Source organism: Nesoenas mayeri (assembly GCF_963082525.1).
Source record: "Nesoenas mayeri genome assembly, chromosome: 8".
NCBI lineage: Eukaryota > Metazoa > Chordata > Aves > Columbiformes > Columbidae > Nesoenas > Nesoenas mayeri.
Window position 1 is genome coordinate 12,854,253 of NC_137554.1, and position 72,089 is coordinate 12,926,341.

General features: G+C 37.1%; 1 protein-coding gene across 5 annotated transcripts; it reads left to right on the forward strand.

Moving 5' to 3' along the window:
- The first annotated feature begins 3,330 nt into the window (after positions 1–3,330).
- Positions 3,331–54,993, forward strand: PTBP2 (polypyrimidine tract binding protein 2). Of its 5 annotated transcripts, none has more exons than XM_080349184.1 (14): positions 3,331–3,581; positions 5,172–5,202; positions 17,563–17,638; positions 31,341–31,513; positions 31,938–32,081; positions 36,730–36,894; positions 36,971–37,081; positions 44,435–44,630; positions 50,374–50,528; positions 51,994–52,027; positions 52,485–52,577; positions 52,966–53,182; positions 53,276–53,353; positions 53,501–54,993. In XM_080349184.1, the coding sequence occupies exons 1-14, from the start codon at positions 3,367–3,369 to the stop codon at positions 53,631–53,633; spliced, it is 1,821 nt and encodes a 606-aa protein (XP_080205310.1). In that variant the 5' UTR covers positions 3,331–3,366; the 3' UTR covers positions 53,634–54,993. The 5 variants fall into 5 exon arrangements, with proteins under 5 accessions (XP_080205310.1, XP_080205311.1, XP_080205312.1 ...); XM_080349185.1 differs by having other exon boundaries at positions 53,504–54,993; XM_080349186.1 differs by having other exon boundaries at positions 50,389–50,528.
- The last annotated feature ends 17,096 nt before the right edge of the window (positions 54,994–72,089 follow it).

The following is a 72,089-nucleotide window of genomic DNA, read 5'->3' on the forward strand; positions in this document are numbered from 1 at the left end:
ATGAATGACTCTCACACAACAAAGAATGCTTGAGTTGTAGGGGGGGTTCTATGAAATCATCAGCTTACAGCTTAGCAGCATTCAAACATGCAAATGTGATTGGTATTATCAGAAAAAAAAATAAAATATATATATATATAAACCCAGAAATAAACTAGCAAGCATTTATTATGCACTTATATAAAGCCATTGATTTTGCAAACTGAATAATGAGGGCCATTATGGTCTTCTAGAATAGCAATAGGAAAGTTGTAGAAAAATGCAAAACAAATTATTGAACATATGAAAACACTTCTAATAGCAGAGACATTACATTTACTAGGACTCTTGAAATATAACTGAAGATGATATGATGAAAGTATATGCATTCATGAACAGCATGGTTAGGTGAACAGGGAAAATGATCCATCTGTTGTTTTTTTTTTTAAGAAAATAACTGGTGGACATTGAAGGCAAGTATCAGGCAGTGGGCTTGAAACAAACAAAAGAAAATATTTTTCACACAATGATTTCTTAAATTGCATAACTTGTTGACCTAGAATGCTGTGGATGTCAAAAAGTGCTCAGGCAAATTCCTGGACAAGATATTCTCTGAGAGTGAGCATGCTATTTTTTTCCCAGCAACTCCAGGGACTCAATATGGGACAATGTACTGCAGAAAATATCTTTGTGTGCTTCCTAATTTCTACAATCTTTCACTAAGCACACACCACTAACTACTCATACTGCTGCTGAACTACACAGACTATTATTTATTGCCTGTTCTTGAAATAAAAAGGAAACAACCAATGAAAATGAAACATATAAATATATTGACTATCACATGAAATTATATTGGAAAACAAAATATTAATAAGATTACTATTATTTTAAAAGTACAGAACTTTTGTACAGCTAATACTAATATCAACACTTAAATTTTGGTTAGAATAAAATGGATAGAGGGTATGAGTCCTCACGTTTCATAATAAACCAACTGAATGTGGAGGGTTTTACTAGAAGTGTTTTACCGAGTGGTTACATATTACTAGGACATTTTAGCTGCCTTCTGAAATATTGGATGCAGGACTTCCACAGAAAGCTGACAGGTCCTAAGGACAAGGGGGTGTGTTTGGCAACTATTTTTTTCTGACCTTCTAAAACGTGAGGAAGACGAAGACATACTCTAGCAACAGAGAAAACAGATGACCAAGTCACTGTTTATAATATCACAATGTCCAAAATATGGTAGCCTTCCAAAAGCACACTAAAAATCATCTCACAGAGGAATACCACACTGAACAAAAGAGCAAGAGGTTGCTATGGCATTCTAATAGTAACACATTGTTGTTATCTTTTTTTTCCCTTCTAAAATTAAATGCTCTAAGTAAAATCCTGATTGGTTATCACTTCTATTGGTGGTTTCAGGGGTGACCAGAGTTTTGCTCTGTAAAGTCACATCCATTATTTCACAAAGATTTGCAAAATCTGTTTCAGTGTCTTTTCTGATATGAACACTCAACAGGCACTCCTCCATCTCCCTTGTATAGAAGCGCATCAAACTCAGAGGATAAACTGAATGGGAATTAGCTCACTTAATGAGATTGATTCTGGTAGGTTCATGAAAGAAAAAGAAAACAGGAATATTACAAAAGAAATGCGAAACATGGGTTCAAAGATGGAATTACTATGCAGGCAAAGGTGGCAAGCAAGACAGGCAGTGAGATGGGTAAGTCAGATGGAAAGACAGATTTTTCTGCTGCATGTTAAGAAAAGGATCAGTACTTCTACCAACACAGAACTGGACAAGATGTGTTTAGATTTATAAGGGGGAAAAATATTTTTAAAAACCTCAATACAATGTGGCAACAAAGAGGAGTGAAGGCAATGGCAAATGAGAGAAACCAACTACAACCCTAACCTCCAACTGTGTCAAGCCCTACTAAACATGTCAGAATCTACAGGAATTACATATATATGGAGTATATATATATATACACAAATGCAGTAGATTTGTAGAGATGGTTATAAGCAATTCTAAATCTCTCAAATCCTTGATATTACTTTCCAGCATAGTAATTAACACATGTAAGCAGTAAAGCATGCTACAACCAGATATTTTGTTTTTAAAAAAACATAATAATGTTGAAAGCAAAAAAGTACAGAACAGTATTTGGCATGATGAACTTCATATACAACCTAAGCAACTGAAATGTTTATGAGGGATTTTATGAGAATAATAAATCATTTAGTCTGGTGGTCAGTGATGGGTGCTGAAGACAGTTGTTGAGAGAGAAGGTAGCAGCAGACATCCAAGCGATAAAGGCACTTAGGAGAAGCAATATTACTTATTTTCTAACTAGTAAATTGATTGTTGCAGAGAACCAGAGTACTTTTCCAGAATAGAACAAAAGTCACAGACTAAAATGAGAATTTGCATGTATTCTTACTTGTGAAGTTAGCTACTGGTCTACTCATGAGGTCAGTTAGAAGAGAGGGAAACAGGGCTAGTAAAGCATAGTGAGAATTTTCTAGTTATGGACATATGCACAACATATGGACATATGCACATATGTCTCTTAAATTCTTTACAAGGCTTCATTGCAAGGGCTTCAGTGACAGACTCCAAGGGGCCTACACTTGTGTTTTTGAAACCAGTATTGCCAGACCAAAATATAGAAAATACAGATGTTTTGAATACCTTTTAATATATTTTTGTGTTTGGGATCTTTTAGGAACATTCGGATCACATTTTCAAATTTTCCTTCATAGGCGTAAAATCTTTAGTTTTTGTTTGGAAGCATTCCAGGATTGTGCCATGAACAGCTACTTCTATAAACTTTGTATCAAACATTGTAAGATTTATGATGAAATATTGACAACTAGCAAGAAACAATGGAGGGAAAAGCATATTTCCTAATGGCCATGTAGAGCAAACAGTTTGTACCCTAATACATTCGTTTACAGAGAACCATGACTACACCAACTTCTGTGAAGAAACAGTCTCACTCACTGCAATAGTTACTTTGTACATTGGTCTTTACTATTTTCTGAATAAGCATTAGCAGTTAGTTAAATAACCAACAGGTTGCTCGCTTATAAAGGCCAGTGTGGCCGATGGCACCGAGCGCTGAGGTCAAGGCTCCCTGCCAGGTGGGGCGGTCTATGGGATCGGGGTGTGCGGGGAGCCCGGGCCTGGAGCGGCCCTTCCGAACGCTGTCCATGGCGAGGAGCGAGGCTCACGGCACCGGGAAGCGCCGCCGCAACAAGTGCGGCCCGGCCGCCAGTTGAGGCCCGGGTGGGGCGGTGGAGGCCGCCGATGGCCCGCCCCACGCGGGGTACGCTCGCACCGCCTCACGCACCGGCCCGGCCCGGCTCGGGCAGCTGATGGCAACAGCTTCAGCGGCGCGGAGTGCGCATGCCCGGGGAGCGGACGCATGCTCAGTAGCGGCGGGGGACGAGGAACGGAATCCGGCACTCGACAACGCTCGGCGGTTTCCGTGCAGGCCAGGCCGCCATTTTCTCACAGCTTCTCCGTACGCGCTGCCTGCGCGGCTCTCTGTCCCGCTTGTCCGCGCTTTGTCCTGCTCGGCGATGGACGGGTGAGTAACGACCGGGGCGGTGGGGGCGAAACTACTGCCGGGGTTGTGCCACCGGACGGTGGTGGGACCTGTCCCGGTGCCGGGGTCTCGCTCCCCGCCGCGGCTTTCTGCCGGCGGGCGGGCGTCTCCGAGCGTGCGGGGAGCGGCGGTGGGACAGGCGGGGTTCCCGCCGCAGGACAGCTGGAGCCTGAGGCCCGGTACGGGGGTGGAGGAGAAGAAGGGGCTCAGGCTCCCCGTGCCGCGGGCCCCTCGGTGGGGTCTTCCCTTGGAAGTGCTGAGGACTCGGGCCGCCCCTCCTCAGCGTGGTGCTGAGCCCTCGGTTCTGGCGGTGAAGGGGAGCACGATCTGCCCCATCAGTCTCCTCCAGAGCCTCGTGTTCTCTCCCTTTCCCCCGCCTTTGCCCTCTCTCCCCCAGTTGTGGGGTGAGAAGGGGCGCTCGGTGGGGCCGGGGTTTGTTTTGGAGCTGGCTGGAGGGGAGGAGCCATACCAGCGGGAGCCAGATGTCGAGCTCTTTTGTTTTCAGAAACTGCCTAATAAGCCCTCTGGTTTCCCCTCTCTCCTCCCCAGGTGGAAAGACGTGTGTGTTGAGGACTGGCTGTGAAAGCCAGAGAGGGAAGGTTTGAAGGGAGTCGGCCAGCGGGGCCCGCGGGCCCGGCCGGGCTAGGGGGCAGCCCCTGTTCACAGGCCCGTCTGCTGGACCTGCACAACCAGCCTGATGGTTGTAGGCTTCGTTAGTGTAAATACAACGGCTTCCACATTCCCTATTGGATTGTTTACTCTGCTTCAAACAGAGGAGCAATCTCTTTGGTATGCTTAAAGCATTTAGCCTTCCAACTGTGAGAGTTTTAAAGGCTTTTTATGGTTAGTTGTGATTATAATGTTGGGAGTTGCAAATCCTGTCTGAGAAGTCCTGTCATTAATGACTATTATATTGTGGAATGCTTTCACATATTTGTGGTTTGCTTTCATTTTTTTTGATGTGGACTTAGTTTTTTGGGGGGGTTCTGTTACACACTGTGAGTTACAATGCCACAACCTCTAAGAAACAGATGTACCTTGACATACCTGTTGCAGAATTCCGTATAAGTCTACCTGATGACATTTCCTTCAATTTCATATGGGTGTACCTGCCAGTGTGTTCCTTTTTCCAAGTTAATTTCAAAAAAATGCGTTAATTTCTTCCTGCTGTAAGATCTGTAGGATAGCCTGTGTTGCTGAACTAGCTATCTAGTAAATAGGGGTGTGCAAGAAAAGTTTTGTACTTATTTTTAAATTCTTTTATTTTCACCCTGTGATCTCATGTAGTCCAGAAACCCAAGTTTCCTAAATAAATTTCCTGGCAGTGTTGCTTTAGTGTAATGTTTACTTGAAACTTTGGACTTTTGGAGAAGCCTATAAGTTGGGGGACCTTAGTGGCTTTTGTAGGTTTCTTTTGTAGTTCTCAGTGTTCTTTGAGCATTATTTTTTGACTGGGGAGGTTATTGGCTCTTCAGATTTCTCATTATTTTGACATTGCAATACATTAAAAAGTTGGTTTTATGAGGATAAATGGCTTGACTTGTGTTTTTGTTTTTTTTTTCTTTTTTACAGCATTGTCGCTGATGTTGCAGTTGGTGTGAAGGTAGGATGTACACTTAGCAAATAACGGGACAAATTGTTGATACAAAATGAACTACTTTGACCATCAGTAATTGCAAGTTGCAAGATTTGAACTAGTCATTGTCAGCTGATATTTAGTCAGCAGTATATGTTTTATTAACCAAAAATCCGTAGAGGTAAATTGGAGGTGCTACACAAAATACTGTTCTAGATGCTGAGCTGTAAACAGTGGTTCTAGACTAATGTAGTGCTGTTGGCTTCTTATTTTAAAGCTTAATTTTGCAGATTTTTTTCAAGACAACATTTTCTCATTGTGGCATGGTGACTGTATGAGACATGTTTTCTTCTTTTCACCCATCCTTTGTTCAAAACAATTACAACTGAAGTTCAAAAAGAAGTGGCTGTCTATAATAGGACACAAAAATATGGGAGGTAGAATTTGTTATGTAGACAGGGCAGCGGGCGTTTGCTCTGCTTTACTTTTTACATTCAAGTTCAGTTATGTATTTATCATCTTTATTCTAACAAGGAAATAGCTTCCGAATAGTTGCTAATTTACTATTTATTTCACTTCTATATTCAAATCTGTTGCAGGATTTAGATCAGTACTTCATAGAAGCAGACCAAGAAATAGTGAGAATGCAAAGATACATGGGACAAGGGACCTTTAGGTTATAGTAATGGATGCATGCAAGCAATTCTGTTTCAGTGGTAGAAGTATAAAAGTTTTCTAGTGCATACCATCAAGTCTCTACATTTGTCCAGGGACTCTATAACTATGCTACATAGCTATCTTTTCCCCTGAAGCTGATGTATGCGAGCTCCTTGGTAAGCCAGGTTTTGTCTAGTAAAGCTCTTCAGCTCAGATTCAGTGTTGGTCTGTCTGGATTTGGACTAGTTCTTGTGTAATACAGCTAGCCTGTAGATACAGGTGCTACTCTGTCAGAGGGACCTGTATGATGTTTGTGAGCAAGCTTGCTTCTCAGAGGAGCTGTAAGAAGTCAGTTATTTAGATTCTGGACTCATCTGGCTCCACATGTTCATGCGGTGTTGTAGACAAGCTTAAAATCGCTCTCTGAATCAAGAGGAAAGCTGTGGGAGCTAATCCCTGTCAGAAATGTGAACCGGCGTGATTATTTCTCCCTTGCTTGGGAGCACAAAGTTTTAACTGATTAAAACTTCAGGAATGTGTTTAACAGTTTGGAGGAATATCTAAGGAAGTTGAAGACTTTCAGATGTAAACCGCCCCATATGAATAGCTTTGAGGCAAAACAATTTATAAATTGCCCTCAATCATGTCTAATGAAGAAGTAATTTCAGGTAGACAATGTATTGCTTGAACTTTGATTTCTGACATTCTCACTTAAGCAGAAGTAAGTGGATCCAGTATCCCTTTCATTCTTAACTATGAGCGACTTAGAATGTTATGAGAATCTGAGCATTCATGAAATATGTTGTAACCATGTAGTGCAGTTTTGGAACCCTATTTTCAGATGGTAGCCAGACAATGAAATAAAGATGCTTAGATGACATAAACTGCTTCTTTCTGTTTATTGTAGAAGTTATAAGAAGGCAAGACATGTATTAGAAGCAGTGATTAAATACAAGGAAAGGCACAGAAATGTCAAAAAGGTGTGTTATTTGTCTTGTGAAAATGGACTTTGGATTTTAAAAGGAAGCAATCAATTGGTGCACGGATTTAATGGGAATAAGAAAGAAGGATTATGATTTTCTGAAGAAAGCTTTTAGATGTGGGAGGGGTAAACTGGATGGTGTTCTGGAGCTTCTGTTATTATCTTAAGATGCTAATACAGTTTTTGAATTTTAGGAATGTTTTACTTGTAGGTGGTATATAAACAATTGGGAACGTTTATCTCACTTCTCCTTGTCTGTTATCTTTTATTTGGGGTGCTTTGGGAATGTGTAGGGAACAAGTTTTGAGTCCAAGGAGTTGCATAAGCAGTTTTAATGCTCTTTTGACACTGCTTTTGTTGTGACTCTGTAGCCATTGAAGTGGGCAGGGATTTACCTGTGTGAAATCGACTCATCCAGGATACTTGCTTGACCGGAGGCTTTTTTGAGATATGCCTACTGTATATATGCTGATCAGTTAGACAGCATGTTTGTGATATATTCAGTTGTGACATACAATTAGGATCGTGACATATTACTCTTCTGTTTGGAAAAATTTGCTTTATTTTATCAACATCAGTCATGTCTGTACAAATTTGAAAATTATATTAACTATTGTCTGACTGGTTTCTCTTTTAAACAGAAAAGCAAACATGTTAGTTACATTTCTAAACCTATTTGTAAAAGAGTAATAGTGGAAGTTAACTGCTGTAGTCTGGGAATTGTCTTTGCATTAAAAAAAGCTTTTGAGCTTTAGGGACTGAATGTGGGCCAAGCAAATATAAAGTCAAAGGAATACTTGCTTATAATGTTTTATTAACAGTTTTATAGTCTCAGAGTTACCTGCTAATGAGGCTGCTAAATTGGAAGCTGTTAACATTTGTTTGTGCTGTATGCTTTGATTGATTTAAAACATTTTTGTTCATCAACTGTTGAATGTTCAATCTTGATTTTATTTACGCGTTGAGTCACTAGAAATTAGCACCAAAAGAAGAGGAAAACATAAAACTCAAAATGGAGGTATTAAAAAATGACAAATAGTATTTGAAAACTTGGTTTACATAGAGTAAATGTAGGGATTTGTGCAACTCAAAATATGCAGTGGGAGCATGCTTCCCAGCTATAATCTGTCAGAGAAGTGGTGTGCTTTAATTTCTGAAAGTGTTAGAACATATCAACACCCAGTCATCTTCTAAGTACATATGAAATACTTCATATGTATGGTCTGTAATTTCTTGTTTTGCTTTCTGGAATACATGGAGGCAAGGAAATGTTAGTCTGCACACAGTTCACCCCTTATGTTACAATTTACAAAATCATACAAACATAATGAGCTTTAGCTCTGTGTTTGCTGTTTCTTTGTGAACTCATGTTGTATATGGGCAGTTTGTGTAAAGTATTTTTGAATAGGACAGACCTAAGGATTCTGGTAAAGGTAGTATATTACATAGTTCATAGATTTTTTTTTTTTTTTTTCAGTTTCTTGAAGAAGTTCTATACATTTTTAATTTATAGTTTTCCTCATGCGTACTTTATAAATTGCCTTATTATATATGTTTCTTAAAGCTACATCTCAGTTGCTTTGTTTTTCCTACATGAGGTCCTTAGTCACTAAAAATGAGATGGTCTGCTAGTTAGCTTCTGGTCTCAAACTCACTGGCTATATAGGTTTAAGTATCACAATCTAGTAACTGTAGTTTGAATTGCTGTCTTGTGTTCCCTTTACAGTTATGATACTTTAATCTGGATAGGTAAATTGATTTAGTACTTGGAGTGATAGAGCATTTTTCAGTTGTTGAAGTGAATGTAAGAGGTACGTATTAGTTTTCTCGAGAGTAATTAAAAGAATTTTTGGAGTGGTATAAAATGTGGTATAAAGAATATACATCGCACAGATGCAGGGAATAACTTAGGTGAACTTTTGGTGCATGTTGAAGATAATAGTTCTCTTTTACTGTATTTCAGTGTGTGTCACTTCAGTCTAATGTATCGTCTTTCTCCTGGATGGCATGTGTAGCTGTGCGGTAAATGGGGCCTGAACAACTGAGTGACTCATTTTGTGTATGTACATTGCACATTTCAGAGTGGCTGAGGTATACTGGTACTTGAGGGGGAGAAAAGAAGCAGTCATTCCTTCATGGATGCGTTATTTGGTGCATGCACTTGGGAATTCATGGAATTGTTGACAGTGCTGTGGATTACACTGGCCGAAAAGTGAACTTTAGCTGATGTGGACAGCACCAGTTACACCTGGGAGGGAAAATTCATATTCCTGTAAATAATGTTTAAAGATGTGGGAATGGCCTTTTCCCCCAGAAGTCAGGGCATCAGTGTTTGCAGGATGCTTAAGAAAAGAGGGAATACTTGATGTGTATTTAGTTGGTTATGTTAGGTATGCTAAGAAGCACTGTCCTAGTACTTTCTGATAGTTTTCCAATCAATAATGTGTCAGAAAGTCCCCCCTTTTTCCTGACTGCTGAAATTTAACTTGAGGAATATAATAGTGTGGGGAAAGTGAGGTAGCTAAAACCAGAAGACATATGAGCTGATGGTAAAAAGGAAGAGAGCACAAAGTAGCAGTGTCTGTAAGTACTCTTGAAGCATTGTTCGCTTTTTTCTAACTCAAGTTCTGAGAGGTAATCTCTTACAAAATTACAGAACACTGACTCTTTTTTGCTACTAATAACTGAGAGTTTCCTTGTGGCGGAAACAAATTTTGTGGATTTATTGTGATTTTTTTAATTTGAGCTGTACACTGCATAACGAAAATATGTGTAGAAAAAGTCAGTCAGAAATTCTAGCAAGTTGTCAGAAGAAAAGTTTAGACTAAACTTAAGAAATGAGAAAATGTATTTAAATATGTGTTTAAATATTTAAATATATATTTTTGCTTTTAGTATCTTCTTATTTTTTCTGAAATCTGCTTTCACTGCCGTCATTCTAGATACTTAAATAAAAGGAAGGGAGTGGTAGGATAAAAAACTGACTCATTCATACAGACAAATGCCATGTGATGGTCTATTTAATTGTATTTAAAATATCAGAATGACATTTTTGAGCGGTCTTTGAATGTCTAATATAGTTACTAGTAGATTGCTAGTAGATTAGGCAAAGAGTCTGCTGAGGGTAGTGATATGAGGAAAATGGATTGTTTGTGAATCGGAGGAATTGTTTTTACATCAACTTTTGCATTCAATGATACTTAGTCGTAGCAACAGTAGAGAGCAAAAAATGTGCAGAACATTCTAGCAGTGAAGTAAGAATGAAGTGTGACCATGTTCAGAACTCTGGAACTGGCACCTGAATTTGCCCTGTCAGCAGTCAGTGGTATGGGGAGTACATCCTTGGTGACAAAAAATAGCATCTTACAGTGAAAGACATCTGCTCTCTTTTTAACAGTAACTTCTGTTAAATGACCCTGTTTGAAGTGACTTTCATATTTATTCCCAGAACAATCTACTCCAATTCTATTTTCTTTGTAACTTTTTTTTTTCTTAATGCTTATTCTGCCACTGTAGTATATGTGGAAAAACAGAGAGAGCTGAAAATGAAAAGAAAGGAAAAATGTTGAAAATTAGTTTGTGCTCTGTAGCAAGTATGCATCATTGCAAGGAAGGCTTAGTAGACCTATTTGATGTGTTTTGATGTCTGTCACTAACTGGAAATCACCTATTTTTCATTTGTATCAGAAAACCTATATTTACATCTTAATTTAGGGGATTCTAGGAAGAGAAATGTGATCACCTGGACCATCTGAAAAAGTATGAACCAATACCAGCATGAAAATACATTTCCCATTTCTCACAGATTTGGGCCATGTTTTCACAAGCAAATTGAGTTGCATTCCATTTTTACCTGTCACTGTAATACTTGTGCAACAAATGTTTGGGTAGCCGCTTCACAAACCTCTCTTGGGAACTTAACCAGGATAAAGTTAAGCTGACAAAACAGTGAGTTGCATCTCTTTAGTCACATTTGTACAGAAGCATGTGGTCGTATAAATACTTGTAGCAATATAAAACTGGGGAGGACAGAGTAGGAGCAAGTTCCTGGGGCAAGGGAGAAGGTAGGAGTGTTGCTTTTGGTGATAGTTGGTTCAAATGAGGTTGTGATTTCACAAGCTGTTAATGGGACTGTGATGTTTGATGTAGGGGTTTGGGTGGTTTTTATAGCTACAAGTACATAAAGCTGTCTGTAGCTTTTAATAAAATGACTTTTTCTGTGAATGTGTAATGTCAATATTGAGTTATAGACAAAACAGCACTAGTGCTTTTATTTTTTTATTGTGAAATAGTGGAAAATGAAGTAGAAAGTACCTTCCTTGTGGATCTTATGTAGAAATTGCTACTAAAGGACCCAATCTATAAATCTAGGTGACATCATTCTCTAACTAGAAAGCTGAGAGCTCATCCAAGTGACAGCTCCAGTGAGTTTTTCTGACCTATTCCTATTTACTACCAATTATGTACAGCTGCTTTAGAGTAACACTTTCTTTCCTGGTAAATGTGGAAAAAAAGTCTGAAATACTGGAATAAATTATCTTGTTTATTCTTCCTCCTGTATGTTTGAAGTGTCAGCTGGTATTGGACTAGACTCTTGCCTGCAGTCTTTCATTACAATTAAAAACTTGAAGGTTTCCAAACGAGGCTAGGTGGCATAATTTAAGTGGAGGTTTGGCTGTTCAGCTTTGTGGTTTAATAGTCCATCTTTATCTTCAGATGCTAGGTACATGGCATGTACCATGCATATAGTTGCAAGAAGAAAGAATAAAAGCTTAATTTTCTCCTAGATCCTTCCTTACTGAAAAAAAATGAGCGTAAAAATAGTGAAGTTAGTTGTTAGGATATATAAACAATATGTGATTGGCTGAGGATAGCCTAAAAAAGAGAATACAGAGAATGAGTATGGAAAGGTGGTCATATTTTATCCGGTTAACTTCATAGTGAGTTAAAACCAAGTGCTGTTTTAAGTGAGTTTTTAAGTGTCCATGGAGTTCATGGCCTCATTTGATAAGAGTTCATGCTAATATAATTAAATAATGTAATCTTAAAAAAAAAAATCAACTAGACATACTCCTTCTATGTCAGGTTCTGATGAAGTGATAACTAGCTTATAATTTAAACTTTATACTTTGTAAAATACTTTTGAACCTGCATGGAATTTCTTTTGGATTGTATGTTTGTCCTGTCCTGAATTGAGTTTTCTGTGAATCCTGTACATACAAGAGGTGTAGCAATCTGTTCATTAGGTAATTCAGATTATGTATTTGGACAGTAGTGCACATAGTCAGAGCATAATGCAGGTAAAGTATTCTTCATGAAAAAGTATGTGTTGCATTGTTGCAATGTTGCATTAAAAATGCAACCTGTTAAAAATGAAGCACGAATTAAATTCTGATCCATCACGTGTAAACTGAAGGAAGTCTATATATGCTATGTTTGGGGGTTTAAAGTATATTGTCATGTTGTTTCCAATATCCAGTCCCCAAAGTTAATTCAGATATTGAATATTGATGCTGTGTGTTTACAAGTGTGTATCTGTTAGAGGGAAATGTTTACTGTCTAGATTGGAATTCTGATATGCTTTTATTTGTCTCACATACCATCAAATTTCTGGTCCTTTCTTTTAAATTGTTCCCAGATGTTAGAAATGAAGTATTTTACAATGCTGTTAGATTTCTTTAAATCACGAGATCTATCTTGTGGCTTGTCATACCCCTTGGGAAATTCATGCCCGTAGGCTGGGAATGACTGGTAAATGCGCAGTGCCAGCTCACGTTCTCCTTTTCACTTTCATCTGGGGGAGGACGGGGGGAGAGAAGGGAAGTGGTGGGGGCAAGAGCAATCCTGTTCTTGAGAGAGGTTTCTAATATCAGCAAATTAGAACCCCACAAATGAGAGGACTTATCAGAAAATGTATTTTTGGAGTAGTTATCTTCTCTAGTAGGAATTTAATGATTATTTTTTATGATGCTGTTGACTTTAATGAAGTATAGTTCTTCACTTGTTTACTCTTTCTAGTAGTATTGGTTTAGTGTTCTTCTAGTGAATCTACACGTGCTTCTAATAAACCTTCTGTAATACACTCGCGTTTGTTAAATTAGGTTCAGCTATAACTTCTAAACAGAGTCTTCATCACCCTGAAATGTTGGGAAAAGAGTTGATAATGTTTCTCTTGTATAAACAGTTGTCCAAAAGTATTTTAAAACCCCTTTGGTAAGTCTCAAGCCGAAGTTGTTACTCTTTGGGCTTTTTTTTACCTTGGATGTAATAGAATCTGGGGAATGTTTGAAATATTTAAAGCCCTATCTGGAATGTGAGGAAAACAATTGACAAAGACTTCTAAATAGTATTTTCTTTATTAGTCTAGAAGGATAGTATGACTGTAATGACTTCCTGAAATTACATAGCTACTTAATATAACCTGTGATATCATGAAGCTTTATAGTAGTCTGTTATGGGGGGGAAATAATCCAAAATCCTACTATGTAAATCCAGTTTGTGTAGTGAGTTATTTTAAGTTAGTTATGACTGTTAAAGCAAGGATCTAGGAGATTAATTTGCTAAGCTAGTAGCTTTTTCTTTCTCTTTGTATAATTGATTTTGTAAATTGTAGAAGAAACAGAGTATATACAATAAGTGTATTCACATACAGAAATTAACTGAAATATCAAAGTGGTATCTTCAATTTAAAGTGTATAAAATAATTTTTGTATGTATAATTTTTCAGTTTATCTGAAATACATATACAAAGTCGGAGTTGGTATATTTTTGATCTTTTTAAGTGATCCTGCATGTCAGTTTTATGTAATTCCATGGGTTGAAGCCATTAATTAACATGCTGTTTTCACACCATGGATGTTAAATGCTCTTAAGGGGACAAGGGTGTGAGAACATGGGCTTCATTGAAAGAACCGTATTAACTCTGCAACAAATTTAAAGTTCACTCACTGCAAGAAGTTAGTTGCACAATTCCCTTGTTTATTTTGTGTATCAGTATTTTAGCAGATTCTGGTTTCATGAAGAAATGGTTTAGACATCTCTGATCTGAATAGTTAATGGCTTAGCTTTTATGGAAGGTGATTAATGTTCTTCTTGACATTGGTAGGAATAGAAATATGGCATTGAATACTTGTGCTGTTGAGGACTAGCTGTCAAAAGATGACCTATTAAATAGCAGTTTGTACTTCTTTTGTCCTTTGTGATCTTCTTTCCTCATGCTAAAATGGATATTCTTTTAGTCTTGACTGTGTTGCTATTATAGGAACTTTACTTTGCTGCTTATGACAAAATCCTTGGGGTGTTGTTTGTTTGTTATTTTAACTTAGATATGGACATTTCTGTGGTCTGTTTGTTTGTGATCTTCACTTTTGTTATACAATCTCAAACTTGCTTAGATTCTTTATAAAGCAGCAGTTTATGCAGATTGTGAAAACAGTTAAATGAATATTGCTCTTGGATCTCCTTTTCTTCATTGAAGAACATAGCGAATCAGATTCAAAGATCTGAGTTTAGTTTCCTTGTCTGTTAAACACTCAGTAGAATTTACCTAAATTATTTTAAACGTTTCTTTGCATCATTTGAGTAGCAGAACTGGTGCGCTTAAGGATAAGACTAGTGGATGTTCAAGACACTTGGGAAATGGATTATAATTCTGAAGTTTGTATGTGAGATAGCGGAGTGATGAAGAGCTTTGCTCTTGGAGTAAGATACCAGTTGTTTTTGGCTTAGCACCCTCTAAAAGAAGATGCATATAAAAACAAAGCCAAGCACCCCAAACCACAAATTGAATAAAGTATTATCTCTGCTGAATAAATGTAAGTGAAATAAGTATTTTTGTCTATGCTGTAATTCAGGAGGTGTTTGTATCACATAGCAATGCAAGTTTAAGAGAACATATTGGTGTACTCGAAATGCTTATATAAAATTGCTTTACTAGACAACTTAGTCATCTTAACATAACCCTTTTGAAGTAAATGACAATTATGAGACAATTACTACTTTTGATTTTGTAATTCAATCTCTCTGTGTCCAAGAACATCGTGTTTTTTGCTGTGTAGCTGGTTTTAATATACTGAATGAAGTGCAGAGGTGTCTATGCTGCTTAAGATAAGGCAATGTCTTTATCTTTTATGAAAAGCTTGACAAGTATGTATGGGAGTAAGTTAGCAGAGGTTTGCTATACATTTGTGGTTTCATGGTGAAGTGGAAGAATATTCCACACACGGACCTGTACATCTGTGAATCAGACTTGTGAACACTGATTTATCAGAATAAAACAAATGTAGAATTGATAATACATGGCAATATAAGGAATTCACATTTACTGGTTCTTCTGAAGCAAAACTATTAAAACTTTTTCACGTGTAATGACAAAAAATTGACTCTGAATGTATTCATGAAATGCGAAATGATATGTTTCAAAATGAAGAGAAAATTTTTAACTGTTCATGAAACACAAATACAGTAACTGAAAATGCACTCTCAGTAAGTTGTGCTCCTTTTGGATTTTTGTGCTGTGGATTAAGAAATTAACAGTGTTTGGAAAGCCTAATTTACTAGGCATCAGAAGTTTGTCATCATTCTTGCATTCCACTGGTTAGCACTTGCTGGTGTAAGTAACTTTTTGAAGCTGAAAACAACTCAAATTTGAGATTTTTCAGAATTGTGAAGTTCCTGCAGGTTTTGGGAAGAGCAGTCATTTGGTATGGGGGACACTTCAGTTGTTCACTTAGTGACTGCTGTACTGTTGCAAATTAATGCCTGGCATATTAAGGAAAAAATGTTCCTGCTGAATTGTGCATGACTATGTACTGATTCAGCCTCTACTGCTGCTTCTACTTGTTGAGTTGAGGTATCCCAAGCAAGGCCAGGGGGATGAGTGGACGGCAGAAATAATGGCGGTTATAGCTGAGTGGGCCAATGCAACTAGTAACCTTGAACTTTGCAATATTCTACCTGTGTAAATATTATGTTCGGAAAAAAAACCAAAAAACAAAGCATTACAGACAAAGAAGGAATGTTTGTTTCAACTTATACTGAGTGCCTGGGTAGAAAGCAATGTAGTTTGAATAATAGAGAGTTTCCATATCTTCTCTAACTTGTTTCTCAGGTTTGTCTAGCTAAGGTTTTCCTTATTTATATCTGATTACAGATCTGTTCTTATCTTGGGAAGGACAAGACGTGATTCTTCTCATGGTCCTACCTAATCTTGGTGTTAGGCATTACTCAGTTTTAAAGGAAATTTGTTGTTGATTTGATAGGCAGAGCGTTGTTGGTTGCTATGTACTCTTTAAGAGCTTAGAGTATTCAGTAAACTGTATAAAGATTCTTCAGAGCTGATGTTGAAAACTAAGTGAACTTTAATGGGTCTATGTGTGCATACACATATATACCATGTTTAAGAGCTTCTGGATTTCAGGTGTGGGTTAAACAAACTTTAACACATTTTCACATTTTCTGTGCATGGACATAGAGAGCACTGTGATAAAATGGTAAAGGTTCGATTTTTTTTTTTTTTTCTTCTTCTTTTTTTTTTTTTTAACGCATCTTGCAACCGTGCTGCCTAGGAAGGTGATATCCTCAGGTTAATTTAGTATGCAGTAATGACATGTCCTCTAAAACATATTCACTAACTATTCTTGAGATTCTGTTGTAGTGTCCACAATAGAATTAAAAACATTCATTTTTATAAAGATGGGTAGAAACTGTTTTCTTTCCTCACTTCCATTTTAACAGCGATGTGGATTAGTGTTAAGGGTGGTGGGAAAATACTTTTGAAGTGGGGAAAGAATGAATAAGAGATCAAAGATAATATTTAAAGGATGTTAGCTTTATTTCCCTTTTTTTTTTTTTTTTTTTTTAAGGAAAGATCTAAATATTTTGGGGACTTTTTGAGAGATGAAGTCTTGAGTAATGGAGGGGCTTGGGGGCCAAAAGAAAAAAACAACAACAAAAAAGACTTGAAGCCAGAGGCTCTTCAGCTGTGTCAAACACCTATCTTATATCTTGCAAATAATTTGAGAGAAAAAGATGATATTGTCTGTTTTCAAGATAAACCTTATTCTGAGGATTGGACCACACTTTTCAAGTCATTTCCAAAAAGACCATTTAATTGGTATTTGTCATGTTTTAAGAATTATAATGAAGATGTAATTCCCTGCCCTAAATTGTATTTTGTAGGTCAAACCGATGTCCCCAAAATAAAAACTGATCATTTCCTATGAAGACAAGTCTTTTTCTTTTTTTTTTTTCTTTTTTTTTTTTTTTTTTAAATAGTGGTGTTAGAATTGGGCTAAGTTACATATTTCTGTTTGTATAGTTTTCCCGTGTAGTTTCAGCTATATACAATAATTTAATGTATGTATATAAAATACTAAAACCATAGATTAGTTGAAATGCTTTTGAAATAGACTACATACATTTAATAATATTTTAATTTGAAATGCTGGACAAAATTATTGTTCAGCAGTTCTTACTGTGTCTGGAGGTGGCTACGTTTCAGTGGTGGGTGAAACAATAGTGCTTAAGCTGCTCTCATGTCAAAGATTGCCATGTAAATATACTGCTTTACTTAGATTTCAAGTTGTTGTACTTATCTGAAAAGAAGAAGTCTGCCAAATCTGAATAGGTTTGGTAATGCTTGCTTAAGTTCTTCTAAAGGTTTTCCCTTTCAAACTGACATTTTTAATATCTTTAAAAATCACAAAATAGAGGAAAAAAAAAATCTCTTACTGTCTCTTTCTTTTTAGAGAGGATCTGACGAACTTCTTTCAGGCAGTGTACTCAATAGCCCGAACTCTAACATGAGCAGCATGGTAGTTACTGGTAAGTGATGCCCTTTCAAAGGAGAAATCTATCATTTATACTTGGACTCATTTCCTGTGTGCAAGGGGAGAACACTGAAACGAAAATCCGTTGTGCTATAGAGGGATAAACTGTTGGCATGCATTAGACTGTAGTGACCTTGTATATATTCACAAACCTTGGGTATCTGAGAAGAATAATCCCATAAAACAAGAGGCAACTTTCAGATTTCTGTTCACTAAGTTGTTGGTGGGTGATGGGATGAAAAATTACACTTGTCTTGTACAGCTGCCTTCAAAGTAAGGAATCACAACTACCAGGCAAAGATAAACAGCTTAGCAACTGCTGTGTGACATCAGCCTTTTCACACATAGACATCTGTGAGTCTGGGCATTACTGGGAAAAACACTGTGCCACTTTCATAATATAAGTATGGATTCAGGAAAACAGAGTTTTGCTCTGTTGTCGTTTAGACTGCTAAAGCAGGAAACTTCACTTTGCTACTTCAGTCTGAGATCTCAGCAGTAGAATCTCAGAATGTCAATGCAAAGTGAGTGTAGTTGTTCTTTAGCCAAATTTCTGGTGATGCCAGATAGGCTTTTCATGAATTGGCATGTACTAAAATGCCTTCTACTGCAGTTAATGCTTCTGTAGGTTGAATGTGCTTTGAGTTCCCTTGGAGGACTCACTATAAAGGTGTTGCTTTTCCTCTCTTTTTTTTTTTTCTCTCCTTAGAGATGTGGAAGAATAGGCTCATGGCAACAATCAATGTTCCTGGTCTTTCCAAATCGTTGAGTGGCTCACTGCCTTAATGTTCCTGATTAATTTTTCTATATTTATATGCTGAGCAGTATAGTTATTAATATCAGTAGCAGATTCTTTCCTTTTAATCTAGTAGTCAAAGATTGGGATTCAGGGTGTAATTTCTTGTTATGTGTAGGGTGCCGTGGTGGCAGCTGTTGCCAGAATGGGCAGTTCTGTGATTATCATCCTATGTCCTTAGCATAAGCAGAGAAAAAACCCCACCTCCACGTGTTTCTGCTCCACTCTCTGTGTTAGAGTGCCTGTACACTTACAGAATGATCTAATCCAGCATTAAAATATACTGCCAAAAAGCATTGTTTTCTCTTGGAGGAGTGATAGGGCTGCACAGTTGCTTTTATAGATTCAGTGCAGTGTGGGGTGGAGGACTGTGGTGACAGAAGAGAGAACCACTTCCATCAGCAGTTCTATAACCAGAGGTGAAGAGATTATACTTCTTTGGAATAGATCAGCAATGCAGTGTAGTGCATTCATAGGCATTTTAGAACTCTATAACATTTGTTTATCTCCCCTGCTTTTCTTACTTCTTTCTGATTCTGAAAGATGTCTCTTGTTTTTATTTTCTTGATGTCCTCTGCAGCCCTGGATATTAGTGCTTCAGCAGTGTGCTTTACTTAAATGAGAAACTAGAATGAGAAGGAGTTTTGGTTGTGTGTGAGTATTTGGTTTTGGGAGTAGGAGGCAGATCACTGTTACCAAGACAAAGTCCTGAGTATTACCAAATTCTCCACATATTCTCAGAGAAACTTTAGATCATGAAAACTAAATGCAGATTAATTTATCCAAGGAAACAAGAATAAAAGCTAAAGAGAAAAAAATGAAGTAATTGAGTTTTCAGAAGAAAAAGTACAGAAGCTTGCCTAAGAAGCCTCAAACTTTAAACAGAAATTCTTTTCTTCTCAAAAAAATCTTAGAAGAGTGTGCCTTGATTCCATTATGTGGACTTGGGAGTTTGATGCATTTAGCAAATACAGATTCTCCACCCCTTGCCTCCCTCCTTGTCTTTGCTTGCCCCCTTTTTAAGCTGATTTAGGGCTTGGGTTTTTTGGTAGGTTTTGGCTTTTTAGTTACCAAAGAAGTATTTGTTGAGAGAGTAGTTTTCAAATGAATTTATTCTTTTCATTTCATACAAGTAAGACTTCTTCGTATGTCTCTATGCATGCAGAACCACAAGTGACTTCTCAGAAATTATCTCAGTAGTAAGAAACAGCAGTCTGAGTAGTGGCCTGGTTCCTGTAGTATCATTTGCCTCTTATAAAAATTTTCATATTAATTGTGTAATATATAAAGGAAGTAGGTAGAAAAATAATACCAAACAATCAAAAAACCCCAATTTGAATGCAGTATTTGAAGTCAGTCCATTCTCTATAGAGGTCAATGGAAAGGCAGCTAGTTTTGTTTGGGGTTTTTTGTTTGTTTTTTAAACAGTTTCTTGGGATTGTGCTCAAATTTGGCTTTTCCCTGCCAGCCTTTGTTAAATGACATTAAAAAAAAAAAAGGTAGAGAAGGCTAAATCCACAGTTCAGTGTTATTTTTCTCATATATCCTCCAATAGCACAGTTTACAAGTTTACAAGTTCAGACTGTAGAATCAGAAGCAATTAGATCTGAAATGCAACCCATATGTTAATTTTTCTGTGCCCATCTCCTGAAGCCGAATGAATTTAGGTATTCTTTATGCCCAGATGAATGTCCTCCTCTTGCTTCAGTTCTGCTGTTACTTTTCTCTTTAGAATAATTCAAAAATTTTGTGAGCAGAGTTTTTTGTTGTAACCAAGGCATGGTAATGATGACTCTTCCTCACATTTTCTGGGGTTTAAGATCTGTAATTACTGATGAAAGTCTTTGTAAAGGACACATGTTGTAGCAATTGACCTACTATAAATCTTAAAACTAATACTTGTTCTTGGCTATTTCATTCTTAGATTTTTGGAAGTCACATGATTTTATGAGACTTGGCCATTGTTTTTTCCTAGATGAACAAAGGAAAGAGATAGTTTGTCTTTGTAATTCTCTGAGCCTTGTTGGTAAAAATATACACAATAAAAAAATGGTTGTCACTAGCAGTACTGTATTGGGCCTAAACTTGGAGCAAAACCTTGGGAGTCACAGCCTTATTTATTTCTAAATCTCTACTATAGAAATATTAACCTAAACTAAGTTGCCTAAGTTGTCAAAAAAAAGACCTTTTCATGGAAGTGAGTATTTTTGGTAGAACCTGGGGGTTTTGTCTTTAGGGGTTAGACTGGTGATGAGATTTTTAAATGATCATCCTACCCTTTTATCATAGTAACAGTTCCATCAGATTTTTCTGATAGTCAGCTGCCAGTCAGTTAGAATACTGTAGTTCTTTAATGCTTTTATGGATACTCTTGCTCTAATTCACTTTCTTAATCTGAGAAAGATGTGAAAGATGCCTACTCTCAGTGTTGTAGGGAGTCTTGCATATGCATCCCTTCCTATTTGTGAAGGAAACTTACAAAATTATTAGACAAACACTTGATTTGTGTTCTTATTGATTATTTGAACTGCTGGTAATTTGATAAACAATATAGAATTAAGGAAAATACTAGCATATTGGACTGTTATCCAAAGGACTCAGTTAAAGTACAAGGCCTGGTCACTGAGCATTTTGTGAACAGATTAGTCATCAGTGTCCATCTTAGAAATTGTGTAGATGAAAGGAAATTGGCAGTCTGGTGCATTAAAATTTACTACAACTCAAGTTTCTGTCTGAAGTACTTTGTGTGTCTTTTGTAAAAGAACATCATTAAAAGAACGTTAGACATGGATAACTGAGGATGACTTCTGAGTGAGTTGTTTTGCCACAATTCTGTACAATTATATCTCCTGTTTTGGACATAATTTGGTTACTGTCCTTATTGTTGTGAAATTTCATTTCAGTTAAGCACTTATAGTTAAATATACATTATTTTTTTTTCTGAATTAATTTACAAATAGTATGGCAGAACATTCTGTGAACGTTGAGGGAAAAATCCCATGTACTAGATCAGAGTTTGTTTCAAGGGAAGGCAGCTTGTAAGGTTCCAGGTTAGCAAATATCAAAGCTTTTCTAAGAAGTTCTCTTTTTGATGTTGGATGTTTAAGTTTCTGAGCTTTTTAGCACCAGCTGACATTGAAATGTTGAAGTTGTATTGTCAGAACCACAGGCCTTCTACTGCTTGAACTACTACTGGTGTTTTCCTTCAGTTCCTTATGAAAATACTGCCAAAGTCTGTTCTTAGTTTCTGTCATAATCTTGCTTGGTTCTGATCTCTTTGGAGAACATAACCCTCTCAGAAAGGTGTGTGAATTTTTTTTTTCGTGTGTTGATGCACAGCAGACAGTGACTAGAAAGGCAGTTTAGGTAAACTAAAATATAGTTTGATTACAGGGTTTTGAGAAACCAGAGCTGAAGCCAGGATAGTTAAAAATATTTTGACTCTGGATTTTTAAAGCCATCCGTTATGCACAATGAAAATGATCGTACATAAATAACTTTTTTACCTGTCAGTGTTTTATGTTCGGTAAGTATGTAACTGCAGTTGCTTATTCTTAAGCTTTTAAATGTAAGAAAAAAAGCCCCTTCTCTTTAAGAACTAGAAAAGGCATTTCCTCTGATGGGTTACTTTTGTGCCAAGCTTCTTGTGAGGCTTTTTTCTTTTCTGGTGGAGGACTGATTAATGGAAGTTTTAGGAACAGTCTCATACCATGAACTGTATTGCTGAAATCCACACCAAAAAAAAATTAAAAATTTTAAGGGATGTAGATATCAAGTAGAAGATGTTTATGAAAGTTTTATGAAAATGGCTTGTCCAAGGTAAGGCATTGAAACAGAATTGGCAGGTTTTTTTATTACAGCTGCTGCCAATTTCATTGTTTACATTTGTGTGTTTAAGTTCGATCAATAAAAACATTTCAAAATTCATTTTGCAACTGAGCTCACCAAACTCCTGAAGCTTCGAATGATACTATTAATCTTGATCTTGTTTTTTCTTCATTAGCAGGGAATGTTAGCAGTGACTTTGGTAGGTAATTCATTGTGTTAACAGAATACTTAGCACGGAGGCATGCAAGCTAATAATATTTCAAGTGCTGTGTTTAACTTGGGAAATAAACATAGCTGTGCTGGTTTTGATGGCACGTTAAGTAAAATTGGTTATTAGTTAACATTGATGATGCTTAAACATAGGTAATTTACTTCTGAAGTCTGCCAATTGATTACAATTAATGGTAATTGGAAAGATTTGAAGAAGTATAGCACATGTGATTGGAAAGTATAATAATTTAATAATAACCTATAATATACATTTTTCTACAGATACACATGGGCATGTGCATGAACTAAGTTTTAATGGCCTGATTGCCTGAACAGTATATCTTTGTAAATTAAGAAACTTAAACAAACAAACAAAACAACAAAAACCACAAACAAACAAAAACCACACAAAACAACCAAACAAAACCTCAAAAACCCTCAGGATGGGAGAAATAAAATGTGGCTATTATTGTTTAATTTAGTTAAGTTCTGTCTGCATCCCTATGCCATGGTAATTAATTTTAGTTCCACTTCACTTGCATTTCAGTCTAGTATTTTTATATATTTCATGGGCCAGAGGGAAGTACATTAGATTTTGACTGTACAACATTGAGTAGCTGCTATACCATATTGTAAGTATATTATCATGGTTGATTAGAAAACTTATTCGGAGCTCAGTGGGTTTTGAAACAGACATGTAGCGTACATGCAGATATGCAAGTTAGTAGTTTGGTCCAAAAGTAGTTGTGATTTTGGACCGTGAGTTTTAAATCATTGTAACAAGTCTCAAACACATCTTTATTATTCAAAATAGGAACCATTACAGTCAACACAGCTTTCCCAATGAGAAATAAGTTTGTTTATTCCTGTAGCGTAAAAATTTGTGCTTTGGTTTTCAGTGAGCTCTTGGAAAGCATTTTCTGCATCCTCCTGGTTGTGGAGGCATTTTCCCTGCAACAAGTTGTTGAGATGCTTGAAGAAGTGTTAGTCAGTTGGCCAGAGGTCTGGTGGATGTGGCAGATGAGGCAAAACTTCATCGCCCAATTCATTCAACTTTTAAAGGGTTGTTTGTATGACATGTGGTCGGGCGTTGTTGTGGAGAAGCATTGGGCCCTTTCTGTTGACCAGTGCCAGCTGCAGGCGTTGTAGTTTTCAGTGCATCTCATTGATTTGCTGAGCATCCCTCTCAGATGGAATGGTTTTGCAGGGATTCAGAAAGCTGTAGTGGATCAAACGGGCAGCAGACCACCAAACAGTGACCGTGACCTTTTTTAGGTGCAAGTTTGGCTTTGGGAAGTGCTTTGGAGGTTCTTCTCAGTCCAGCCGCTGAGCTGGTCATCACCAGGTGTCAGATAAAATCCTCTTTTCATTGCACATCGCAATCCAATCAATACATGTGTTTTTTATTGCATAGAAGAAGAGAAGACGACACAGCAAAACGGCAATTTTTTTCACTTTTTAATCAGCTCATAAGGCAGCCACTTACTGAGCTTTCTCACTTTCCAATTTGCTTACAATGCCCAATGACGATAGGATGGTTTATGTTGAGTTCTTCAGCAACTTCTCGTGTAGTTGCAAGAGGATCAGCTTCAATGATTGCTCTTGGTTGGTCGTTGTCAACTCCTGCTGGCCAGCCACTATGCTCCTTATGTTCAAGGCTTTCATCTCCTTTGCAAAACTTCTGGAACCACCACTGCACTGTGTGTTTGTTAGCCGTTCCTGGGCCAAATGCATTGTTGCTGTTGCGAGTTGTCTCTGCTGCTTTATAACCCATTTTGAATAAGAAAATTGCTTGAATTTGCTTTTTCTCTAACATCATTTCTGTAGTCTAAAATAATTATAAAATAAACAAGAAGTAAACAAGAAGTCAGTAGCAAAAAACCCCATAAAGCGAGAAAAGCACATTACAATCATGTCTAACGTAACCACATTTAAGAATGTATTCCAATATCAAATGGCAAATTTCGACAATGCAAATACCGCAATTACATTTGCACCAACCTGATAAAAGCTGTGTAGTTAATATTTTAGTTGCTTGACCATGTTTACTTATTTAAGCTCAAATTCTTGATAGGCAGTTTTCTTGGTATTGTAAGATAGTTTTGTTATTGATTGGTCAAGGTTTTCCTTTGCACATGGCCCATGTCCATGATGAAAATCCATCTATTCCTGCTGATTAATGCTTTAGTTCTAGTACTAAGAGTTCCACAATATAGTAGTGGCCTACCAAGGCAAGGATAATGGAGTATGAAGTACTTTGAAGTACAAAGTCTTGCAGAACACGCTTCCCACACCAGCCAAATGTAATTAACATGAGACATGTAACCTTTAATTTTAAGGTTAACAAATGCAGACCTTGAAGAATTTCACATACTTCATGTTTTTATCTTATTTTTGAGTATTGTATCTCCTTTTTTGTTCTTTATCTCAAGAATTTTAAATCCCAGATTTTATCTTTAGCTTGAACTTTTGAAGACGTCTGTAGTAAAACAAAGGTCCTGTTTTTCTTGTTTTGGAAGCATGGTTGGCACTTGTAGAAAAGTTTGTCACTGAATCAGACCAAAGGTCTCTTCTTACTACATTTTGTCTGTGACATCAGGCTGGGTGTATATATTTAAGGAAAGAACCTCAGAAAGGGAACCACGATAGTCTCTGTTATACCCTTCCTATTTGTGGTTGCCTGCCATTCCCTTAGCTGTTTTTTTTATGCAGGTGATTGTGTATAGTAGCCACTGTAGTATTTAATCTTTCTCTCTGGTCACAATAAACTAAAGGAGGGGAGACTCGGGCTAGATATGAGGAAGACATTTTTTTACAATGAGTGTGGTAAAACACTGGTTCAGGTTGCCCAGAGAGGTGGTAGATGCCCTGTCCCTGGAGATATCCCAGGCCAGGCTGGACGGGACTCTGAGCAACCTGAGCTGGGTGAAGATGTCCCTGCTCATGGCAGGGGGTTGGACTAGATGAGGTTTGAAGGTCCCTTCCAACCCAAACTGTTCTATGACTCATAATTCCATTGCCTTTTCTTGGTCAGTTATTTCCTGTGTTTATATGTGTCTGATGTTCTACTTGTGACAACATTAAATTTTGTATATTTAGCTAATGTGAAACAGAACTACTTTATACATTAGAAACAACAGTGAATAACATTGTTATAAAGCTTCATGTCTTTAATGTATAAACTCATGGTAGTGGAGAATGAAAAATTTTTTGAGGAAAGCCTAAGTATTTACCCTTTGTTGTTGTTGTTGTTGTTTTGTACTGAAAGGTGTGAAACAGATTCACTCCTGAAAAAAAAGGATGTTTATTTGTCTATTTATTTCCATAATGCAGATAGGCAGGGATTTATAATCAGTGTCTTGTGATGACTTTTTTTTTAACGTTTTTCTCCTTCTTTCCAGGAAATAATAGGTGAAGGCGATTTCTTATTGTATGCAAAATCTTTGCCCATAGCCACATAGTTATATTTCTATTTTAGGAAATTGTGTGAACATGAAAGAAAGTTACTGTGAAGGAAAATAAAGACTTTCTATATTTTCAAGGTAAATTATGTATTTGTGGCCTCAGCACACTTTAGGTTGTATTTATGTATTTCCCAAAAAAATGAAAAAAAAGTGTGTGGAAAGGAACTCATCTGGGATGAAATGAGATTAAAATATTATTTCAAAAGTAGTTATCAGCAGGAAGTAAGTTATTCACTGTTTGCTAGGAGTTATGCTGAACTTTAGGATGAGTTTTTGTGCAAAAACTGCTTGAGACCATTGAATCTTCATAGCTTGAATGCCACAGACTTACATTATACTGCACTTCATTCTGTTGCTTATATATATATATATGTAGGTTTCTCTTTCTGTGTTTAATAAAATAGGAGTTTCTAACTAAAAATGCCAGGGACCCAAGTTGTTTAGATAATGGCCATTTATAGGCTTTGTCAACTCCTAGGCATTCAGTTTCAACACCTTGATTAATGGTAAATTGAAGGAACTCTGTGCAACAGGGATGTGGCTTGTATATCAATTCTGTTTAGACTGTACTAGCTTATTTAGATGGGAGAATAATGCTTTGAATGCCATTTGTAGAGATGAGCTTTTGTTGATAGCTGATGTCATGTGGAAACTGGATTTTTCTTCTTGTTGGTGGAGAGCCAGAAGCAGCTTACATCAGTGCAGTGGCTGTTACAGAACAGGGTGAGGATTTCGGTAGTCCAAACTGAATATAATCAGGGTTAGACTTCTGGGTTGGTTTTTTTTTTTTTTTTTAATTGTATATTGAAGGCTGTAACTTGATCAGTAAATGAACTAACGTTATCTTTTAGTCACGCTGTTCTTATGGTGATTTTTTTAATTTTTTTTTTTTTCCCAATGTAGATATTGTAGCATCATGCTCTTCAGCATATCTTTATATTTGTTAAAATGTTAATGGCAAGAGGTTTCAATTGGATCAGGCTTTTCGAGTCTGGTGAAAGCCAAGCTACCTGATGAAAAAGCTACTTAATGTTAAGCTTCCAGTATAATAGCAGTTCTTCAGCAGTAGTTATTAGTTGGCTTGTAAGGTTTTCCTCTCAGACATCCCCTTGCCACTACCCCGCCCAACAATTTTCTGCAATTTTCTCTCCTGCTGTATAGGGAAGGATCTTTCGGGTTGCTTGTTTGTCTCTACAGAGCCTGTTTCTGATGCAAGACAGTGTTGTTCTTCTAGTACCTTGCTTTTCTTGACTTGGGTTCTAACCTTTATGGACACTGATTATGTTGATGCAATTTGTTAGAGAATTAAGTTGTTGTTTTAGCAGTCATTGAATTCACCTTTCAATGGCTCTGAACATGTTGTGTTCCCATGTTTTAAACATCGTGGTTTTCTGTTCCCCACTGCAGTTTAATGATGTGTCTCCAGCTGAGAAGTACCATTTAAAATGGCAAATAAGAAACTAAAGAGAGGGAGAAAGGTTTCATACAGTGCTAAAAACTCTTAATAATTTTTCTAAAAGCTCAATTTCATTTGTTCCACAAATGTTTGGGAAAATTCACTTATGTATTGCATGCATACTTAGTACATGACACACACACTTTATTACTGCCATTATTGAAACAGTAAATTACTGTTAAGCTGTGCTGGCTGGATAATCAAAAGTAGAAACAGTACACATTCTCTTGGCTTTCAAGAAAAGTAGTAATAACTGTTGTTGTCTTAAAATGCAGCGTTAAATGCTTTTGAGTAAATTTTAATTTCAGAAAGTGGGCTGCTTTATGAATGTTACAGTTCAGCTTTCGTAGTGCAAGGTATGTTTCTGCCAATAAGTAATAAACAACTTTTGCCACAGTTGCTTGCCCTACTGTTGAAAACTTTCTTTGGGCATTTACATAGCATTGGGAATGCTTGTTGCCAATCCCTCCCTCCTTTCCCTCCCCCCTCTGCCGTTTTTCTGGTTGCCGTAGATTCTTTAGTGCATAATTCTGTGGATTTTTGTGTATATTATTTTAATACACTTATTTCATTTCATTACTTTTTCACTTCAACATTTTAACACAGATACTTGTCTATATTGCTCTTTTTCAGTAAATAAAAAAAGTGTAAAGAATAGTAGATGTTTAGTTTAAAATATTTTTTAAAATTGTGTGAGAGACTTGTATTTGTGAGTTAAGCTAAAGCTGCTAACGTCTCTTTAGGAAAAGATATATAGTACAACAAAGTACTACTTTTAATTTTTTTCTTTTAGCCTATTGCAGCAAAAGTTGAAAAACTGTAAAATGCAAATATTAGATAGCAATGCTAATAGAAAAACAATGTATTCAGGTAAGACAGTGATTATTAAAGGTACATTTATTTGCAAATACCTATATGTGAGTGAATATATACTGGCAAGTGGTACTATCACCAGTAACACTGGTTTTACTTAAAGCCTAATCCAAATACAAGCTTTAGTTTAAAAAAAAAAAGTTGGACATTATGCTGTGGAAAAGTTAATATGTCAAAATTATATGTTGAAAACCACACAAAAGACAGACCAGCTCTGTAAGTACTGGTTTTAGCTGTCATGTTATACACTTTTCTGGTGATATAGTAAGAACAGGGGTTGCTTTCCAGTTTCAGAAAAATCTTTTAGTTTAAAAGCTTTGGTTTTGCATTCTCATTCTAATTGTCAATGTTTCATATTTAATTTTTGAAACCTGTGATGAATTCATATTATTTAGAAAGTTTAAATATGAAAGGCATTGGAAATCTGGTTTCAGTATCACTGTAATTCTTATTTGTTGCAAGATTGTTTATAATACATTATTAAGCCTGTCACACTTCACAGTGTTTTCTTCTAGTTTTTAATAGAGATTTTAATTGAGAAGTAGGAAAGACTATTGTGTAATGAGCTTCAGGTGAAAAATAAAATTTCATAAACTGGCTGTAGTTTTGAGGATAAAGTGCTATGTTGTGTAATTTTGAACAAGTGAAATCTCGCTACCTGGTAGCCCCGTCTCACCACATTTTCCCAAATGATACAGGTTAAAGCCTTGTGTAGACTAAGGATGGACTTCAGATCCTAGATCAGTGTGTAGTTTTGAAATTTTACTCATTTGTGTTCCATCAAAATTTGCCCTTCTGTGCAGCAGACCGAAATAAAATACATACTATTACAGCATGGATCTGGCCCCTTCTAGCATTGTCAGCTGGAGGTACTGCCAGCTGAATTTTGACCAGTTCTGAAGTTCTGATGGTGCTAGTTTTTTGTTGTTTTATCTGCTATAGTAAATTGGAAGAAAATGACAAAGTGTTCTGCAGGGCAAGAACTTTTTAAAAAGGTCTGTCTTGTGTTTGTTTGGTTTTTTTTTTGTTGTTGTTGGTTTTTTTTTTGTTTTTTTTGTTTTTGTTTTTGTAATGGGTGAGGTGGGGAGCAGGAGAAGACAGGAAATGAAAGGATGACCTGCCTCTAAGGCGTACTGTTTTTAACTAAGAGAATATATTGAATTTTAGATTTATCTAAATCTAAAGATAGCTGAAGTGGAAGGTACAAACATTCAAATTAGAATGAAGAGGTTTAGCTGTTAGAAAAAAGATACGAGAGTAATGAAGACAGATCCTGATGTATAGATCTATCCTTTTTCCATCAAATCCTTTAATGGAAGTATGGAGAATTACCTTACTTTTGAAAAAGTAAGAAGTGTGTGTTTGTCTTTCTGTCTGTCTGTCTGTCTGTCTTTTGGTCAGAGACTACAACTTTGCCAGTTCTAATAGCGTTGAAAAGGTAGTTAAAAGCCTTACCTGGTTTGACTTTTCAGATGCATATCTGGAGTGTAGATGGTCTTGATTTGTAAAGATTAGAATCCGTTTCATTCTGTGTTTTTAATCTTAAGTTGGCTTGATTTAGGCAAACTGAATGAAGAACTTTAATTATTGATTATGATTTAGGCATACCCTTAGCAAAGCTTTCTGTGATCAAGTTGGTCATAAATGAATGCAATATTTTTATGCAGGGATTCAGTTTAGATATAAATTATTTTCCTGGCAAAAATTCAGAATTATAGTCTGTAGTTAGAGCTGAGTGATAATTGAGGACTTCTTTATTCTCTTCCTTCTAGAAATCGCAGTCATCAACTTTTTTATCAAGATGAGGCTTTTGCAGGATTTTAGCATCTCATAAATGCTTCCAGTTGATTCCCCCACTCCCCATTTATTGTTTCTGCTTTTTAGTGAGTAAATAAAAGTAGTCTTGGTCATAACTTTTTGTTTTTAAACCCTCTTTGGTATTGGCACTCAACCCACGAATTTGAACCCTAATAATTACAAATATTTTCCCACTAGTCAGAATTTGTGTGGTTTTTTGGAAATACAGGTGGCTATTGAACTGCTCTTCTAACATTATATCAGAGGTTGAATAGCTCACACACTGACTTGCATGTTTTATAGCCGGAATTAGAATAAAGTAATATTTTCATATTTAGATATTTCGTATCTAAAGGCATTCTGATTTCCAGCTTTACTTCATTAATATCCATATATCTTAAGACAGTGTTGTTCTTTAGCTCTTGACTCTTTCATATGTTTATTCCACTGACGTATTCGTAGGCAGTGGCTGTATTGCCTTTTAACCAAAGTAAATAACTTTTTTATTTTTTTAGCCTTCTTTCCAAAGCAACACTTCTTCCATCCAGCTGACTAGCTCTGGTGTCTGGTACAATTATGTTAATGCTTCCTGGCTTCTGCTAGAAGATCTTGTCTGGGTCTTTCTGCCCACACCTCCCTTCCCCCATGTTAGTTGTATCATGTTTATTATGTTTTTTTTTTTTCCTTTTCTATGGGTGAGCTTGTAGTTCATGATGGACTTTTTTGTACTTGGTCCTTAAATTCTGAGGTTGTGGATTTCATCCGAGTTTTGTGATGTCAGTCCTTTGGGTCATCCGCTTTCTCCAGTGTGATCCTTCTCAGCATTAATAGTGTTTCATGTCTTGCTTTGATACTTTTCTACTTTCATGCCAGGTTCCCAAACAATCTTTAAAACTTTCCTTTAGGAGCTCTTCTCTTAACTAAGTCACCACCATTTTTCCCCTTTCAAAAAAAATCTGGTTAACGTCTGTTTTTTTTTTTTAATGTGTAAAGTACATATGTGAGTTATGTGAGCCCTTCTGAGTCATAATAAATATTCTTACATGGTGTTATATGAGATACTTCACTGAAAGTGAGGTGAAAAGGTTTTGCTGTGGTCTTTGTCTTGTAACTCTTGTCTCTTCAGAATTTGTTCTGAACGTGTGAATTTTAGTTAGATCAGACTAAGAGATGGCTTACTTTAAAATTATCTCATTTATAATTAAAAGCATTTTTAATAAAGCACTAATAATTTCAGCAAACTTTTCAAATAGAGTCTGAATATGTTTTTCAGCCAATGGTAATGACAACAAGAAATTCAAAGGTGATGATAAAATGGATGGGGCTCCTTCTCGTGTTCTTCATATCAGGAAATTGCCAGGAGAAGTGACAGAAACAGAAGTTATTGCTTTAGGTTTACCTTTTGGTAAGGTGACCAACATCCTGATGCTGAAAGGGAAAAATCAGGTAACTTGTTGCTTTCCATTTTTTAGTACTCATTTCAAAAGATGCTGTTAAAGTATTGTTGAAGTACATCATATAACAATAAGTATTAAGCCTTTGTTCCTTTAATTTTTTTAATGAACTTGTACTGTCTTTTAGTAACTTGTTTTTTGGAACTGGGGATGGTGGGCAGCTATATAAAGCAAAAAGTTACCTGTAAGATAAATATTTAGTCCTGCATCTGCACAGATGAATTTTTGGAGATGAAATAGCTTAGCAACTGAAGTTGGTAGGTAGAGAATGACATCTTCTGAGGACTGGTATTTGTTAAAATGTGTTATTGAACCCTTTAAGTGTTTTTTAAAACCTCTTTTAAGTGTGTTTTATATGCTGCTAATATGAAGATTATCTGCTTTATAAATACTGAAAATTAACTGTTTAATTACAGGCGTTTTTGGAACTTGCTACAGAAGAAGCAGCTGTCACTATGGTTAATTACTACTCTGCTGTGACACCTCATCTTCGTAACCAACTTATCTATATCCAGTATTCCAATCATAAAGAACTAAAGACTGATAACACACTTAACCAGGTATATTTACTGTTATTTAGTATTACAAATACAGATGGTAAAAAATGAGCTGTGACATGTATTCTTGGCACATGGTATGTGTTTAAATCATTTGGTTTTGTCCACATTCTAACACTATTGTAGTCGTACTTATGATCATTCCATTTTGTGATGTTGAAGGGGACTTGCTTTCTGTGTGTCAAGGTTTAATTCCTCCCGCCCAGCAACTGAGCACCACACAGCTGCTTACTCACTGCCCCCCCCCAGCAGGGTGGAGGAAGAGAATTGGAAGGGTAAAAGTGAGAAAACCCATGAGATAAGAACAGGTTAATAACTAAAATAAAATAATAGTAATAGTAGTAATAATATTGTAATGAAAAGGAAAGTAAGATAGAGAAATAAAACCCAAGAAAGTGATGCAGATGAAAACAATTGCTCACCACCAACTGGCCGATACCCAGCCAGTCCCTGAGCAGTGGCCTCCCCACCAACCTTCCCCCTAGTTTTATGGCTGATCATGATTTCATACGTTATGGAATAGCCCTTTGGTAAGTTGGGGCCACCTGTCCCAGCTGTGTCCCCTCCCATGTCCTTGTGCACCCCCACCCTGCTCCTGGTGGGGTGGTGCGAGAGGCTTAAAAGGCCTGGGCTCTGTGTAAGCACTGCTCAGCGGTAACTGAAACATCCCTGTGTTATCAGCACTGTTTCCAGCGCAAATCCAGACCAGCCCCATACCAGCTACTGTGAACAAAAATTAACTATACCCCATCCAAAACCAGGACACTGTATGATCTTTCCATTACAATGAATTTTCTTAATGTTACCTTAGCGTAAAAAGAAAAATATTTTGAAGTGTCTTTTGACTTTTTTTTTTTTTCATAAAATAAGTTTTCATCTTGGTTTAGAGACCGTAGGATGAGAAAAAGCTTTCTAATTATTCTGACACCTGAGATTCTAATGCCAATGTGAATTTCCATGGTGATAATGACTAATGCCAATGCCTATGCTTCAGTTCCTCAAATGATTGCTCTGGTAGCACTGGTAACCTCAGCTTATGTGATTTGCTGTTCCTGGAGAAGAATACTGTAATGATCGCTGTAGAGACAAATATTCTTGATAATAAAAAATGTTTTGCTCTTGCCTCTGCAGAACCTATTTCACAATAAATATAGACACATATCTGATTTTCGTAGAACAGGAAAATTACCGAAAGTAAAGTGGTGACCACTTCATACAAAATTATAGGGGGAGAAAGGAGACATCAGCTTGTCACATGTCAGATGATTAGTTTAAGGTTAATTTTTTTATGTTTTCTTTTTGATGTTACAAAAGACGGTGTAAGTACCAAGTTACAGTTTCTGTTACTTGCGTCCCGTCTTATGTAAAGTATTTAAATAGTAGAATTATTTCTGTTACCTTTAAAAACAATTTCTGTTGAAATGCATCTTGGTTCAGATCAAATATAGTATTGATTTTCCTGTTAATCTTTCTAAACATTGTAGTTCCTTCGACTCTTTTGCTAGTTTGTCTGCTAAAGGTACTTTTTTAAAAACGGAGATTTTTTTTTTTTTCCTAAAAAAATGTCAGTTATAAAGAAAAAGGTCGTGGAGAGCCACAAAAATGATCAGAGATGGAACACCTCTCCAGTGAGGACAGGCTGAGAGAGTTGGGGTTGTTCAGCCTGGAGAAGAGAAGGCTTCAGGGAGAGGTTATTGGGGTCTTTCAGTATTTAAAAGGGGCCTATGAGAAAGATGAAATTGGACTTTTTAGCAGGGCCTGTAGCGATAGGACAAGGGTAATGGTTTTAGGAGGGGAGACTCAGGCTAGACATGAGGTTAAATTTTTTACAATGAGTGTGGTGAAACACTGGCCCAGGTTGCCCAGAGAGGTGGTAGATGCCCCATCCCTGGAGACATCCCAGGTCAGGCTGGATGGGGCTCTGAGCAGCCTGACCTAGCTGAAGATGTTCTTGATCATGGCAGGGGGGTGGACTTGATGGCCTTTGAAAGTCCCTTCCTACCTAAACTATTCTATGATTCTATTATTTAATTTTGAAAAAAAGAGAATAGAGGATGAATTCTGTTTGCACATACAGAGATGGACATACTCCCTTAAGAAGTGTCCTCTTACACTCTTCTCTGGCTTCTTTAGTGATACTGGTTTTGTACTTCACGTGCCCATCTTTTCAGCATACAGGATGTGCTGACTTTTCAGAAGCTTTTATGGCACCATATGCATTAGTTCCCAATTTTAAGATATTCCCAGTCTTTCACATCTTGTTTTCTTTAATTTAGAACTGAATAATAGAAATAGGTGCTTGACAGTAAGTATTCTGTAACTAGTGTGTCATGAGGCATTCTATAAAACACAAACAGTTGGACGTTCTTTTTTTCTGTAAGGAAGAATAAAGATAGTGCAGATATTGCTTGTGGTTTGCTTTTTCTTTTTTTTTTTTTCTTGATACTCAAAACTTACATTTTTAGTTTGTATTTAAAAGCTTTCTTTTCTCATCCAGCCAAATTCATTTTGAAATTTTCTGGATGTTCAAGCAGGAAGGTATGAAGAAATCAGGATGTTAGTATGTATAACTGGAAATATAGGATAAAAATTTGGAGAAAGGAGCAAGTATCTTAATAAGAAGACAGAAAAAAAAAGTCTTTATCCAAAGGGATACTTTAAACAGCGAGGCCTTTAGAAATAATGAAAGTATGAAAAGCTCTATTAAGCTATGCTCTTCTGAATTTCTCAATAATAGTAGCTTCTGAGATTGTTTTTAGTTATGTAGTCAGAATGAGTTTGCTCTAAATAAACAGATTCAAAAGGAACCATTTAAGTTTTCATCTCAGCTTTATAACTGTTTCCTGTGAGACATCAAAACACTGAGGGGAGCATTTAAACTCAGATTTAAAACAAACATCTCTTACCTTGTTTCATAGAGTCTCTAGACCCAGAAGAATTGAGAATAGAATGACCTCTGTAACTGTAATTCTTTTTAATCATCAGCCTGTCAGAAATGCATGGGTTTAGTCTTTCTGCAACGTTAGAAATAAATGTATGTTATACTTTATGAATAATGTAGCTGATATCTTAAAATTAATTTCAATTTTGCAAAAATAAGAAAAAAGTTTTACATACTACTCAAATGTCTTCAAAAGTGGCTATTTATATGTGATACTACATGTTATTTTTAACTTGACAAAATATTGTCATCATAATTTTATAGTTTTTACCCTCATTTGCCAACGTTAAGTCCTGTGTTCCTTCATGTATTCACATTCACTTTAGTGGAATGAAATATGATGTGTAAGCATGGATGGATAGTGCTGACAAGAGTCACATGTTAAAACTGACTTCACAACTTTTGATTCTTTGGGTTATACAGTTTAAACTTTTCCAGTGACTTTAAGGAGTGAGTTTTAATTGATGTGTGCTGCATCTGTGCTTACAGAAGTAGTAGGAAGTAATTATGCAACTCAGCCAAATATCTGACCAGCTTGACAGTTGAGTATTTCATATATTAGGGGAAAAAAAAAAAAAGTGTTGTTATCAAAAGATGTTTTTACAGAGTTACAGTAATGAATGTTAAACATAGAGATAAATTTTGTTTTCCCAACTGGTGTTCACTGGGTCTTTTTTTTTTTCTCCACTTTCCTTACTCATTGATTCGTTTCAGTATGAGGAATATCATGTAAGTTGTGAGACATGAAATTGTGTAGTAGCTCTAATACCTTTAAAATATGCAGTATGCATTGATATGATGGTTATTATTTTTACCTGGCATGCTCACTTGTCTCTCTGTTTTGTATCATTTCATTTCATAAGACTACTGTAATGAAATCATTAAATGGAAAGCCTTTTTCCTGCACTTTTTCTTTCTCAGAAAAAGACATCTAATCTTTCTCATACTGTCAGTTTTGGCAGTGGAAGTAGTTACATAGATGTGTGTTCTTGTGATGTCATCATATGGTCACCTTTGAATTTCTAAAACCCTGCTTGTGTTTAATAAAACAAAAAATCCCCACACATGGAGAGGATTTTGCTTTTCTTTTTATGAAATAGACTTGATAACAGACACCATTTTTTTACAAGTCTGTGGATAGGACTTTCTGACACTTGTCAGTCTCGTGTATTGTTTCATTGGGTTAAAACTGAGAAGTTTGGAAGTGTTTAGAATGATCCCTTCCTATCAGAGCCTTTTACATAATCAAAATGTCAGTGAAATGTTAACTGTAATACAATCTCTTGAAAAACAGGATAAATATGTCTGGTTTCTGTAGCCTTGGATTGGTTGGTTGTGGTTTGTTTCATTTTTGTTTTTTCCCTTGAAAGGAAAGGTTTGTAAAGAGTCTTGAAACCTGCAAGATCCTCACTTTCTTTATCCTTACTAGTAGAACAATAAGCTTGCTACTAGGAAGATTGATATTAATGCTGTTTGAAGCCCCTCCTTACTGTGACTTAAGAATTATTTTATGTTTTCATTTCTATTGTCTCTTCTCACAGACTTGCACTGCATTGCACTTCTGTTGTGTTATGTCTTTAGGTCTGAGTTTTAAATAAGTGTACTATTTTATGTTTCCAGAGTTAACAATATTAATATTGCTAATTAATTTTTAGCCATCTTCTTGAGAAACATTTAAAAAAATCCATCTTCTATCTTTCTTTTTTTAAGCGGGCCCAAGCTGTTCTTCAGGCAGTGACGGCTGTGCAGGCAACAAATGCTCCCATTAGTGGGACCACTGTTAGTGAGAGTGCAGTGACTCCAGCTCAGAGTCCAGTACTTAGAATAATTATTGACAATATGTACTATCCAGTAACCCTGGATGTTCTTCATCAGGTAAGCCTGATTTCATTTTGACTTAAGTTATAATTGGGAGGTACTTTTGTGTAAAACTTTACAATGTTTTTGGCAGATATTCTCTAAATTTGGTGCTGTATTGAAGATAATCACATTCACGAAGAATAACCAGTTTCAAGCTTTACTGCAGTATGGCGATCCAGTAAATGCGCAACAAGCTAAACTGGTAAGTGTAGTTCTGTTTGTGGCCGAAGACCTTCCCGTACTATAAACATTCGTAAAATGTTAATATAACAGAGTACTGACCATAATAATGGGTCATACTTCTCCACCACTTTGATTATTTGGGGGATTCAAAAAATAACTTGAAGTTATTATATAATGTTGTTACATTGCATAAAATCAGTGTTTAAAGATAGTATCTTTAGGAATACTATGTGTGAAGAATTGTATGCATCTATAATTATGAACAAGTATTTTAATAAAACTGCACAGAGATGAAATAGCATGGAAGACTCCAATAGTGAAAATGTCAACCAGAAGTAAAAATGTATGATGTAATGTTGATGCATAATTAATTCACTGTAAGCAGCAAATCTTACTCCTGGGACCAGGCTATGAAGAATCTTTGCAGCAGTGACAGATGAGAGCAGGATCTTACTTTTGTTTTATAGGAAACTTTCCTGTCCTGGGTGGGAGAGGGAAAATCAGGTAACTGGTTTTATTCATTATAGCAGGAGAGAGCCTATGGATAAATTATGACAAAGATCAACAGCATGTCATCTAGTCCGGATGTTTTGAATTAATTGAATGGGATATGTTCACATCTCTGGCAGTAGGCAAGTTGAACCAAAGGGTAAGGCTAGATATTTTTTTTTATATATTATTATTATTTTTTCCAGGAGATAAATAGAATGAATTTATATTTTCAAACCTTCACATGCAGTCTGGGTGTGTGGAAGGCTGATTAAAATTGATGTGCTGGCTAAGTGTTGCTTGGCAGCACAGAAAGTGCTTATTGCCCATAGATGACAGAAGAGCTGAGAACTTCAGCGAAAAAGTGAAAAGCTCTCACCTCAGACTAAGTTGGCAATTAATATCTCTTATTCGTCTTAGAGGAAAGAAAAAAAACAGGCCTAGTTTTCTGTTGCAAAGAATGATGACTATATTGAAATAAAGACATTCCTTAAATGGCGGAGGATGGTCATTTTTTTTATCCTCATCACCAGATGAAATACTGGGTATTAATTAAAAAACTGTGAGGTCGTCAAGACAGGGAATCATAAAAAATGAGAGATGTTTTCAAAAAGCAGAGTGTAAGTTTTCATGCTGTTGAGAAAAATAAAGTTAGCCAGAGACAAAAGGATTTGTAGCATGATTTATGATGATCTACTTTAAGATAATCTACTCCTGAAAAGCAGGAATAGTCTGGAAATATATGTAGTTTGGGAGTACAATTGGGTGTATAATTTAAATTGGGAATATCCTTTTCAGAGATTAATAGTATCAAATATTTGATTGTGTCTCAGTGTAGAGGGAGATGCAAATGTGTCACTAATACGTAAAAATTTGCTTGAAAGGGATATACCTTTCAGGTTTTAAGTAGGTTTAAAATAGTAATACAGAAACTAGATCTTTTGCCTATAATTTCTTCCGAAATAAACTGCAGTAATTTAATTCATATTTGAAATATTGATCGACAGTTGAATGGTAATGTGTTTACAGAATGTTGTAATTCCGTCTTGATTTGTGTTTGGAAAGTTATTTTTCAGTAATAGGTGCTAATACTGCTTTCAAAGTGCATTTTTTAAGGAAAATATGACATCAAGTGATAAATCTTGGCTTGTTTTTTGAGACTTACATGTATTAGAAGATTTAATGAAAAGATAGCAGCTATGAAATAGACTCTAGTGATTTGAAAATTATCAGTGTAATTCTAGGAATATAAAGAAGTGACAAAGTAACAGAAAGATGAGATATGTAAAAGTAGGAAAGAACCTCAAGAATCTCTTGCTGTTGTTGACTTCAGACAAGTTGGTGCTTGTATGTGGGATACTGTATTGGTCATAATTTTTTTTGTAAAAGTGTATTTTTGTTTATCCAGTTTTGCATGTTTTGGTTAGGGTAGCTATTCAGTAGTGGTAGCTCATGTGTGAATGACTAAACTTCATTGAATAACAGTGACTCTTGAATGTACAGTCATTGTCAGAGTGATCTTGGAGGCCATCCTAGAGACAAACTGAAACAGTGTTAGATTTGTAGCTTCATATTTTAACTGAACTATACATAAATAGACAAAATGCTAAGAGTAATACCAACTGCAAGTATTGAAGAATGCTGAATTTGAAGAAAGGTTTGGTTTACCTGCTACCCTCCCAAGCTAAATATAGTAAAATAAGTACAGTTCTTATGGTTGATCTACTGTGGCAAAACATGAAGTGCTACCCAAACAAAAATACCTAAAGGAAAGGAACACTCAGGTGGTAGGAGAAAACCCTCCAGCTTAAATAAGTCTGGAAACACAGTGGAAACAAGATGATGGGGTAGCTGTACTTCAGTTGCATGGAGTTTGAAATTATAAGCATGGTAAAAGAATAAAGAAGTTTTCAATTTGTTTTCCATCAGTTGTTATTGTAGAAGATAATGGGGAATTTAATTTTCCACTGGCACTCTTCACAGGAAATCAGAATGTGACCTTAATAGAAACTGAAGACTTATTAAGGAAGTTGAAGAGCAATTTGAAAAACTTGAGTGATGTAGGTACCAAGGAGAGGTGCTATTCATGTGAATGTTCTGAGAAAATAGCGACACTGACAAGAATGTACAATATGAAGTCTCTAGCCTCGTGGGACCACTTTTGCTGTTTGAATGAGCAAGTAGTGAAAAATTGCGTTCCTGCGCCACTTGCTTTGTGAGAAACTCATTTCCTGTAAAAGCAGATTATGGCTACACTGATTCATGTTTCATCACCATCCTCAGATTGGATCATTATATTTCATTATATGGGCAAATAAAGGTGAAGACTACCAACTTCAGGTTCTGTGCAAGGTGGCAGTCTAGCCATGGACTAGAGAAAGTGCTGAGAATGTTCAGCAGTAGAGCATGTTGAACTACTGGGCTTCTCCTAATGAAACAGAAGGTGATGTCCTGGAGATGTCTGTATGCATAAAGAGATATTCTAAGCATCAAAAGCAGCTCATTTTCATAGTAAATGATCGGTACCCTCAGCATAAGCAGCAAGCTTAAGTATTTGAGTAGCAGTAATCTGGTATATCATAGAAAGATCATAGTGCCAGTGTTTCTGTCCAAACAGCTGGCTAATCCGGAGTTGTCTTTGTGTAAATGCACTAAAAGTACTCATGTCCAGTCTTGAGTATTGACAGTAATTAATGCCTCATCTATGGAGGATGAACTGAGACTCATACATAGCACAGGACAGTCATCTTGACCCAACATGCATTAAAAATATCACAAGTCTAGTTTGAGAGTTTCTGTTCTAGTTGGCCAGTTACTCCTTGCATGGCCTGTAGGTGCTTCAGAGTACGTTTACAGAGATTCTCTTTAGGTTTGACTCTACAATCAAGATGTCTTCCTTCCAGTTGTTTTGACGGATGGATTCAGGGTGACTCTGCACTGGTAGTCTGCAAAAGATATCTGCTAGGCTTCATTGCCCTAAAATCTGTAATAGGAACTTCAGGTAGTTGTTACCAGAATGGAAAGCAAGGACATCTCCACATAAGATATGTAGCTTTGGGGCAATTATCCATGATTGTTGCATTAAGGATTTTCGGGCATCTTGAATGCTAAAGAGCACAGTTTGTGCTTGGAAATGGTAAGTAGTGTTGACATAAACAGAAGAGTGCTAGATTGTAGCCGTTGAATCAGAAAGCCCAGGATGTGCAGCAGCAGTGTTTGTCTCCTGCATTTTCCAATTTTGTAGAAAATAATAAGATATGTAACTGGTCCTTCAGTCAAGGAGCTGCACATAAAAAAGCAAACAAAAAATACTTTTTGAGAATGGGATGTGTTATACATACAGTTTTTAGCCACAGAAATTTCTCGTATCCAAGACATTAGTCTCAGAAGAAATTAATTTCATTCAAATGCATACCTGCAGGGTGCACTTGGGATACATCTCTCCCAAGAGATATTTACCGTATGACCTTCAGTTACTTTGAGGTACTTATTTGAGCTGGAGTATGTTTTGTAAGGATTGCTTCTTAATGCCTTAAACTGTTAGACTCATCTAAAAATCTTGTTTATCATTTCTCTTGCTCGGTGTGCTTTGGGAAGAGAGAGAGTAGGGACTAAATTTCTTTGTCTTTTTTTTCTCCTTATGAGTTTGGAGAGAAGGCCGTAGTTTTGTTGCTCCTCTCTGCCACTTTTTTCTTTCCACTCTAATTTGATTTTTTTTTTTTTTCTTCATCGGACCTTAGTAAACGCTTTCAAGCTGTCCTCATCCTGCAAGAGTTCCATTTCCTGTCCTGTATCATCATTTTAGGAGTCTGCAGTGCTTGAAAAAGAGAGGGGCAGATACACTAATTGTTGTGGCATGAAGCCATGTGCCACTAGAAATACCTGCTAGCTAAATCTCTGGACTCTATTTCTGAGCAGGAAACAAGAATATCAAAAAGTCACATTTGTGGCTCCCAAACTGTGTTCTTGTCTGTGTTCTAGGTAACATATGTGAATTAGCTAAAGAATATTTTAAGTGGCATATCTCTTCCTGATTTTTAGAGGATACCTTGACCGTCTTCTGTATGGGAGTTTCATTCCACAGATTCATGGTCTATACAGGCCTTAGGAGAAGCTCATCAAAGCATAGTTTTTATGAATATAGCACTTTTCAAGGGACTCTTCTTTCACAAGGTTTTTCAGATGTCTTGAACCCTAAAAGTAAAAAGAGTAGTGAATTCTATCCATGACATCAGAAAGCTCTTCATTCAGGTGCAGAAGGCCTGAGAGAAGAAATGATTCTAGCAATGTTCTTCCTCCACTTCAGAGCCTACCAGTCTGACTCTTTAACCTGTGTGAAGCTGCATCAGAGAGCTGCATCTGCCATTCATTTTGTAGCTCTGCAGAGTACTTTTGCCATCTGAGATCACCTTTGCTGCTGTTATTAATTCTCTCAGCATCCACAATCACATTGAGAAATGAGACATCCTAGTGTCATGAATCCATGTTGACTAGGTAGAAATTCTTACTGTCCTTTTGCAGAAAAGCTTGTGTGTGGTTGATTATGTCAGCAGTAGGAGAAAATACTGGTTGTTCAACTCTTTTTTTTTTTTTTTTCTTGTTCTTTTTTGTTGGTGCTCATTAGGAGTGCATCTTCTGCCTTTCTGGTTCAACATGTTCTTTCATACTCTCAGTGTCCCAGCTACAAGGGATTTCTCTTATGCAGTATTTTTTTTAATGTACTGTTGGTCACTTGGAATTTGTCAGAAAGAGGAGTTTTTGCTGTTTCAGTATATGTTTTAGTTGCTTATGTGGCTCCATTTAAACATTGACTACTGTGGAAAGTACAAACACTGGCTATATTTTGATTTGCTACTTTTGAAAACTTTTAATCAACAGCCTTATGCCAGCTGTAAATCAGTGTGCCTGCAAGTTCCACAGAGGGGTATAAGGTGAATCTTGACTGTGTTTTAAAGACTTGAAGCTTTGTGTCATAGTTGTATCATTTGGACAAAGTTAACACATAGTGCTATTTGGGTATTTCCTTGCTGGCAATAGCATTGTCTTGGACAACAAGTAAGCTCTGGCTGCATAAACTGAACCTATCTTTATTCTGTATCTTAGTGGATTTTAGGAGGTAAGAAGACTTCTAAAAGTGATGACTGATTCTCAGTGTATACTTTTCTTAGATTTATGTATTCAAGTGGGATTCTTTTCTCAAATACCAACATTAGACATTTTGGATACTGCTTTACCACTGTGTATAAAAAAGCTAGCAAATGCTGTATTCTGTAATGATGACACCCACCACCACCTCAACAATACAGGGTTAATCCTCAGCCAGGAGATTTGGCTTTGCCAATATCGTATGAGGCATTGTTTAAGCTGAGTTTCAAGCACATGAGTTTCTTTTTAATTGTTAAAGTATTTGTTGAGACAATGCCTAGATTGTCAGGTTTCTATATTTTTTTATTTTATTTTCCCATTACTTGGAAGTTCTAAAAATACTGAGTTATTCTTGTGCATTGACTGCTAATGGTGGTAATTCTTTTAAGTGATTTCATGAGCCCTGGAGATGTCAGCTGTGATAATAGATTTTGCAGGAAGGGACAGCCTTGCTGGCCCAGACCTAGCAGGGGGTGTCTGCAGGATGTTCAGTTTCCAGATGCATCACTGTCTGAAAATAGCGATGTTGCTTCCATAGCCAGCAGGCACACCAGCTTCGTGCAGTGCTTGGCTCAAAATAGTAAGTCCTCCCAGAACTTGAATGTGTTGGAAAGTGCACTGCATATGTAACCAAGGAAGCTGATACATTTCAGTCCAGCGTTAATCAAGAGAAACAAAAAAAACCTGATTTTTGTATTTGAAAGTGTGATTTCCTCCCTCCTCTCCCCCCAGCTGTGTATATATAAGGTAGGTTTTTATTTAACATAATTACTTGATTGAATGGATTAATTTTTAAGGTGAGCTGTATCTTCACTTGCTAGCATTTCTTAATAATAGAATGCATTTATTAAAGTTTCTTTTTTTTTTAACATCTCATACTTGGGTGTTTGTGCTTCAAGTGAAAGAAAGGTATACCCAAAAGGTAAATGGAATAAAATCCAGGTGTAGCTGTTTGCATGGTATATAAGGAAGATGGACAGAACATGTAATTAGACCTTTTTAGAGTTTATTTTCAGAGAGTTCTAAGTGATGTCAAGAATTTCTGTGAATTAAACTGTTAATAGACATCTTTTCAGAAGCACGAAATAATTGTGAAAATAACATTTTTCTGAAGTGTTAGTAACATTACGTTACCAGATAAAGTTGCTTTTCTTTCGATTCTGCCGCCTATGACCTTTCAGGGCAGAAAAAAAAACGTGCAGGAATAATGTAAATATTGTGCTTTACCAGATAGCTATCTAACACACTATTTAAGTCTAGATTTTTAATTTCTTTTTCCTCAGGTCGGCTTTCCCTGTAAAAGAGTATTTGTGTGATTTTTTTTTTTTGTGATTTTTTTTTTTTTTTTTTTTAAATAGTGGGCTTTTTGTTGTTTTTGTTTGGTTGGTTTTTTGTGGGTTTTTTTTTCTTGAGCAACTTATTTGGCATTGTCTGATTTAAAGGTGTACTATGGAATACAGGTTAATTAACTATATTCAACAGATTAACTTTTAAGTTTGACTGAATTAAAATGTCTCTTGCCACTTTGCATAAATGGTTTCTAGGTAAGAGAAGTAAACATCGAGCTTCCTGGAATCATATTAAGAGAGGTTCATGCATTTTAATCTTAATTGTTTTTAAGCTAGATAGCAAGATGGATAAATATATATATGCTGACCTTGTTTATTTTTAAAGAAAAAAATGTTGTGCAACCAACCTGTATTGTGTAATTTTTAAGTTAACTAATTTCCTTTTCCAGGCCCTAGATGGTCAAAATATTTATAATGCTTGCTGTACCCTACGGATTGATTTTTCCAAATTGGTGAATTTGAACGTCAAGTACAACAACGATAAAAGCAGGGACTACACTCGTCCTGACCTTCCATCTGGTGATGGGCAGCCAGCTCTGGACCCAGCTATCGCTGCAGCATTTGCAAAGGAGACTTCTCTTCTAGGTATGATTCTGACATTGCTCTTTTGTATTGCAAAGTCACTTGATAAAAATGTTTATTAATCCTTCTAAAAACTAAAGATCTGAAATTGCAGTAGTATCCAAAGTTCCAGTCAGGATTCGGTCTATATTGTGATCTGAATTGTAGTAGCACAATTGTCTTTAGAAGTCCTGCATAAATGAATGAGAGAATGTATGACAAAATGAGAAATATACAACATATAAGGAAAAGTCAAGTTAGTTGTTCTTTAATTTTCAAATCTGTCCTTCCCTCTTTGATGTGTTCTTCTCAGCTGCTCTTGCCCACCTTGTCCACCCTCTCACGTGAGACTTAACATGATTTACATATGTCACTTATGCTGTTGTTTAATTGTAATATCAGATCATGAAAACATTTTATTGGTTTCCTTTAATAAGGAAAGATTGTGTTCTTTGCTTAAAAGAAAAAAAAAGGTACTACTTTATAGTTTCTGTAAATAACAGGAAAAAAAAATCTGTAGTTGCACTTGTGCCCTGGTACATTAGTTCTAATATCTAATATCCTGCCAGCTTTCAAGTTAATCTGAAGAAGTAGGTGAAATGCTCTGAGATAGGTACAGATAAATACATCTACTGACTGTTAGTAAAATAATGAATTCAGCATGTTCTGCATGCTTCAGGAGAAATTTGTTTGTTTTGTGTTTTGTTTTGGTGGGATTTTTTTTAATTTATCACAATTCATTGCATGAATTTCACTTCCTACTTCTTAAAATTTAATAGTACTCAGTTACAATCTCATGACTTTTATAAAACCTGGCTTATTATGTTGTGATCATTGTTCTTCCCACTTAGTCCTTGCTCTTATTATTTTTTCTTTCATCATTACCCATATTCTACTAAAGAGAACTTAAGAACAACATGAATTTCATCCTTTGTTTTTTGTACAGGGTGGGCCAACTTTAAGGCAGAGTTCAAGTAGCAAAGAGGGGCCTCTGTTGTCATGTTAGGTTTTGTAGGGCAGGGATTTAGGAGAGGAGAGAGTGCCAACTGCAGTTTTACCAATGTAACTTTAATTTAACATTTTCCTGAATTCTGATTTCCTGTCTCAGGCTTACTAACATCCTTCTGTGTATAGAATGCTTACAGTACGCATCAAATTAACAGGTTTAATTTGCTTGGCATAGCGGTATCATTTGCGTCATTGCGGCACTTTGGATATGTCTAGCAATTGTGATTACTATACTTGTTGTAGTTATCCAAGTCACTTTAGCTGACTTTATATTCTAGTGGTTTGGGCTTGAAGGTCACTTAGACACTTCTGTAGTTTTACAAAACTACATAAATTTTCTAACCTTTTGATTTTAATTAGACTCATTCTTCTGTGCATATTAAAGGTTTTTGCTAGTAAAATTATGAAGATGGCAGTTATTAGCTAATTAAATATTTTAATAGTCACTGTCTGGATGGACCTCTTTAAAATGCATTGTTTTTCCAAACAGCAAGAAAATAAAAGGTGCACAACATGAGCTACTTGCATTGCAGCTGTGTAACACTTTCAGAGTCAGTCGTGTTTATTATGATGAGTAGTGAAGATTATATGCCAAAGTTGTTGTTTTCTTCTGTAAAATGATTCATTGTATTGAAAGATTTAAGGGAGCTGGGTGCTTTTTCTAACTCTGCTCATAGCCAGTTGAGTGAGCTTGGTAAACTGTAAGTCTGCATCGTCTGCCAGGTGGGTATGATTATACAGTGATCTCTTTTTATTGCTAGTTGATGTTTTTGTGGTTTTTGTTTGGTTTGGAGTTTTTTGTTTTGTTTCATTTTTTTTGTTTGGGTTCTGGTGTTTGTTTTTTCTCCAAGTTGCCTTGTTTGGTGGGGTTTTTTTAACAGAATTTGAGCTCTACAGCTGAAAAACTTTACAAAAAGGCGCCATAGTACTGTTAGTGCCTTAGCCATTTGGATAGTGGTCAAAATGGGAATGATGCTTGTTTGAATATGGAAGAACAGGGTTCTCATTCGAGGCTGCTTACTGTGCAAAAGACACAAAATATAAGTAATGTAAATAAGAAAGTTCATATCAGGACTAGGAACTAAATCCAGTTCTCGGTCGCAGTTGTGTATACCTGCATTAAAACAACTACTGCTGCCTGTGGTTTTCATAGATAAGTTCATCATATACTTTTAGTATAGCTTTAATTCGTCTCTTATTAAAATGGCATTAGTAATTTGCATTTCAGAAGTCATACAGAATGATACTTTGAAGGGGAATAAGTAATGTGACATGCTGTGTTTAAACTTCATTGAGGAGAAGGACCTAAAAAGGCTAGGAAAAAAGGTGTATATTATTTGTATGTTTTCATTAATATCCGGAAAAAGAAAAACCTGTTATCTGTAATTGTTGGAAGCTAAGATAAAGCTGGTTACAAAGCTTTCTAATACCAGTTGATCATGTTGTCCTCAAATCTTGAACAGTATGTTGCATAGTAACCAGTGATCACAATACAACTTGTTCTTATTTTTATTTATTAACATTTTTTATTTGTTTAAATCAAAATGTCAGATCAGTGCAGTAGAGACCTACAGAACAAGCATTGTGTTTTCTGTGGGTTTGTAATTTGGATGACCTTTAAAGAAATGAGGTCTGCATGTGCTATGTAAGCAGTTAGAAACGTATCAGTCACATAGCTGATCCTAGGCTGCATGCATCATTGTTCATTTGTCTGCTGCATCCTCTGCTGTGATGAAACCAAGTTATCAGAAATATTTGAGACTGTAAATTGGACATCTTTTCAATGAGTCTTGTTATCCTTTTGAAAGAATAAAAAAATCACTAATGGACAGAATGGGTTGATTTCAATGGTATTATCAGAAGCAGATGGTAGTTGTTTTTTTTTTTTTTGTTGGTTTGGTTTGGTTTGGTTTTTTTTTTCATCTCACACAGGAAAAGTTATACATGTTCTCCCCACAATAAAAAAATTACAGGAGATATTACAGAAAAAAACCTTGGAATAAACAGCAACTATATTATACTGAACTTCAGAAGCCAAAATATTTTATATAAGAACTGCTTATAATTGCAAATACTAATATGTAATAATATATAACTCCACTTTAGATATTTGTTTAATATTACAAGTATAAATATGTTGTTGTGGTTAGGGCGCCCACAGCTTTATCCCTTGCTGTCATCCCTGGCTTGCTTTATTAGCACTTTCCACTTCTTAAGATTCTTATTAATTTAGTCTGTTTCAAAGGATAATAATTGAAAATATTTCTATATGAATAGTGTTGAATTAATCTTTGTTTTTAACTACTTCAGTGGAACCAAAGAATGTCCTGTAGAGAGTTTGATGCTGTGAAGAATTTTGCTCTTTAAAAGTATGAATTACTCAGCTATGCTCTGCCCAACTATGGAAAGAGCTGTAAAAACTTCACTAGTCATCTTTAAATTCCTTTATTCCTAAAGTGCTGGACTGGCTTAAAGCTTCTAAGGCTACAAAAAGGTGCTTAGACACATTAGAAGATTTGAAATGCTTTACTATCTTGGCATTTTCTAATACTGAAATGATTGCTGTTGACCTAGTATAAAATAAGTAGTTTCCCTTCAGGTGAACATCTGTCACACTGGACTGTCATTCTTCACATTTCTGTCTGTGTGACCTCTGCAGTAGCTGAGTGTAAATAAATGTGACATTCAGCATATACAATAAAAGGACTCAAAAGTACATTTCTAAAACATTTTTTTTTTTTTTTTTTTTAGAACATAGCTGGGGGGTGTTTAAGTTGTTTGAGGAGTTTGATTTTATATTCACAAGTTTCCCTGTGTATTAGAGTCTGATTTTTGGGAATAAACTTCTCTACTTCTTCCACAGGGATACTTTCTTTAACTGCATCTTTTATTAATTGTTTTTTCATGACAGTAAAGCTACATTCTTCAGTTTTAACCCAAGAGCAAAACATGTATTATTATGCTATTAATATACATAAGTGTATGGTATTACACTTTCACACAAAATGGATTTTGAGAAACGAAATGCTATGCTTCGACTAGCAGCAGTGCCTCTATTTCCACATCCTCGCTGTGACAGCCCGTGTCCCTGCGGTCCCTGCAGGCCCAGTGCAGCCCCATGACAGGGACCACGCAGCAGCGCCCCAGGGGCAGTGCTTCCGTTGCCCCTGGTAGCTGCTGCTTGTCTTACATGATCAAGCATATTGGGTGTTACTTTATTGCCTCTTTAATGTAAGTGCCTGTTGTTTCCGTAGACCACGTAACACATTCTCAAATCTATTAAGTGTTTTTGCAGGATGGGAGAGAGGAAGACAAGACAGGGGGTTTCCTTCTGTTTTTGTATTACAGTCAGTCCCACAAATACAACATATAGTGGAATAAAAAGAACATATTTGTTGCCTTTTGATTCAAGTAGATTATCCCTCATCCCATCATGAGAGATGACTAGAATTGTCACTACTCAGAACATTCTGTTCCTCTGGTTTGACCCCTGAATACTAACATTTTAAATCTTTTAAACTTTTCTTGTCAAGCATTCCATATCTTTAATTTCCTTTCTTAGAATACTTACTGTTTTTAATTCTGTATATGCTCTGATAGGAAATTACCAGGAAATATTTTTCAATGCTTGATCAGTGATACTGTTAAACACTATTGCAAAGTAGTGATGGATGATGTCCTGTAGCCTTTGAGGCATCATTTGTCCAGCCCAGCAAAATCTCTCCCTCCTCCCTTTTTTTTTAATTAGTCATTTTTCACAGATTTGTGCAACAAAAAATAAATAAAGAGGTGGAGTGGAGCTAAAAATCTTTTTTTAATTAAATTAAATATAATTTTTTAAAAAAGCAACCTTGCTCACTGCCCCTTTCTGTCCTCCTGTGTGTTCCTTTTTGACAGTAAATCTGATTTTTTCTTTTTTTTTTTTATTAAGGGTTAATTACATTTAGTATTATCTGTCTAATATTTGGGCACTGACTGAAACGGAAGCATCTTCTCTTATGACTTTCTTTAAAATAAAACTTCATGTGGGAAGGGAAGTAGTCTGAGATGCATAGTGTAAAGGTTATATTTAGACTGTCTACTTGGCAGGTTGGTCAAAAGTTGTGTTAGCACGATCGTATACACATTAGAGATTTTGTAAAAATACTGAAATCTGCAAACTCAATTGCAGTAAAGGAAAATAAAACACCGAAATTATTTCCTTGTTTTTATATACATTTATATACATTTTGCTATGTTAGTGTCCTTTTACTGTACTCTGTTAAAATGTGCAAATAAAATTTTGATCAAATAGGATAAAGCTCTTCCTACATAAAGTGTATATAGTGCCTGTTCACATCCCCAGCTCAGGTGTGTGTTTAGTCGGAAGCGTCAGGTTGCAGACAGGAATGCCTCTCAAAGGGGGGTGGACAAGAGGGGTGTAGTGATGCAGAGAGCACAATTAGCGTTTAAACTGTTTTGATAAACTAGACACATTTTGGAGTACGGTGGGAAAAATTTTGATGCACAAGAATGTTTATTTGGAAAGGAAACATGGTTTACACCTCATCACTCCTTTGAAGACTTGATCTGAATCAAAAAAGTTTCCCCATTTCCCTTTGGTGTTTTAACGTAGCAACCCATTTCACAACCCTTTGGATCACTTTAACAGTGGAATGGTCTGCTTTGTAGAGTGTTGTATGCACCACTTTTACTGATATAGGTACGTTTTTAAACGACTTGTGTGTGTTTCGTAAAATATGCTTTATTTTAAAATTAGGGCTTCCTGTTGCAGCTGTTCCAGGAGCACTGAGTCCTTTGGCTATTCCAAATGCTGCAGCTGCAGCTGCAGCCGCTGCTGCCGGCCGGGTGGGAATGCCTGGAGTTTCGGCTGGTGGCAACACAGTCCTTCTGGTCAGCAATTTAAATGAAGAGGTCAGTGAAACAATTTTACTTTTTTTTCCTCTTTAGTCCCATTTCATTTGTCAGTATTTTATAATTTCTTTGCATTTGGCCTCTTACATTTGTATTTTAAGCTCAAAGTATTTTTGCTGGTTTTTTGTTGTTGTTGTGTTTTTTAAAAAAATCCCCCAAAGTTAATCTTAAAGCCATTATTGTTAAATACTTTTGTTTTCCCAGGTAGCTAACAACTTTAAATGTCCTTTGATAGTCGGCTACCTATTTTTTCTAAGAAAAATGTGGTAACTACTGCATGTTTGACATTTGAATTGAAAGCTTTATTTTTACAAAATACCAACTATGCTTTCTTTTGCAATTATAATCACATAAACTAGAATTTCTGTTTTGTTTCTTCTAATTGTTTGCTGTTTCATTTCATGCTTGTATCTCATGTTTTAAGGTCTTAATTTATGTAAACTACTCTAACACATTTTTCTTTGAAGGTTCTCCCAAAGATCTTGACGAGGCACTCTTCCAGTCTCTCTTAGTAATTTTTTTCTTTGCAGTTACTCATTTGTCTTTAAAAAATAATAATTAAAAAAATATGCCAAAGCATTTTCACCCTAACTGTATCTTTCTTGCTAACTCTGAAATCTGGAGGGGTTTATTTAGTTTTGCATTTTTACTGTCCTGTACACTTATTTTGATGGCTGTGAAAGCTGGTATGAAATGTGGGAAGTTTGTATCAGTCTAGCTGTTCCATTTTTAACTGGCCTCTGTCGCTGTAGATCATGAAGCTTTTTTTTATCATCTGGTACTATTTTGTCATCCACAGTCTTGCATGTTAAAATGTTTTAGATCAGAGTGCCATTTTGAAAGATTTTTTGCCTGCATTTCATAACCAGCCATGCTTACGCAGTTAAAGTTCAAAGTTTAAAATTTCTATTGCATGCTTTTTTAATTTATTTTCATGTTGAGATGAAATGCTGTAGTTTACTCTTGATATGAATGTACTTTACCCATATTTGTCTTGGGTGACTACATTTTACTCAGTTTTTCTTGTACAGTACATAAACCAACCATTTTCTGACCAAATTCCTGCATTTCCTATGTACTGACCTATATTTTATTTTTTTTTTGTTCCCCACTTCCTTATTTTTTCTTCTGCATTGCTGTATTCCCTTCCCCATTTCATCCTTTTCCCCATGTGTTCAACTTCCCTTTCCTTGTCTTGATCCAAATTCCCGTGCCCTTCCCTGTCTTACCCTTCTCGTCTTTGTCCACATTCCCTGTCTTCATTCCTTATGTTCATGCTTCTGTGCTTGAACAAAATGTTCCTCGGACCAACTTGCCCCAATTAACCGCCTTGAAACCATGATCCATGACCACCTCACCATTCTGCGGGAACCACCCTTCGTTATGGATGATCTGTTCATCTCCGCTCTTCCTCGACTCTTCTCTCTTCTTGTCTTACGCTGCTTGCTCTTCTCTCCTTCTAAAGATGGTTACGCCCCAAAGTCTGTTTACCCTCTTCGGTATGTTATTGTTAGCACTATACTTTTATTATTTATTTGATTTTGGTTTGGTTTTTTTTGTTGTGGTTTTTTTTTGTTGTTGTTTATTTGTTTCACCTTAATTCTTATTTGTAGCTAGCACTTTGGCTTAAAGTCGAATAGTAAATCTTTTGCTATTTTTCTTTTGCTGTTTAAAACTCTCCATAGACACAAATTTTCTTTTAATGCATGCTAATATATTTTTGCATGGTCTTTAATTTAATATCATTCACATAGCTTTGAGGGTTTATCAGAAATTATTCTTTTCAAAATTCACTATTCAAAATCTTTATCTCCTTTATTCATTTGTGAGAGTGTTGAGTTTGAGTGAGTGATCTTGTTGCTGTCTGAATGTTCCATTAATATGTCAAAATATATTACTTAGGTGACTGGCTTTAAAATGAACTTTTTCTTTTGGGTTACCTTTGACTTTGAAAAGGTGTTTATGGTGATGTGCAGCGTGTGAAGATTTTATACAATAAGAAAGACAGTGCTCTTATACAGATGGCTGATGGAAACCAGTCACAGCTGGGTAAGATCAGTTTTCTGTTTATATTCCCCTTAGTCTAGGTACTTGACGTTATGTTCTGTAAAATCAGGTGAACTAAGCATGTTTACATTTGTCAGTTTGTCTTGTATCTTGGTTACCCACAAAATCCAAAGTCTTACGGCATCCATTTCTATTCCAGAAGGTCTGCACAATATCCTAAACAAATTCAGCGACTGAATCACGTGTGATGGCCTTTAAATAAATAAATATTCATGCAGATTCTGCAGACCTAGCTCTTGATTCCAGTCTTTTAGGACACTGACCCTTTGATTTACTTGGGGTTTTTTTCTTGTTTGCCAGGGTTATGTGTGATATCCCACAAGCTATTGAGAAGTAATGCTGAATTGAGTAAACCTGTTGTCTTTTTCAGCCATGAGCCACCTTAATGGACAAAAAATGTATGGAAAGATTATTCGGGTTACTCTTTCTAAACATCAGACAGTACAACTACCTCGAGAGGGACTGGATGACCAAGGGCTGACTAAAGATTTTGGAAATTCACCTCTTCATCGCTTCAAGAAGCCTGGCTCAAAAAACTTTCAAAATATCTTTCCTCCTTCTGCAACACTTCATCTGTCCAATATTCCGTAAGTGTTGGCTGTCTGTAAGCCAGTAGTATTAATGGGAATCGCAACGCAATTAATAACTTCTTACTATGCTTGTTTGCTTTCTGTCTGTAGACCATCAGTAGCAGAAGAGGATCTACGCACATTGTTTGCTAACACTGGAGGCACTGTGAAAGCATTTAAATTTTTTCAGTAAGTAACTTTCCTGTACATAGCTTTAACAAAAGACTGCTAAAGTGTGTTTTTGCAGCATGTCTTAAGGAAAAGTACATAGAGAATAGCAAATAGTAGGAGAACCCCTGTAGTGTTCAAGTCCCTAATGCCATTATTTTGTTTCAGAAGAGATCACAAGATGGCACTTCTTCAGATGTCAACAGTAGAAGAAGCTATTCAGGCTTTGATTGATCTTCACAATTACAATCTTGGAGAAAATCACCATCTGAGAGTTTCTTTCTCTAAGTCAACTATTTAAAAAGACCGATTGAAAGCGAGGATGTATTGCATTGTTTGGTGTTGTCACCTATTGACTGTTCAGGAAAGTGGGGACCAGAGTTTGTGTTCTGTTGGGTTTTATTTTTTTTTTCATGCTATTATCATTCCTTGGTTGTTTTAAAAATAAAAAAAAAAAGTTAAGCAGTGATACTAACTGCTGTTGTTCAACTGTTGTTTAGATAAACCATCATTTTGTTTAAAAGATTTAAAGTTAATACCAGAGTTTTTCAACTTAGTTGATGTACGTGCCTTAAAAAGGAAAACTAGTACTGCTGGAGTTGCGTAACTAGTAAAAAGCAAATTTGGTTGTCTGGGGCACATTGTTACATGATAATTTAAATATGTTTAGGCAGGGGTGTGTAAAAAGGTTAAGCTTTTGTTTCTCCTGCTTGATAGATTCCTTCATCTGCTGGCTTGCCACTTATTTTTCTTTTTAATTGGATAAGATGCATTATGCTGAAAGAATAAAATCACATTATTTGATTTCTGCTACTTTTTGCTTTGTGCTCTTTTTTAAAGAGGCCTTTTGTATTTCAAGATTCTGGTCTAGATTCAATTATGAATGTAGGCATTAGTTAAAATTAACAAGGTACAGAATATTAATTTCTTAAAGGACAGAAAGTGACTTCTGTGACTTTGAGCCCCATGTGAAAAGCAATGTGGAATCTTAACCTTTTTGTACACACTCTTGTGGGATGTATCATATAAATGTCAGCACTAAGTAATGTCTTGTTTGTGGCTGAATATTTTTCGTAGATGTTTTTGAAGTTGACATGACTTATGTGCATTTCAATATATATTGCCATCTTTAGTTTGTAATTAAGATATGGAATATGGTTGTGGATTTCTGAGCATGTACAGACTGGTCAAGCTAGTTCAGGACATGGTGCATGTATCTTTCAGTGACGAAGAAAGTTTGCTGCAAATGCTTGCAGGAAATTTTGTGGCAGTTTTCTAAAACTGACAACCAGGTGGGACCAAAGTTTATGTGCCTTTAGTCTTAATTTACCTTGCATTGTAATATTGAGTTTTAATAAATCTCTTCAAAATATTTTGTATTTAGAAATTGATCTGACTTTACTATAAACATGTCTCAGAATCTACAGATCCAGTTAATTTGAAAGCAGTTCTGTCACTCTGAACTGTTACCTTGATTCTGTTAAAATGACCAATACTTTTTGAAATTGATGTACTTAGTTTCAAGATTCATAGATTCTGTTATCTATGTAGAAAACAAATGGTCATGTATATTTTCTATTAGTTGAGTTTTTACATCTTTAGAATTGTAAAATTCAGTATAGTTTGAAAGTGGCACAATTAAAAATTAATTTTCTAACAAAGTTGGGAGGTTTGACGGTTGTTTAATTTCATTTTGTGTGTACTCTGCTTACCTCTGTAGCATGCTCAATAAACACTTCTGTAGCTCTGTATTCACCTTTTCTGTCTTTCTCTGCTGCTTTCTATCTCTCCTCTTCTTTGTTTTTCACTTCTACTGTGCTTCTAAATTCATGTTTATTCTCTGCCAGGGTGGGAAAAGCATAATATTAAAAAAAAATACAATTTATGGCTTTTTATCATAAATCTGATGCTGTGAAAAATACCGGCTCTTTATTTTCAGAAAGATAGTGACCCTTTTGCAGGCAAATGTGCATATTAAACATTTCCCACCCTGTTATAACTTACTGCTTTGAAGACATAACTTTTATTGTAGTTCGTTAGCTCTCTCTTTCTATCTTTTTAGTTTTCAAGCAGATTATGCACTAATAGATCTCTCAGGTTTGCCATGCTCTCTTGCTGCAGTTTCATCTTTCATTTTTTTTTGTGTCTGCTAAAGATTTTCTACTAATCATACAGTATCCTCATGGGTTAAAGTAACAGATTTTTTAACATTAGATTTGCAGACCATACATATCCCAGGCCAGAATATTTCACCTTTTCAGAGACATGGGTTCAAATGAATGTAAAAACAGTTTGGGCACTTCAATAGTGTTTTTTCATACTACTTTGATTGCTGTGGGGTTTTTTCCGCTCAAAGTAGGATTAAAACTTCTACACAAAACCGCTTTAAGAGTAACTCTATGATCCTGAAGCATTACATTGGTAAAAGCTGTCACTGTTCAATTTGAAGCATTTTTCTGTCACTTCTGCAGTACAACTACTGTAGATTTATTGATACTGTGCTACTTTGTGACCTGATGTCTGTTCTTTGAGTTAGCTTTCAAATCAATAAATAGCTATCAGCTTTTAAAAGGTCATGGTATAACATAGGGGGCTTGCATTAGTCTTCACTACGTTAAATTAAATGCATGAGGTTCTTATCTGTTTTATCAGAAATACACCCAAGATATGACTTACGTTACACTCCAGATATCACAGTGATCACCCAATCTGAACTGCTCGCAGAATCAGATCTATTCGTACATGAAACATGTGAATCAACATGTTTTTACAACTCAGGCATCCAAATTCATTGATGTTACTGTCTCCTGGTTGACTTGAACAGTAATTAAGGGTCTGACTGAGCTGATCTTTTAAATTTTTCATCTATATACCATGGTGCCCTGTATTTTTAAAGGTAAAAATGTCAGATTTCCTTTTGCATATCAGCGCAATGTGCGTGTTTCAAATAGAAATGTGAACAGAAATTTACCATTCCATGGGTTCAGTGTGTGCCAAACTTTTTCCACTCTAAAGCGTCTGTATCAGATAGCATACAGTGATTGCCATGTGTATAATTTTGAAATAACTTCAAACATCTGCAGTGTTTGAGTGTTTACAAATCTAGAGTTTTTGTAAAACTGTAACTTGCTCATCTTTTGCTAGGCTTATTTCCACACACAAAAAAAGTTTCTATACTACTTTTCTCATTTTGAACAATTCTTGGCAAAACCTCAAGGGAAAGAATATATATTGAACTTAATTTGTTATAAATTCAGTAACTTTTATTGTAAGGTTATATTTGTATCAGTCAAAATTAAAAGCAATGATAGTCATAATTGGCATGGAAGCTTTTTTTATTAACTCAGTGAAGAAAATCACTGTTCAGTTATTGATACTTAGTCTCTAAAGTGGTATCTCTTCAGAAAATACAGGTTTAATTTCCTAACTGCTAGAACTTTAAAAAACTTGTTTTTCTTTAGGTGGTACTGCATTTTGTATAGTGATTTGTACATTTCTGTTGTTGTAAAATGTAAATAAGTTTCTGATGTATTTTTAGCTTTTCAGAATGTGAAAATGCGAAGCATCATTTTTATTAAAATTTTACTAAAAATGAGGTTTATGAATAACTTCTTACACTCCATGGGATGTGAATTCTCAGATTATGATAGTAGGAGGTCTCCGTAGGCACGTTGATACTCCAAATGCGATTTCCGATTTTTAAAATAATTTGAGTATTTTGACAGAAGGCGATTGCTGATTACTTTTTTTTCTTTGTGACTTGTTAGACTTTTCTCTAATGGAGCAATAAAATTGGTTGGAGAAGTCCAAAAATGATTCTTTGATCAGGTAATGTCCACTGGCAAATACAAAATGTAAATGAAGTAAAACAAAACCTGATAGCAAAAAAAAAAACCCCGATACTAAAAAACGTGGCAAAACGTCAAAGTCAAGTGAATGCCCTTTGGAGTATTTCTGTATATTGTGATTTAACATGTTGTTAAAAGGCACCTTTGCCCTGCAGGAATAACAACTCATATCACTATTTGTAGATTGCCATATTTAACGTTTTACATTAATTTTATAAGCTCTCTTACAAAAAAATCCCTTTGATTCATTGAAAGTTTCCTTGTGTTTATTATACTGTGTTAGAACCTGAAAGCACCATCTATCTGCAGTATTTAAGGCACTTCAATTTCATACCCTAGTTTACTCCAGACAATTTGTCTAATTCTATGCTTAGATAATAAGTAGTTCTGTTGAAACACTAGAAAAAATATTATGAATTACACCTGTCTCTGCGAACAGGTATATAAATCCACTAGTCCAGCTCAAGGAAAGGTTTTCCCAGTATTAAATCTTTTACAGTGAGCAATGCTGCTTGAAAAGATCTGGTTGTGTGGGGTGGGGATGGGGCTGAAGCCACTGTCTGTCAGACCTTATTCCATGCCAGAGACTGAGACACTGCCACAATAATGAAGCTTTAGAGAATTTCTTTAACTGGTTTTCTTTTAATGTAAGAACTTATTTAGAATTACTTAACCTGAGTGTCTTTAGCTTGGTGCACACGCTTGGTCTCAAACACGCTTGGTTAACAAAAGGAGATTGGTGCATTCCTGCTTCACCTTAAAAAAAAAAAATGCCATTTTTTACTGCATGATACACCTTTGTTGTATTTTTCTGAGTTCACTGAACTTTCCCCAGTCAACTGAATTTGAAAGAGAATTACGTTGCTTTGTGTTTTTCTCCCTTCAGTGTTTACAGCATGTAATGTTTAAAAGGTATGTTCTTTCTTGGTTAGTTCTGCATGCAGACAGCAAAGGAAAAGAACTTTTCTTCCTTGGGAAAATGTGAATTAAATGTGGATTGGCTCAAATATCTCAAAAAAAAAAAGTAGTAAAAAGCCACCAAAAAAACCACAAAGCCTCAAAATAGCACTCCAGGTTTTCTTGCTAAGTCAAAGCCGGTACTTCCAATGCTATGAGAAAGGGAAGGGGGAAATCTGCCTTCTGTTCTGGCAGGAATTACGGAATGGACACGGACGTGTTTCTGTCTAACAGGCAGCAGCTTGAGAGGGGACCTGGGTGGGGTACATGAGACATGGGAGGGGATGGGTGTTTTGCAACAGGAGTAATATTGAACACAGGAACATCGAGGGAGTTACAGGAGGTTTCCTTAAGTCCTTTTCATGCATAAATAGGTATTAAAAATTGTTGATAAGGGGAAAATTACTGGTTGAATTATTTTGGGGTGTTATTTTTACAAACAAGTCAAATCAAAATCTGTACAGCTTGTGGGGTGTGTTATGTTTTTACCTCTGCTCAACAGGTCCTGAGGTGTCAGAGCTCAGCAACTGTGCGCCGGCTGCCGTGGGAGCTGGTTTTCCCAGGATGAGTACTGATCATCCCTGGAAGCCAGTGAGACTGAAAGCCTGAAGTCTCCAGCCCTAGGACAGGCTAGGTGTCAGGGTAGTTTACAATGATTGACACTGATGGCGTGCCAAAGAGATAGATAAAGCGAGCTAGCAGGATCTAGTAAGAGATTTGTTAGAGCAGTCCTCAGAAGTGACACATGTTGGGAAACTGGCATTTTCTGATGAAAAATTGTCCGTTGTAAATTTTCTGACCATCTGTAATCCATGGAACGGTGCTCCAGTATGCTTTGGGCTGACCCCATCTCCTTTAGTTCCCTTATGTTCTGTGCTGAAGCAAGAGGCTTATTGGCAGCTGCACCTGCCGAGCACCAGTGATGTGCTGCATGTGGTGGGACACCAGCCTTGCTACTGTTTCAAGTCACCGATGAGCCACAGTGCTGTGCCAACAAAATACTCTCTTTGGCATGCTGTGCTTTGCCTTCTGAACATTAACCTTAGAGGTAATTTCGGTACACTATTTTTGTGAACAAGGGTTGTGTTTCAAAGTGTGCAGCCTTTCTCTTTCTTCTTCCCTCTCTTTTTAGACAGATTTTTCCTGTTGATCTTTTTAAAAAAATAGACCAGAGATCACCTTCATTTCCCAGTTCTCAAGCAAATTCTGGTAAACCTTAACAATTTTGGGCAGAGGTTTGTCTCACCTGTTCTTTAAACTCTGAAGACAGAAGTCGCACAACTTGTACAATCCACCTGCCTCAGTGCTTGCTATGCTTATTGTTAGGCTGTAGGAAAAAGAAAATTCTTGACCTAGATATCTCCCTGCAGTTTAAGTCCACTTTGGTTTTTAGAAAGTGGTTATTTTCAAATTCTTCTGTTACATGTAGCTAAACATCTTTGGAGTGTAGTTATTTCAGAATATATGGTTAATAGTAGATGACCTTTTTTCCCCATCGGTGGCTCTTCACTCATTATAGTTCTTAAAGCATTTGTGGTGCCATCTTGTTACTCAGCGATGGCTATACTTTGAATGAATTGTTCTTTCGATGACAAAAAGAGAATGAGAATTGTAACACTAAGCACTTCTGCGCTGCTATGGAGAACTCTTAAATAGCCTTTTTTCCTCCAGCTAGTATACCTCATTTGGGTAAGTCTGCAGTCTGTTTTGGTCTATCATGGGATGTGTTCTCAGCAGTGGCAGTGGGACCATTACCCCAACTACCCATTATCACTAGCAAGTGCCTAGAGCTAGTCAGTAAAATAGTCTAGAAGATGCTGGCAAGCAAAGTTAGGGCTGTAGGCACTCTTGGAGTAACATCCGGAGTAGCAATAGAAAAATCTGGGAGTCCTCCAGTGTGTTTTGAGACAGTTCACTCATTGCAAATCCCTGAATCTTGCTAGTCAAGTTAATTTCAGGTTCATGTAAAATTTAGCACCTGCTGGAATCCTGGGCAACGAATGTCATCATTACACTAAGAAGCTCTTCAAATGCTTCACATTGTTTGAAATGTTTTATAAACTTAATATTACACTCTGAATCATTCTTTTATAATAACAATTAAAAAAAAAAAAATCTTGTTTTATACTTGTTGGTCCTGTAATTTGTAATGAATTTTCAGTAGGATTAGTGCTTGGAACAACCGGCATTAATTTTCTGTGTTGGAAAAACTGAGTCTAGACTTCTGCCATTTAGGAGATTGTAGCTAGGCAACTTCTACTGAATGCCGAGAGTTTCCCTTTTGCAGACATCTGCTCTGCCCTGCCAGAACTTTGTTTCTAGAGAGAAGAAAAAGTTCATCCAGATGTAGTGACCCAGTATGCACGGGAAAGGAAACTGAGAGAAAATGATGTGAATATTGAATTGCTATACAACAGCTTCAGCTCTCCAGAGATGACACAGGAGCTGAGAGCTTCCTCTGCCCTGCTCAGGTGAGAGGTGACGGTACCTGCAGGGCAACTGGTCCTAGAGCTGTACACTTTCTCAGCCAGTTTCAGCCTGTGTCCCTCCACCTCCTTTTTTAAGAATTCTGTTTGTTGCTTTTTCAATTTCAGAAATGAATTTGCAGTTTTTTAAATTGCAGTGTTTTAAGTGTTTGAATTTGTCAGGCAGCCCTATGGAGATGTGCTGTGTATGGTGAGGCTAGGTGTGATTCACTTAACAATGGAAGTTAGCTAAGATACTGTGAATTTAGCTGAAACTTTGCAGACTGTTGATTTTATTCAAGTCTTTTGCGGATTAATAATTGTCACAAATACAATCCTGATCTCGGGGCTGCTGTGATCTGTAGTACAAGGTCTCAAAAGGAAGGTGTTCCACATGCTCCCCCAGCACTGCAGGCAGTAGCCAGGACAGGTTCGGGAGGTGTTTGAGCTTCATGGCTGAGCTGTTGTCACAGCTCGCTGGGGCTGAAGGCATTGGTCATGCTCCTCCCATTCTTGGCTAAGTCATCTTCTGCCAGCTCTGATAACCTGTCTTCAATTGGATCCAGCTTGTTAAACTGACAGCCTCCCTACCAAAAAAAAACCACACAAAAAAACCACCCCCAAACAAAACAAACAAACAGAACTCAAAGAAACAAAAAAGCCCCAAACCAAACAAACAAAAGGAAACAACCTTCTCTCTTCTTCTCTTCCCCTTTTTTGGTAATTTGTTTTTGCCCTTCAGTGGACTGAAGCTGGTCACTGAATGGCTCGAGGAGTGCCAAAGCAGATGGAGTGTACTCCTGGGAGGAGGGGGAAGACAACACTGGCTGCTTCAACAGAAGTCAAATACCAGCTAAAATGGGATTAAATCCCAGCTTTAAAACACTTTATACTGATATACTTGTTCCAGCCATAGGGGGTGAACTGCCATGGTTTTTAGATATAGGTTGAAATACTGAGTAGCACTAGGACTTAGGCTAATACACACTGTGATGTTCATTCACCTAAATGTCCATATGAACCTCTTTAGGTTCTAGACTCTAATAATTAACTAAAATACTGTACATCACATGGATATACAACATAAATTAGCATAATAAGCACATTGCTTTATAACAGCATCTTATGAAATAGTTTGCCACATGCTGCTGAAATAGTGGATTATATCAGCTTCACAGGCAGTGCTGAATGTTTTGCTTAAGTAAAGTTATTTAAATTCCTAATGTGTTTTTTCTTCAATGAGGCAGGAAAAAACATTTGTAATCACCCTTTGGATTAATGATGGTGGTCTCTGCAATACTGGTTATTCTTCATGATGGTTTGGGGTTATTTTTCCCTATCTTTAGCCTATCTTGCCACTTTTGTTGTGTTTCTGCCATTGCTGCTGCTGTAGGTCCAAGTAGGATTCTTCAGGCACAAATTTTTTTGTAGTCTCTGTCATCTCAGTAGGATTTTTCTGTTCTTCTGTTTCCAGAGATGCTTTTTTTGAAACAAAAAAGTTAGTTCTTTGTTAATTGTAATGAGAATGATGTTTGCTTTTACCTAATGGAATTGGGCTGACATTTATACCTTAAGTTCCTTGAGGCAAAGGCTCTTTTACTTTGAGGTGTCAGTTGTAAAGGCCATAATAACCTTCAAAGAAACATTTCTGATTTTTGACCCTCACTGAGATGTGAGAAGAGAAACACAAGAAAATGGTGCTTCATGAGCCAGGCTTTTACTGTCGTATGGCGACAGATAATGGTAATATTTACTACTTATGAGACATGCACATAAATCTACATATTTATGTAGTGATGAATAAAGTAAGATATTGTGGCATTTCTAGTTAGAGCATAATTGCTATGTATATTAACACAGATCTGGGATCTGGATGTCAAAGAAAGTGAGCCAAAAATAAAACAGTTTTGCCAAATTGATTCAGGACTGTGGAGAGTATTTTAAGAAGCTGTGATAAGGGAAATTCTCGAGGAAAAGACTAAAATATTTCTGTTTATAGCTAATGACATGGTAAAGTTGATAAGAAGTGTCAGACTTAGAGCTGATGACATGCTTTAAAGTTAACCATAGACTAGTTCTGTATTAAATTTCTGAAGTGTATTGATAGCTCTGTTCTTTAGAGTTGAAGTAGACGGAACATTAAATTGAAAGAAAGAAAAAGTTCTGCTAGACTGAGTTTACATCTTGTCTGAAATTCTGTGCTTCTTTCCCCCTTAACTTTCTCATTTCCTTTCCCTTTTCCCATCCAGCTCAGGCTAAATACACCAAACCTTAAGCGAAATAAACGCTTTTCTTTTCTCTAGCACTACACCTGCCTTTAATCACTCCTCCCTCCCCACCCCAACTTTAGAGCATTTACACTGTTGACACTCTGCTTGTTTTTGAAAGCTGCTCTCCTGATCTGTTCTCCACCCAGGGCTGCTTCCCTGTGCCTCGTTCCCCAGTTTTGCTGCCTTCGTGCCACTGTTTTTCCCCTGTGAATGATCCCCATGCACTTGCTGCAGGGTCCCTGTGCTTGTTGGTGGAGACATCATGGCCCTGTGGCAACCCTGGCTTCCAAGTTTTGTTGTTGGCCATCTGCAGGGGTAAGTGCATGGGGAGCTGTTGGGTAATGTTTCAGAAACTGCTTCTCTTCCCTAGCCAGAACTGACCTGGGGAGGGCTGAGTGGATCTGAAGCTGAATCCAGAAAGTGCTACCTTCTGATGTGCCATCTTCACCCTTCACGTCCTGTGTACGGAGTACTGGCTCCAGGAGACCTCATCTACAAGTACATCAGAAATTTTGTGATGGGAGACTCGAGCAAGACCTATTGTGTGTGAAGAAATCACAAAATTTAGCGGTGAGGAGTCCAGGTAAAGGAGATGGTCTTAATGATAAAATAGGGGTGGGAATGTTTGGAGTTATGCTTTATATGGACGTATGTACAGGATTAAAAGAGACTTTAAATTTTGGTGGATAAGGTTACAATGGTGGTAGCAACACTTCAAAAAACATACTCCAAAACTTTCCATTATATTGATGTACGAAGTCAAATGAGTTTTTGGGGAGTTCTGACTCCCCTCACATCTGCCAGGTACCTATTGGATATGGCAGAATTGCTAGTTAGCTTGGGTTTTTTAGCTAACAAAAATCTACTGATCTACTAAAGGAAGGGCTAGCAATGAGAAAGGATCAATTGACAAGAGAGAGGGTGGTTGCCAGAGTCAGACAGGGAGGATGTATGTGGTGCTCCCAGGGTTTTCTGAAAGAGTTTCTTTCAGCATGTTCACTAATGACCTTGAAGGTGAGGTTAATTTGATATTGATCAGATTAACTAATGTAAAATCTGGTAAATAAAAGCAATTAATTAAAAATAGTGAGGAGGGCAGTAGTTTGTTGAATGAAAGTGAGGGGAGCTTTAACGTAAGGAAGAACAAGATGCAACAGAACTGCTAATGCTCCTGAAGTTACAGACTAACTTGTGACTCCTTGTTACTTGGTAGAAAGAACTTCAGTTCTCAGGGCTCTTTGTGCTTCAGCATTTGATGCTGCTTGTGCTGAACTAACTGCTGAAGCTTAGCAGAAAACAGTGCCTTACATCCCAGGATTGCAGGTACCCAGACTTCCTTCACAGGCTTGTATTTAACTTGGAGAAGGCAGTTCTGGAGCTGTCATGTGTATCACCCTTGCCAGGCTTGCTTGAGATTCTCCTAACTACCAAAAAAGTGTTAAAGAGTTGGATTGTAGCGAAATGAATATGACAAAACTGAAAATGTGGAACTCCAGAGACCACACTGACATGTAACTGGCATGGTGGCTTCCCTGTCATTTCTCTGAGAGACCTCTGGGTCCTGGAAACCAAGGGCTCAGCTTCACAGCAATTCTTCTTGAGAGTGCCGTCTTCTAGTCATGGCCTCTTTGAAACTTTACTTAGTCCTAGAAGCTAAAAGGATACTTTACACCTGTGTTGTAGGTGAATACACAGGTCTTAGTCCTAACATGCCTGGGAAGGCAGAGGAGATTTTGAGCTCACCCTATCCATGACACGTTAAAGTACTGTCATGTTCTGGGTTGCTGAAAGAATTTACCAGATCTGTTTCTGAGCCTTGGCTGCAAACGTGGGGATCAGACATGAGTATCCCTATGTTTAATATTAGTTTTAGCCTTTCTCTCTGGCCTTCCCAGCAAATATTCTGCCTTCTGGCTGAAGGTCCCCGATGTGAGAGCAGGATAAGGGGCACCTGCACATTCACATTTCCTTGACTCATGCTAATCCTGTTTCATTCCTAATGAACACATCTCTCCAGAAATGCCGACAGATGAGAGTAAACCTAGCAGCACACCCAATGTGCTCCCAGCATCCTCCCAGTCCACGATCCTTTTTCTTCAAAGACAAACCCTGTAGCCTATTCTTTAAGCATGGTCTATTCTGGGAGGTGCTGGGCTCTCTGAGAAGGTTCACATCCCAACAGGAGGAAGCTCTAGCTTGTGTTGTGCACTAACATCAGAGTGGAGGCTTTAGGCAAATGCTTTCTCTGGCTGTTGCTATTTTTTTGTGTCCTTTGAGTATACTGAATGACCAGCGAGAAGATGTGAGAAAATTAGCAAGTCAGCCCTGGCCATTGGATTTCTTGCAGTGGGTAGAGAGAGAAAATGAAGTACTGTTAACTGTCTACCTCACTCTGTGCCTCACAGTCCATCCTCATCCCATGGCTCCACTGAAAGGCCTTTGATGTTTCTGTATTAGAAACAACATTAGTAAGGGGGAAGAAACCCACGCTCCACTGCATGCATTGCAGTTGTATCATCCTGTCCCAGGTGCCTGTTTTGTTTTTAAGAAAAATGATAATAGAAAGACTAGTGGGGAAAGACAGAGCACAGGCAATTCCCACTCTTCCCTTTGAAGTGAGCAGTTTAAAAATGGGCTTATTTTGTTAGAATTCAGGGTAAGTGCTTTTCAATAGATGAGATATACTTTTGCTCAGTTCCAATGGACTCCACCAAATCAACCTCCCACTCAATTCAATTAATTCACTTCCCCCTGTGTGCGAGGAGCAAGGTTTGGATATAAAAACACTGAATGTAAGATTAAAATGTCTACGGAGATGATCAGAAGGGAGTCTATTTTAATAACCCTCTCAGATTGCTGTGCATCAGATGTGGAAGTAGGAGGTTTAATCTCAGTGCAGTGCCTTTACAATTATAATCAGAATTAAGCAGAGTATTGGTCAATAGGAAATGTGCTCCTCAGGGTAGAGAGAGTACTGTAACAAGAATTAACTCTCAGGATGTTAGCAAAGGAAACCATCTGAAAAGAATAATCAGCTGTAGTGGTATGGATCTCAGATTCACAGAAAGAATTGTTCAAAACAAAAGCCCATAGCAAGAAGCAGCAGAAAATTCACAGAGACTTAGATCACCGTTATGTGAGCAGGAAAGAAACTCCAGTTCCAAGCACATCATGCTTTCCTTTGGTGAGTTTTTGCTCTGAGATGTTTGCAGCTGGTGCCAGGGTAAAAGGAAGAGGTTCCTCACTCTGTTTTCACTTATGGCCAAGATTGGTTCCTATACATCAGTGCAGGGTACATGAAAGTTGTCATTTATTTTAGGCAGATCATGGGTGTGGGTGCTAATTGAAAATATTGTGTAGACCTTTTTCCTTTTTAATCTCCCAGGCTAAAAGTTTGCTGAGTTTTTCCTCTTTTGGAACATAATGCATGTCTAATGTCCTTTAACTTTTGGGGCTGCTGGTGGTTGAGTTATTACATAGAAGCCAAGCTTAAGACCCGTTATAATAAAGGTTTTGATTGTTTCTCTTTTTTTTCCTGTTCACATCTATTATGTGCATATTTGGAATAAGAGATTAAATGTGACTAGTATGAGTTCACTACTCCTACTTAATACGATTTTGCTTTGTGATGAGAATCTTATAGTATCTTTTAAAATTCTTGAAGACTGAGGTAAGGTATAACTTTATAAGGTGCTATAATTCTCTGCTCTACAGATGTCACTGGCTTAAGACACTCAGTAATTCAAACTGAATTATCTGTTTCTGAAGTCATCAGAGAGAACTGCAAAATTCAGCAGTGGAAGGGAAGTATCTGCAGTTCTATATCTTTTGTTTTAAATGTGTAAGATTACTAAAACAGGCACCAAACTTTAAGATAAGGAAAATAACCTCTCTGTACTCTTAACCATATAATGAAGGAGAATAGGCTCTGCAGGTACAATCTTGTGGAGTCCTTGAACACCCTAAATATCTGATTAAGGTTATATGTATGCAAGGTGTGAAAAATTGTAGGTGCCCATCTCTTTATTTTCAAGCTCCTGCTAAGACATGAATTCTACTTCTTGTATCTTTTGCTACCCTCTCATCAGGGTCTAGGCACAAAGGAAAGATGTAAATGATATACAAATGATATAGCTATGAGTTTTGACAAAAGGCACTTGGATTTATTTGTCATACTCAAAAGAGAGGAAATGATATTAGTAAAAGTAGCTTGACAAAACAAAATTTACTTGAATTACAGCACATATTCATGAAAAAATGTTGGCATTTCTGCAGTTTTTGACCATCTACAGTATTTTAGCACTTCAGACTTCCACAGCAATGTATAAATATTTACAATTCAGGATGCTTTTCATGCCAAGACAATTTTCTGTGGCGGTAAGCTATTGCCGTAATGCCTTTCTAAAGCTGAAGATTTTTGAATATCAGCCATTAATCACAATTGTTAGTCCTTCATGATTTAAATTGTGCAGTACAGACACCCATTTCTTATGCAGAAGCAGCAAATGTAGAGTGTGGAGTTTAGTCAGTGTTTCCTTAAGTTAAACCTTAGTCACAGGATAAGATACTTGAAATTACCACTTCAATTAAAAAGATAATTTTGTCTCAATGAGCTAACAGTTATATCTTGTATGTATGTATCACTGCTTCTGAATAATGAAATCACTCGTTGGGCACAAGGAAGCAGGATCTAGGGCCTCATCTTTGAAAGCTGTCTCATGGATAAGAGGACATCACGAGTTCTCTCCTCCCATACATTCACCTGTATGCAGCAGCTGTGGGAACTGCCCAGATATGACATGAGAAATGGCTGGATATGACAGGTGACAACGTAAGACACAAACAGGTGGTGCAGACTGGCTGTAACTGGGCATCACCTGAACCACAGAAGGTGTGAAAGGCAGAGTTTTGTGAGAAACAGCTGGATTTCAGACACAATGGCAGGAGGCTTGCGAGGGAGCACAGTCGTGCAAGGCCAACAGCAACTTGGTAACCCTGTCAATCACACCACGTCAGGCTGGGATTTCCTGGGAAACAGTGTCAGAAATACCAGACTGGGGCACTGTGACCAGCAAAACTGGCACTGCCGAGGGGGTAAGTCATTAGAGGCAGGTTGGGTGTTTTATGGGAGGCTGGGAGAAAGTGGGGTCAAATAATGGGAAGGGGTATGCTAAGGTATGCAAAACTCCTCTGTCTTATTGCAGGCTACGGGAATCACCTCCAAACATGAGAGCTGCAAGATGTTGTCAAAAATTTGTGAAGCTGAACACAGTATGAATATTCTGGAGTGGAAATATTCTGATTATTTGAGAGATCAGATGTAGATGATACTAGTTTTGCTTAAAAGTAGCACTGATCCTCTGGAATTCTTGACTAAGCTATTGAGGAATTACCATAATGTTAGGGATATGTATACTTTTTAAATTTGCTTTCAGTGCAAAGATGTATTGTGCCGCTGTATTTCAAGCAATAAATAAGCAGATGTCAGCAGTGTAGCCTGACTATGTTTGGCATTGCCTGAGCTGCCTCTGCTTCCCCAGAGCCTGGAGCTGCAGCAAGGATCACAGTTCCTAACAGAGACAAAGCACCAGCTCGAAATACCAGCGAGACCCTCTGTGGAGTGGCAGGGGTGAGAAGCGCAATAGCTCTCACCTACATGTCCACCAGAGCTGATCTGCCCCCTTGGTAATAAAGGCTTCACTCCTTCAGACAAGAGAACAGACCTGGCCAGCGCTCCTGAGAGGCAGAAAGGGCTGGAGTTCCTCTGACTATCCCAGGTGGGGATTATTCGGATGATTGCTGGATCATTTGGTTGCTCGCTCTCATAAGGCACCTTTGAACCCAGACTGCCTTAATCTAGTCCTGAATAGAAGTTAATTTAGAGCTATTCAGAAGCTAATTTAGAAAGATTTACTGAGCTCTCTTCAAAGGAGCAGTCTTTTAGGATTCCATTTCTAAATTGTGATTTTTCTTTTTACTGTGATTTCCAGGCTTTGCTTCAGGGAAAAGTGTCTTGGTTACTGTTGCAGCAGATCAGATGGTGGTTAACGTGATATCTTTTTAGCGGTGCTCATTTCTTCTGGAAACACTGACACTACCTTTACACAGTGCAGGGACAGTCTATGTGGCACATCTGTGTGACTTTTGACCCCACTGGTACTGGCAAAGATACCAGCTGGAGCTTGCACTGGGCTCCTGGATTGCAGCAAACACCTCCTCTTCTAGATGATTCCCCCTGCGCCCCCCGCCTCTCCCCGCTACAAGTTTGGATGGATCCCTGGCACCTTCCACCCAGGCCTGTAGCTTCCTGACATATACATGAGATGTGAACAGTAGGATAACAGGAGAGGGCTTACCTAGAGAGTGAACCAGATACTGCTGAAAAAAACCCCCAACTATTCCCAGTAACAAACCTAGGAGTAATAGGTGCTGGATTTTCTGGAACGCTTTTGATGTAACTTCATTGTCAGCTGTCTGAGGGCTTTGGATGAACCTCATTCAAAACTTCAGACTTTTGTGTCTTGAGGCTGTCAGATGCACCAGACACTGAAAAACAAGTAGCAAACACATTTGAAGCCATGCAAGCACCACAGGATGGATGTTTGGTCTGTAAGTTGTCGCTCCAGCCTGTGATTTCTTTTGTGAGTGTAGGGCATCCAAGCAAATCATTGTATATCTGCCAAGTTCAGAATGAGGACTATATTTGATTAATTTTGGGACAGTGCATTAGCAGGGAGAGATGAGTGTCCCCTGTGTTGCTACCTGGATGCAAGGCAGGAAGGGTTACAAATTACCCTCTGGGGCACTGGGAGAACTATTACTCTGGGGATCAACGTATTTTGTTGCTAGCGCATCAGTGCTTTCTTACCAAAATGATTCTAAAATAATAGTTCTTTATACTAATACAGGGTGAGAGCAGAAAGGATGTGGTGGTGAACCCAGAGTGAGCGAGCATCACAGTTTCCACCCTGCAGTCAGACATGCAGTGCCAGGATACCCAGTGAGCTGGTGAGTCTCCGCTGCGGGGAGCACCACGAGGGATGTGGGATGACACGTCTGCTTGAGTTTTGGCAGAGGCTTGAACGCAAAAGTTTCTGATTGTAAAAAACATTGTTGTAGTTGATAGGTGAGCATGCAGAAATAGAAGCTTTAGGCCTAAAAGCTGGTGCAAACCTTTGGTGCGGGCAGGATATATGCATGGCTTTGGAATGGCAGAAAGACACTGGATTTTAACTCCTTCCTCACTTGCAACAGTGTCCAGTGGGTGTCAAATTTATGGCCGGATCTGAATTTGGCAGCATTGCACAATGAGTGGTTCGGTTGTAAATACTGTACAAAACAGGAGGCTGAGGTCATCCTGACCCAATACACTTGGGCACATTTTCTTGCTTGAGTTCATATTTTCGTGGGCTGTCAGGTGAGAGCTTGTTTTCAGAGAGAACTTTCTAAAACAGTGTGATTGGTAGAGAAGTTAACTTGGGCTGAGATATTTTCTTTCTCTATTACTTCTTCCACTCAGATAACTGTATTGATTAAAAAGCTGTTTTTAAAACACTGGATTACTCAGTTTCTTGTAGTTCCTTTTACAAGAAAAACATGCTAAATAAAAAGGAGCCTAAGGTTTCCAGTAGAGAGATGGGCCTGTAATCTTTGTGTCTATGTGTGGGAAGTACTCAAAAATTGCCTCCTACAGAAAGATTAGTGACTTGTTGGTAGAGGAAAGTTTCTTAAAAATTATCCTTTGCATAAACTTTCAATTGCAGAAAACATCTACTTCCCTGTGAACTTCATTATTTAGGTACTATCAAAACAAATGTCAGGCTGACACCTCAGGAATTGTTTGCTACTGATTCTCTTATTATCTTACAGATGTTCCAAAAGTTTTCATACCAGCCCCTGCAGAAGACATCTGAAGATGAGGGCAGGTTCCATTCTGTAGCATCATTGCTTTGGCAGGTATGCAGAACATTGAGTGGGCTGATCACGTGCTTCCCATCTGTCAGCTCATCACTGTTAGTAGGTGCTAGAAGGAAAATTGCAGTTATTTCACATGGCATTGAATGCTGAGAGTTTGTATGTCAAGAGAAGATGGACATGGAAAGAACAGAAAGTGTTTCATAGCAGACTTTATCTACAAAAGACATATCCCTATGCTGTCCTGTGCATCTTGTGTGCAGATGTGATCTCAGGTTAATTTGGACTTGCTGATGCTCATCGAAAAGGACATTGCACTCAGTCTGGGCCTCCCTACCCTGAGACACTGGAATGCAGAGCAGGACTTTTCCCAGCAGTGTTGAAATCCACCTCAAGGCTGACAGAGTTTTCCTGGTTTCCTGAAACTATAGTTCATTGCTGAGTACCAGCTATTGACACCTTGCCCTCAGTCACTGTGTATATTGCTGTTTCTCATCCACAGAGTTGTGCTGTAAGGTACAGCAGCTCCATAGGAGCAGCTCTATATACCCACCATGGATACAGGTTCCTCTGAATGCAGACTGGACTCTACAGCTCTCCTGATTTTAATGACTAAACACAAACTTTTGTTGTCTGAAAAACATACTAACAACCCAGTCAGGTTGCCCACATCAGTGGTTTCCTAGGCTGCAATTTATCCCAGATGATAAATACAGAAAGCTGTGCTTAACTTGGATTAGAGGCATCCTGGAGCATTACAAACAGCTCAGTGCTCGCAGGTTTTGGTACGGCATGTTACAGCATGACAGTAGCATGACTGAGTTGTTAAAATGGACAGTCTGCCATCTGTAGCACACCACTAAAATAAAACTTGTCTTCCTATTGATCTTAGCAGCAGCTAGGCAGGCTCTCTTGTGTGATTCATCTCCCCTAAATTTAGCTGCCTAAATATTAGACATCTCTTCTGAACCAGTCATCTCTCGTACTCTCAAAATTAGTCATCAGAGATAAGCAGCTCAACAGAACAGTCTGACCTGTGTCAAGAGAGGTTTCTAGCAGAGATAGGGGGTTAAGTAGTCTCTGGAGGTAACTGGTTTTCTCTACTGATTCAGACTTAATTTAGTGATTTGCGACAGTAACGTGAGGTAAACTCTGTCCTTTGGCTCTGTTTTCCAAAAGGAACTTTTCAACTTCAGTAATCAATATCTTTCCTTTTAATCATGAAAAAATGTCTTTGTGTTTGAAGCATCAAACTGGATTTACTGCTGTTATTCTTTTTATTACTTCCTCTTATTTTCTTACT

Excerpts from the sequence above, each read along its gene's own strand:
- PTBP2 (XM_080349184.1), top strand. The coding sequence starts at position 3,367 with ATGGCAACAGCTTCAGCGGCGCGGAGTGCGCATGCCCGGGGAGCGGAC. Across the intron at positions 50,529-51,993 it reads TCAGCAATTTAAATGAAGAG|ATGGTTACGCCCCAAAGTCT; the intron begins GTCAGTGAAACA and ends CTCCTTCTAAAG. Across the intron at positions 52,028-52,484 it reads AAGTCTGTTTACCCTCTTCG|GTGTTTATGGTGATGTGCAG; the intron begins GTATGTTATTGT and ends GACTTTGAAAAG.